General features: G+C 33.6%; 2 protein-coding genes and 1 pseudogene across 2 annotated transcripts; 1 reads left to right on the top strand and 2 right to left on the bottom strand.

Moving 5' to 3' along the window:
• Positions 1-729, bottom strand: part of LOC120148168 — a 1,306-nt pseudogene extending 577 nt beyond the window's left edge.
• Positions 730-38,137: 37,408 nt separating this feature from the next.
• LOC120148227 (expansin-A4-like) lies at positions 38,138-58,021 on the top strand. Its single transcript, XM_039161395.1, has 5 exons — positions 38,138-38,379; positions 38,451-38,769; positions 39,332-39,648; positions 51,899-51,906; positions 57,990-58,021. The coding sequence occupies exons 1-3, from the start codon at positions 38,229-38,231 to the stop codon at positions 39,639-39,641; spliced, it is 780 nt and encodes a 259-aa protein (XP_039017326.1). The 5' UTR covers positions 38,138-38,228; the 3' UTR covers positions 39,642-39,648; positions 51,899-51,906; positions 57,990-58,021.
• A 5,840-nt stretch (positions 58,022-63,861) lies between these two features.
• Positions 63,862-66,363, bottom strand: LOC120148226 (probable serine/threonine-protein kinase PBL10). The gene is made up of 7 exons (XM_039161394.1): positions 66,329-66,363; positions 65,921-66,019; positions 65,418-65,749; positions 65,067-65,202; positions 64,830-64,972; positions 64,616-64,739; positions 63,862-64,530 (listed from the first exon to the last, which is right to left on the bottom strand). Exons 2-7 carry the CDS (start codon positions 66,000-66,002, stop codon positions 64,094-64,096), a joined length of 1,254 nt encoding a protein of 417 aa, XP_039017325.1. The 5' UTR covers positions 66,003-66,019; positions 66,329-66,363; the 3' UTR covers positions 63,862-64,093.
• Between the last annotated feature and the right edge of the window lie 5,726 nt (positions 66,364-72,089).

The raw sequence follows: 72,089 nt of genomic DNA, 5'->3' as shown, positions 1-72,089 counted from the left end.
CCTTTTTTGAGATGCCAAACTTCTGTTTAAAATCATTCCCTAGAGACGGTTAGACGGTTCCTCATCGACTCCGTTTAGAATGATGTGGACGCGTTCTTCGGGGATCATGTAAATCCTTTTTAGGACATCTCCAGCATGATCACTAGAAGCAACACGGTGAGAATATCTTGGAAAAAACTTTACCTCTTCGACAACTTTTGTCGTCCTTTCGGTCATCATAGATGCCCGTTGTGATTCTGGTGTCCAGAGAAGCTCTTGGGTGATATCAGAACGAATGGTTTCAAACGCAATTCCGTGCCAAGTAACTGCTAGATTCGGCACGTTCTTCGCTCTAGTATGCAACAATCCGACACTCTCGGTGTGGACCACATCAAAATGTCTTCCGGTCGAGTTTTGAGTTTGAAATTGCTTCCATACAACCGCCTGTTCCAGATAACCACCGGATGTCGGCTTCGAAAGGTGAAAAACTAAGTTGGCAAATGGATATCTCGGAAAGGAGGAATTCGGAGGAGAAGTGGTGAAGATGTGCAACTCGTGGCCTCTTTTCGCAAGGGCAAGGTGTAGAGTCAAGGCAAGCCTTTCGAGCCCCCCCGCACGAGAGCCATGAGGCCATTTCTTAACAAAAAGAGCAATTTTAAGGATCTGAGGAGGAGGGTCAATAGGAAAAGAAAGAAGATTCCAAGCATAAGGGAATGCAAGTAAATCGATGTCTTCCTTTGGCTTTTGCATGGTTAAAAGGTTCATGGAATAACTATTGCTGGAAAAATGACACCGAAAGAAGATTGAAATGATAGAAAATGTAGAAAGGATTGAAATTATGCAGTATAACTTATGGAACCTCAACATAGTACTTATCATCTGATCTTCTCCAATGAAAATGAGATCAAATGAAAAGTTTCAACAGAAAATATTGCCTACAAACACTGTGTGAATCAAGATGAAAAGTTTCAAAAAGTTTTTAGACCTAGTTTCAGATTCAAGAAATTAGCACATGGGTTCGAACTGGCTAAAGGAAAGCAAAATCCATGAAACCAGCCATTTTCAAAGGAGTAAAAAAGAAAAATCAGCCTTAGCAAGCTGTCATTGGAAACCCCATGGACTTCATGGACTATTTAATTTATTTTTCAATATTTTCAAGATATATATATTACTTCTATAAACAAAAAAGGGTATCTGCAAACACTGGATTTAATAAGAGAACCAGTGAGCTATTCCCAACATGATCAATTAAAATATATGACACCAACTTATGAACCTAAACTAGCTGCACCATGTAAGAGACTACATTGGTGGAGATAAACAAATAATAAACGATAAGTTGCATGATGCAATTAATATCAGTCAAATAAGATTCTAGAAAATTGGAAGTAATTTGCTTACATTTAGAAAAGGGGTTTTATTTTTTATTTTCTGTAAATTAGTATAAAATTATTGTAACTAAGCATTTTTGAGTGATTAAATGTATACGTCTCATCTTCTAATGGCCTAAAGCAGTAAATTTCAACACAAACACAGATAAAATTATATATTTGTTTTGATGATTTATTTATTTTAATATATAAAAATAGATTTTTCTTTAAATGTTAGGATTGATTTAATTGATTTGACAAACTATTTAATATTAGTTTAAAATTTTTAAAATACCTGGAAAGAATTTATATTAATATATAATATGAAGTTGTTAGTTGATTTAACTTATTATTTTATAAATATGTATACTAATTTAAAAAATTTTAAAAATCGTTTTTTTTTTGGGGGGAGGGGGTGGGCTTGGCTCCTTCAAGGCATAGACACCATCCGCCTCTGTCTATTGATATGTTTTTGTTCATACAATACAAAAACCTTCTTAGTTAGTCTATGCTAGCATAACATTAGGCATAATAGTTATATCCCATTGCTAGTATAGTGTGAGATGTAAAGATTGTATCCTTTTATTGGCAGCAACATCACCACATCATCCAACATTCATTCATCAGGTGAAGAGTGAGATGCTTTCTCTATCATAATGTAGTACATCCTTCTGTTAAAGGACATCCATATATACAACATGAAATCCCTTCATAGAGTTCTACTTTAAATGTATTGTCGAAATGAACCTACAAGGATGTCTCTATTGAGATGCCCTCGTTTATAGAATGTCGAAATGATTGTTAGTGAAAGCCTATGTTAGCATAGCGTAAGACATCATGGTTATATTCCTTTGTTAGTATAGTGTGGTATGTTACGATTGTATCCCTCGCTCGATAATAGCGTTTAGACATCATCCAACATCTCTTCACTGAGTGATGAGTGAGATGTCTCCTTAGAGAGATGTATCGTCGACATGTTCCATTGGGAGACATCTCTTGTACAACGTGAGAAGTCTCTTTGTAAGAGCCTCCACTTGTGTAGCAAGAGATGATACATATTTTTGAAAGTGTAAGATGCTTCATCAGATCTGGTGTCATAGATTCATTCGTTTACATGTATATCTTAAATGTACGAGATGCTATGTTAAATCTGGAATGATAGATGTCTTCACTCACATATATTGTTTGAAAATGTGAAATACTCTACTAAATATGGCAAGACAAATCCAAACGCCCTTGCATATCTCTTTAAAAATATAATATTATTATGAAAGATGAAGAAGTGTTTTATAAGGATCAAAATAATGTGAGCAACATCCAAAGATCAACTTTACCTACCCACCATAATCTAGTTAAACCAGATTAAGGGGACAGGATCCAAAGATAAACTTTGCTCGTCAACCTTTAAACTAATTAAGCTAGATTATGGAAGTAGAACTTAAGAACCAACTTTATCCATAATTTTATGGGAGGATACACATGCATGAAAGCTAAGACTGTTGCGGAAGACGGCTATCGGATAGAGCAAAATCGAAACTGATAATTTGAGAAAATAAAAAATGAAGATAAAAAGAGACACAAATTTTACGTGGAAAACCCCTAAATAAAATAGGATAAAAACCACGGGCAACGGTAGAAGAATTTCACTATGAGAAAATAGGAATTACAACTTCTCTCAATCTAACAAGGAGAAAACAATGATAATTCTCTCTTGATAAAAAGGAGAAAACAACTCTCAAGAAACTCTCTAAATTCTCTCTAGCATTGGAAGAAAGCTAGAATACTTTGGGATGGTTTTGAAGCTAAATGGGTTAGTGTATTTATAGTTGAAGCTTAAGGACTAATCTTGTAAATACCCTAAAAGTTTAGTGACTAAAGTTTGTAATTTGTCCATTTAGTTTTCAACCATTGTTGCACCTAATTTTGACATTTTATATTTGGTGCCTACCATTGTTGAAAATTTCATTTTTTTTTCAACCTTGCTAAATGCACTTTCGGTGCATGCTTTCAACAATCTCCCACTTGAAGATTTGATTGGAATAATCATATCTTCACACCATTCTTTCTACCTTGTACCATCATGTTGCTTACGTCTCTGACAGTCCACAAGAGGATCGACACCAGGTAAATTTATCAGCATTGATTGCCTTCGTCATGAAATCTACTAGGTTGTCTTTGGTATGGATATTTTGCATATCTACCGTCCCTTCTTCCACCTTTTCACGAATGAAATGGTACTGAACTCGTATGTGCTTTGTCCTTGAATGAAATGTGGATTCCTTGCTAGATACAAGGCGCTTTGACTGTCACAAAACATAGAGACATACTCTTGGTTGTGCCCAAACTCCTCCAATAGCATCTTCAACCAAATTGCTTCTTTACTGGCTTATGTAGCTGCTACATATTCTGCCTCTGTTGTGGATGTAGCCACAACTGACTGTAATTTTGAAACCCAGCTTACAGGTCCACCAGCAATTTTGAACACATATCCTGTAGTAGATTTGCTTTTATCCAAATCCACTGCATAGTCAGAATCGACATACCCATTTATAAGTAAGTTTGATCCTCTGTAATATAATGCAACATTTGAGGTCCCTTGGATGTATCTCAGGATCCTCTTTACTGTATTCCAATGCTCTTTGCCTGGATTCGCCATGTACCGACTAACCACTCCCACTGATTGTGCAATGTCTAGTCTTGTGCATATCATAGCGAACATTAAACTTCCCACTGCTGATGCATACGACACTCCAGACATCTCCATCCTCTCTTCTTCACTGCTAGGACTCATACTGGAGGATAATTTGAAGTTAATAGGAAGAGGGGTAGAAATTGGCTTACAATCTTGCATGTTGAATCGTGGCAAGATCTTCTTCAAGTAATTCTTTTGTGAAAGCCAAATCTTCCTATTACTTCTGTCTCGGTGAATTTGCATCCCTAGAATCTTTTTTGCTGATCCCAAGTCCTTCATTTCAAATTCCCTAGCCAGTTGTGCCTTCAATTCTTCAATATGATCTTTGTTGGTCCTGCAACCAACATGTCATCCACATACAACAGTAATATAACAAAATCGTTATCACCAGACCTCTTGAAATAAGCACAATGGTCTGCATTAAGTCTGTTGTATCCAAGGCACATAATGAAGGAATTAAATCTCTTATACCAACACCTCGGCGCCTGCTTTAGACCGTACAGAGATTTGTTCAACCTGCAAACTAAGTTCTTCTTTTCTTCTTCTTCAAAACCTTCAGGCTAAAGCATGCAAATCTCTTCTTCAAGATTTCCATGAAGAAAAGTTGTTTTAACATCTAGCTGCTCTAGATGTAAATTTAATGTAGCACGCATTGCCAAGACTACTCGAACTGTTGTTAGTCGAACCACATGAGAAAAAATTTCATTGAAATCAATACCTTCTTTTTGAGCATATCCTTTGACCACCAGTCTTGCACGATACCTCTCCATTTGATCGTCACCATTTCGCTTGATTTTAAAGACCCATTTGTTACCAATTGGCTTCCTTCCTTGTGGTAGTGGCACAAGGTCCCATGTATTATTTTTATGAAGGGCTTCAATTTCCTCTTGCATCGCCATCATCCACAGTGAAGCATCTGAGTTGTTTATTGCCTCTTGGTATGTTGATGGCTCGCCGTCCTCTGTTAAAAGGCAGTATGCAATATTACCTTCTATAGCATAATATGAGTGCCAATTGGGACGTCTTCTCACACGATCTGATTGACTAGTTGTTGGAGCTTCAGAACTCTCTGGTTCTTGTTCATCATGTGATAGTTCTGCTTCAGAAGAATCTCCTTGTTCAAACTCTTTTTCCACATGTATCTGTGTAGTCTCTGACTTTTCAGCGCTATCATCGTCTTCTTTTCTTTGTAGTTTATCTTCTATAAAGATAACATCCCTGCTGATGATCACTTTACGGGTAGTGGGATCCCACAAGCGATACCCCTTTACTCCATCAGCATACCCCAAGAATTTGCATTTCCTGGATTTTGGATCCAGCTTTGAGATTTCTTGGGAGTTATACATCACGTACACAATACTTCCAAATATATGGAGGTTTGAATAATTAGCTGGTTTACCAGTCCACATCTCATTGGTGTCATCAGCTCTATTGCAGTTGATGGAGCTTGATTCACCAAATAACAGGCGGTATTGACTGCTTCTGCCCAGAATGATTTTTCTAGGCCTGCATCCCTTAACATTGCTCTTGTTCTTTCTAACAAGGTTCTGTTCATCTGCTCTGCCACTCCATTTTGTTGAGGAGTGTTCGCCACTGTGAACTGTCTTTTGATGCCTTCTTTCCTGCAAAAGTCATCAAATTCTTCGCTTGTGTATTCTCCTCCATTATCTGTTCTGAAACACTTGATCTTATTTCCAGAATCAAAATCCACCCGCGCCTTGAAGTTTTTGAAAGTTGAAAACACGTTTGACTTCTTCTTAATAGGGTACACCCAACATCTCCTGGAGTAGTCATCAATAAATGAGACAAAGTATTTTGCTCCGCCTAGGGATGTAACTGGTGCTTGCCATACGTCAGAGTGAACCAATTCTAGAACACATTTGCCTTTAGAATTTGTTTTGTTGAATTTCAATAGGTGCTGCTTACTTGTTATGCAATGCTCACACAAAGGAAGTATTACCTTTGTTAAGCCTGGAAGTAGCTTTTGCTCCACAAGGACTTTCATTCCTTGTTATGACATGTGTCCAAGTTTCTGATGCCATAGCATTGCAGAATCTGCACTACATGAGGCAACAGAGGCTTCTGCTTCTAACAAAGTCTCTCCCTAATTAAGCTAGATTATGGAAGTAGAACTTAAGAACCAACTTTATCCATAATTTTATGGGAGGATACACATGCATGAAAGCTAAGACATGATAACATAAGAGTGGTTGAGATTGGATTCTTATCTCAACTATCAATCACACACACGCAATAGCTAAGAAAACAAACAAACAAATTCAAAGATGTGGTAGAAGGCAAAATTCTGCAAATAATGAATGCAAAACAATTAATTAGCAAAATTGAGCACCCCTAAATTTATTTTGGAATCTATATCATTTGTTAAAGTGCACGTGAACTCGTCGCTTGAAGGTAACGAGTTTCATAAAATATATTTGAAAAATAGAACTCGTCATATAAAATTGATCAAAATTATATGGAACTCGTCATCTTCGCATGACAAGTTTCAAACATATCGCCTTCATTTGACAAGTTTCATGTGCACTGTAACAAATGACTTATATCCCAAAATAATTCTCAATCACCTTCATTTTTCAAAAAAAATTTCCCGTTTGTATTATTTCTTTAATTTTTCCGCCGTAAAAAGCGTTGTGAATACGAAATTCGTCCGAAGGATCCAGCAAGTGGGCGTGCCGAGGAGCGGTTATCGAGCATGACTAGAAATTGTGTGGGCTGTGTTTGACGTTCTTAAACTTATTATTATTCTGCTATACTCTTCAACTATTTAACCGTATGTATGCCTTCTGATCTGAAGAATTGAGTTGGGTTTAATGTTTTGACTAAATTAAGTAGAAGATCTAAAATATCTTCATTTTTACCATTGTCTTAATTTTGATTCATCTTCATTTTAATGTAAAAATATATATCATATTGTGTGCATCATAAGATGCATAACTGATAAAAAAAATATGTGATACCGTACAATAAAAGGTAATAGATAAAGCTTGAGCTGAATAATATGTTTTTGGTAAGTTGAAATGAAAATCCTAAAATGGTTCACTAATTTTAATAGTATCATTTATATAATAAACTTGTAAATGAATCATCAAAGAGTTATCTCATATGTTCATGATTGTTTGATTGTATTTGAGTTTACTAGCATAAAATTTATTTTACATTTTATAATTTTATATTATTAGCTTCCATTATTTTTATTGATACAGATGGAACTAGGACATGTAATGATTATATTCATTTTCTTTTCTTTTTGATAAAATATAGAAAAATATTAACTATTGTTTAATGATATGTACTTATAGTCGATCTTCAATTATTATATAGAGATGCACCATAAGTTAAATGTTTGTTAATATTTAACATCATTTTTTTAAGTCAAAATATTCGAGTGTTTTATCTATGTAATTTTATATTTCGGGCAATTTGAAAGTTCGTTGAGCGTCGTTGAGGCATAATTTTTTGCCTATTGCAATGTTACATAACGGTTTTAGACCGCAAAAGTTGTGATGTTGTTCTCTTATCACGTTGCGTCAATATTACGTCTAAGTGACCTTCAAAACCATTACGGTGCGGCTGTTACGCTGCTTGCTGCCGCAGTTTAATACTGTGGCTGAGTCCTCAGTACATAATTTAGGCTTAATTTCCTTCTCAATGGCAATATCCATGCTGGAGTTTCGGTAATACGAAATGCCATCTCTTATTTTCCAGGACAATAAGTTTAATGCAAGATCATTGAAGTGGAAATAGAATATTAGAAGTATTTCCAACGATTTATGCTATTCATACTTAGAATGCGTGTTAGAAACGAATACGTGCGTGGTATCTATATAGTTGTAGGAAAAGAAAGAAGAATATTTCAAGCATAAGGGAATGTAAGTCTCTCGGTGTCTTCCTTCGACTTTTGCATCATTAAAAGGTTTATGGAATAGCAATTGCTGGAAAAATGACACCAATACATGATTGAAATAATATAAAATGCAGAAAGGATCGAAATTATGCAGTAGAACTTATGGAACCTGAACAGAGTACTAATCATCTGATCTCTACTTAAAGAACTAAGCCTAAAGCTTTTTTAGAAAATATTAATTATTAATTAATTTTAAAAGTCGAGCAATCGATTCGAGTAATCGGACATCTATTACAAAAACTCGACTCAAATTGCTCCTTAATTAAACTAAAGTGTCATCCTAAATTCTAAGTTCAATTCGAGTGTTAATCTAATTTAAAATTAAATCTAAGAAATTAAACTATGAAAAATAAAACAATAAATAAATAAAAAAAAAAAAATAAAAAATAAAAAATAAAAAATAAAATAAACCTAAATATAAGGACCTAATTGAAAGCTCAAAAACAAATAAATGAAACATATAATAAAGGACTAAATTAAAACAAAACAAACCTCGAAGTCTAAATCAAAACAAAATAAAAATAAACGAATTAGGAAATAAAATACAAAACACGCTAGAAGTTCTAGGGAGTAAAAAGAAATTATACCAAAAATTATAAAGCATGTGTAAAAATGGGCAAATCACAAAATCAATCCCTTTAGTGACCAAAATACAAAAAACATGCTAAAATTAGGGGATTAAAAAAGTGAATTTACCAAAAACATAAAAAAATAGATAAAAATGGTAAAATCATGAAAATTGTCCCTTCCAGTGACCTTTTTGTAAAAACAAGGCAAAAGTCGAGGGACTAGAAAGAAATTTCTCCCAAAATCATTTTATAAATACAACTTTTTTTTTCATTTTTCAATTTTTAAATTTTTTTAGAGAGAAAGGGTCTCCCATCTCTCAAGAAATTTGCCCCTGCGGTTATCGGGTATTCTCAGGCCGCCATCCTGGTCGTCGTAGGCCGCCACGCCGCCGTCGTCGACTGTGGCCGTTGGCCACCAACATTTCGGGCTCATTCGTCTCGTCGCGGTGGTCTCAGATCTGGGCTCCATTTAGCAAGAATCTACCTCCAACACCACGAAACTAGGTCGAAACCTTTTGGCTTTCAATGATTCTACCATCGTCGTTTGCTGTTGGATCGAACTGGCTCCGAGATATGTTGCTCTCTTCACCACTGCGCGCCTCCTCACAGTTCGGATTGGGTAACGGAGCTCCGATCGCCGGTGAGAGATCCTGCCGAGAGGTATATTCCTCCTCCCTCTCTTTCGTTTTTTAGGTTAGTTCGAAAGGAAATAAAAAGAAAAAAATAAGAAATATAATTTTATATTTAGTTGTTGAAACAAATCGGAAGAAAAAAAACTGTCCTTTGTTATTGCTGGAAGAAAATGGTGGGGAAAATGAACCCCTTTACATAGCTTCTTCTTTCAAATCGGGGAAGAAGAAGCAATTTTTCATTGTTTTAGGGGGTTTAAATAAACCATTCCCGAGTTAAAAAAATAAATCCCCAATTTTTTAATATTTTTGTTGCTTGTATGCCTGTGAATTTGCTGTAGCTGAGCTGGGATCAGTTGGTGGCGGCGTGGAGATGACAGAGAGGTGATGGCAACAATTGGGGATGAGCTGAGATCGATGCAACAACAATAATCGGGGAATTGAATTCTCTGGATATTCAGGGATTGTTTTCCACCTTTTTTATTTTTATTTATTTATTTATTATTTTTATGGGTAAAATTGGTGATTACAGGATTATGGATTGATTTTTTTATTTAATCCACAAACAATTTCTTTCTACTCTTTCCATGCATATAAAAGTGGATTTTAGCACTAATATTAGTTAATTCTAAAGTTCACACTATTAACCTAACATATGGATTCAACTTAATACTAAAGTTTACATTATTAACCAAATAAAACCTAATTCCAAAGGAAATGATAACCACTGTGAAGCAAAAGCGATATGATATTCATAAACTTAATGTGCATCCCAATCAAATTCCATGGAGATCTTATTATGGAAAATCCATATGACTTCAATTCTCTACTTCCTTTTTTGGCTCCTCCTTGTAACATTTTTTCTTTGTAGAAAACTAGTTTAGGTTTATCTTATAAGCAACTCAAGAGAAGTTGGGTTGAAGTGAAAAGGAGACATTATTAAGATTTGAGGTAAACAACTCTGGGGAAGTGAATTATTGATTGGAGGCAAGTGAGAGTGACTAGATGGATTAATACTAGGGCCGGTCCAATGAGTTTTAATGCCCTGGGCGAGATAATAATTTTATGCCCCTATACTTGTACTGTATAATAGACAAAACATAAATATTTTTTTAAAATAAAAATGTAATAGAAATTATAGTCAAACAATATCAATACTAATACAAACCAAAACCTACAAGGCTACAAATATCACCTAAAACGATGCCTTCGTGCATTTTTGAAGCAAAAACCTCTATTATTTTACGATAATCAAGACTTTGTAAAAATTGACTTTCGATTCTTAGAATTACTAATCAGTTCAATCTATCTTGAGTCATCGTGCTTCGAAGATATGATTTCAAGAGCTTCAATTTTGAAAAACTTCTTTCCGCGGAAGCAACTGTAATCGGTACCGTCAACAAAATTTTATATGCTATCGACACATTAGGGAACATATCCATTCTTCTTGCAAACTCCATTATTTGAATAGATGTCCATGGACTTTCACCTTTGTGTGCTTCATCCGGCAACATTTTCTGCAAAATTTGTAACTCCATAAATAAATATTTTCCATCAATATCAAATTCTTCACCATTTGTCAAATTGGACTCAAGATTTAAACAACATTTTTTAGTTCGTCATCAAATAATAAAATTAACTTTGAACCATCAAACAAAAAACCAAATATAAACTCAAAATGTTGCATTTGTTCAAATCTACTTTTCAATTGAACAAGGGTCATATCTACAAGAATAATAAAGTAATCCTTTTGAAATGCTTCTTGAGAAGATTGTTGTTCTCTTTCGGTATTTGAAATTTCATCAAATTGTTTTTTTATAAGAAATACATTTTTAGGAAATTGAGGTTCAACCCCAATATTATATGATATTTCTTTACCTTCATTAATAGCATTGTCAAACCCAATTTCCCTATATTCTTCAAAGTAATTAATTAATGCCTCTAAGTTTTTAATCGCAACATCAAGAAGCATATCTTTGGATTGTAATTTCTTACTAACAAAATTAATTCTAAACAAAATTCCATGCCATATGATTAAACTTAAAATAAACTCAAAACTATAAAGTTCACCATTTACTAGTGATTCGACATATCGACACATTTTTTCATCATCACTAATTTCGGCTAATCTTATTAAAGCTTCTCTTATTTGAGAGAATTGAGTTTTTATTGCTTTAACATTTTCAATATGATTTTCCCAACAAGTAGTGGATAATGATTTAAGTGTTAGTTCATTTATAAATTCAAGTAAAACACTACATCTTTTTGTGGAACTAGAAAAATGGAGGTGTAAAGATGATCAAAGAGACGATGAAAGCAATGATCGAAAGCAAAGAAATGGCGGCAGTGCAAGGAATTGGAGAACAGACGAGTAAAAGTTAGGGTTGTGTGGTTTATCAAAGAGAAGGAAGAAAAAATAGTGAATGATAAAGTGTGAAGAGGAGAGGCGGCATAATGAATGAAAAATAAAAAAAGGGTTTTGTTTGTGTTTGGAAACATATGGGAATATAAAATGAAAAAGTGGAGGGAGTTTGAATTTAAAAGGGAATTGGTTTGATGATAAGGTTATGTGTGGGCCCTCAAAGTTGAAAAGCCATAAGACAATTGGTAGAATTGGGCGGCTGGTCAAGGGGGAAAAAGGGTTGTGTCAACAATGGGGAAAGTATGGAATGTTGGCCCCCCAAATATATATATACACATAGAAAATTGATGCCCCTCAAACATACTCTGCTCTGGGATAAGGCCCATGTGGCACATGTATTGAGCCAACCCTGATTAATACAACGCAAAATTTAGTAAGATTAGAAATAAAAGCATGAAAATAAATTAAATAGTGAAGATTTGTCCTAAAATATGAAAGCTTTTCATCCACTCTCACATTCCTTTTAAGCTTTCCGTGTATTCATAAATATGAAATGCTTTTTGGAGTGCTTTTTCCATTTGTCATCACCCTTCACTTTGAAATGTTTTTTGAACTTCATAAATATGATGTTTTGTTTATAATGTTTATTGTGTGTTTTGAGCGTCAAACTTGTTTTATTATCAAATTGATTAATGAATTGTTAAACATGCATTAAATGATGTTAAGTATCCTTTTGTTACCCCTATAATCTTAATAATATAGAAAGACCTTAGATTGAATGTTTATATGGGCATTGAAAGTGATTTTTGAGCTTGAAATAGTTATTTCTAGGTTTTAGTATCGATAGTTTTCATACAATATCAATATTGTATAAAATTAGAGTAAAAATCTAGGTAAAGTGTTCAATGAGTATGGTTGTCATTCAAGATGCATCAATACCTATAAAAAGGTATCAATATTGACCCTTAGATACTGATACCAGACTTTGAATATAGTTATCGAGATCAAAAGTTAGATTCCAACATGTTATTTTGTTATTGATATTGTCCATGAGTGTTGATACCCTAATATTAAGTATTAATACATTTCTTTGGTAGTGATACCTAATGTTATTAAAGTCTAATTTGGTGTCTAAATCGATCAAAGGAGATTGGAAATGATTTATAATGGGTAGAAGAGTCTAAAATGAGAATTTAATGCACTAAAGATAAAAAACAATTAGGATACCTAATTACTGGGGCAAAATCAACGAGATAATGCATTCAAAATAAATATTTCACGAGATAATGCATTGGCCAGATTAATTGCTGAGATATGGTGAATTCTACAGTCCCCACGTAGGTCGCCAAGTGCTTCGGGCGACGAAGGTGAGCTGGTGTATGTCGCCATGTCGTCCCCGCGAGCTATGGTGAGATGCTGAAGCTTTGCATGCGCTATGCACGTCGGGGTAGGTCACCATGCACGCCCCACGACATGTTAGGTCGCCATGCACGCCCAGCGACCAAGCCTGCTCCCACTATCCCCTGTCGTTATATGCCTCTGCTCCCATGTAGCTATCATATCTGCATTATTGCAGCGTGAATTTAGCTGTTGCATGCAACAATTATTGATGCATTATAGTTCTTCAACGCTCAAATAATTGTCCAAATGCACCGGGTGAGTTATATATTGGATATAGGGGGTTTAGGGTATAAGCATAAGAAACAAAGAGAGAAGAGAGAAAGGAAATGAAGAAGAAGAAAGGGAGATAAGTTCCGGTTTTCGTGAGGTAATTTTTAATATTTAAATTAGTTTATTATATGAAATTATTAGTTTGTTAGTTAGGGTTTAGGGTAAAACAAAAATTTAGTTAATTAGTTTGTTAATATAAATTATTAGTTTGTTAGTTTAAGTTATGTTATATTAGTTTGTTAGTTTAAGTTATATATTATATTATATAAAAAATTAGTTAATTAGTTTCTTAGTTTAAGTTGTTATATGTAAAAAAACTTATTTAATTAATTTGTTAGTGTGTTTAAACGTATATTAGATTGTTTGTTGAAGTTGAAGTTATATTATAAAAAAAAGTTAATTAGTGCTTAATTAGTTTGTTAGTTTGTTATTTTAACTAAGTTATATTATAATAAAGAAATAGTTTATTAGTTTAAGTTATATTATAATATGTAAAATTAATTTGTTTAATTTATTGTTGTTTACAGAAATATTTTATTTACACCTACAGGGCATTATTCCACAACTTTTGCCCACGCACAGATTGATTCGAAGAAAGAAAAAAGAAAGGAAAGGAAAAAGGCATAAATACGCGGGTAATTTGTTATTTTTTGTTGTTGTGTGTGTTAATTAGTTAGTTAGTTAGTTAATTAGTTAGTTTATATTAGATTATATAAAATTTATTTGTTTAATTTATTTCCGTTTAAAAAATATTTTGTTTAAAAATATTTATTGTTGTTTAAAAAAATATTTTGTTTTATTTATATTAGATTATGTGTAAATTAGTAAGGAGTAAAAATTGAATCGAATATAATCTTAAAATTTATAACAATTAATTAACAAATTTGTTTGATATTTAAAAAAATAAAAAATATTATCAAACTAATCATTATTATTAGTAATCATTACTAAATGATTAGTATCAAATCCAAATCATTAAATATTTATAATAAATAATTATTAGTAATCATTACTAAATCATATTATTACTAAATCATTAAATATCAAATCATTAGATTAATAATAATTATTAAATCATTATTAGTAATATTAGTAATCAATCAATCAAGTTAAATAATAAATTTTATTTTATCGTTAATATAATAGTATATTATATTTATTTATTTATTTAATGGTATATGAAATTATCTTATCTATTTTTTTAATCTAAATTTTTATATTTTCTTATTTGTAGGGAAAATGAGCAATAATTTTTTCACAATTGTCTATTATAATGGACAGATTATGGAAAATGGGGTCGGAGTTATTTTTCAGTCTGAAAAATCAATAAATATGATGTTCTAAAGAGACATTACATTTGTATAAATGAAGCAGAAGATAAAAAGAAAAATTTGAGCTGCAATTGATGGCTTAATGTACATGTTTATGATATGTCTCAACCCAGTCAGATATGCTGCAGTACCACTTGAAGACGATGATGATATTGGAACCATGATTGGATTACATGAGTCAACCTATATAGCAGTTATTGAGTTATTTGTTGATGTGCGTAATATGTGATGTTCCTGGGTCATCAAGAGATGTGGCTCAAAATCCATATGAACTGGCTTTCGATAGTGAATTTAAGGACCCGACATACAGGTTCCCGAACAGTTTTATGGCACTATTGGAAAGTGGAAATGAAGTCGGAGGGACATCTGCAGCAGCAGAGTATGAGACGAGAAACATACACCATTCGGAATTGACTGTTGACATTGATGCTGAAAATCAATTGGGAGAAATTCATGATGATTCAAGCGAAGATAAAGAAAAAGAAGAACCCATTTTGGGCGACGATGATAATTTTTTCGATGGAGTTGTAATTGACTTGGGCATTGATGAAGTTTCGACACCATATGAAGCTACTCCTCACATGTACGAGATAGATTATAATGCGATGAGGGCACCTGAATTCCCAGATATGACACATTTACCTCCGTACCAAATTGCTGAATAATTCAAAAATTCTGGTGAATTTTCAGTTGGGGTGCAATTCAGAGGAAAAAATGAAGCTACGATGGCGATTAAAGAGTAGCATCGACCAGTTTCATAACGCGCATATTCGTAGCGATATTGTCAGCATGGGTAAGTTTAATTTTCAATATTTGTGCATTTTTATGTGATTTTTTAATTGCAGTTTAACACAATATATTATGAAACAGGATACGAACTACGCCGACCAAATTTTGATAAAGGATTGGAGAATTTGAAGGTATTTTATGATTATCAGCGTGTTTGGAAGAGGGCTTCAAAAATACCGCGGGAAAAATGGTCGCAAGCATACGATGAAGGTCGGCGATACGGATATATGACCACAAACCTTGCTGAGGCCATTAATTCAGTACTAAAAGGTACACGTCATCTCCCAATAGCGAGTGTGGTGAAAGGGACATACTTTAGGTTGGCTAAGGTTTGGTCCGATAAAGGCAAGGAAATTGAGAGTCTTATAAATAGAGGTCAAACTTGGGCTCCTATAGTGGTGGAAGCAATAGAAGCAAATGAGTGATCGATAATATCAATGGTTGTTCATTATTTTGACCGAGTTGGTCATACTTTTATTGTGTCGTGCGTACGCCGTAACATCGGAGGAGAAGACCAAACATTTAGAGTTGATTTATGACACAAATGGTGTAATTGTGGTCGTTTTCAGGCATGTAAATATCCATGTGCTCATGCAGTCGCTACATGTATGTATGCTGGCATAAGCGCATACACTTATGTTGATGAATGCTTTCACCTACATAGGATATTAAATGTCTACAGCTATGCGTTCAGGCAGATCCCTAATGAATCATATTAGCCCAAAAAGGATCATGACGAATGGCTGCCAAATCCAATGCTTCACAGAAGTCCAAAGGGTTGACCTGAGTCCAGTCGTATTCATACCAGTATGGATTTCCATGCTAGAGAGAGAGGTCAACCAAACAGATGCGGATTATGTAGGGGTGAAGGCCATTCAAAAAACAAATGTCCTAATTTACCAAGATGTAGGCCTCACCATTAGTAATCATATATGTATTTCTATGTATTTATATATTTGATTTTGTAAAAATGAACCTATTTTTGCAAGGAAATTTATGTAATTTTTGTTCTTAAACCGAAATTATGTTTTTTTTAATAATATTTAAGTTCATTTTTAATTTAATTATTTATATTTTATTTTATTTTATCTTATTATTATTTATAAATAGTCGAATTTATTCAATTTAATATAATTTAAATCGAATTATTGCACCCAAAACATGTGGCTTTCATTTTATCTTATTATCTTATTAATTTGATAATAATAACAATAACAATATTATTATTTAGTAATGATTACTAATAATGATTTAATATTATTAAATAGTTGAATTTATAAATAGTCAAATTTTTTCTTTTTACATTTCACGTGGAGGCATGCATATTTAATATTATAATATTTAAGTTTTAATAAAATACTAGTCTAATTTAATACATAACTTGTGTTTACAAAATAAAATATTAGTCTTATGATTTGATAATAATGATTTTATATTTAATGATTTAGTAATGATATGATTTAGTAATAATTACTAATAATGATTTATTATTAATATTTAATGATTTGATACTAATGATTTAGTAATGATTAGTAATAATAAAATTATAATAATGATTTGATACTAATGATTTATTAATGATTACTAATAATGTTTAAATATTTAAATAGAATTTATTCAATTTAAATCTAATTTATTATTCTTTTTGCATTTCACGTAGATACATGCATATTTAATATTATAATATTTAATTTTTAATAATATTTAACATATGCAACTTAAAGTTTATTTTAAATTGAAATTTAAATTTTTAAGTTAAGGTTAAAAAATTCTTAATACATAACTTATATTTACAAAATAAAATACTAGTCTTATGATTTGATAATAATTTTTAATAATGATTTTATATTTAATGATTTTATATTTAATGATTTAATAATGATTACTAATAATGATTTATTATTAATATTTAATATTTAGTAATTATTAGTAATAATAAAATTATAATAATGATTTGATACTAATGATTTATTAATGATTACTAATAATAATTTAATAATGATTAAATATTTAAATATAATTTATTCAATTTAAATTGAATTTAAAAAATTATAAATACATAACTTATGTTTACAAAATAAAATACTAGTCTAAATATTTAAATTTAAACAAATAACAAATGAGTTTATAATTGTTGTCGATGTCGGGGTGTTGTTGAATGATAATGTCGGGGAGGACGTCTGATGCGTTGTGGTCGTTGCGGATGCTCAGGAGTATGGTACCATCCTCCTCATTCATTGGGGGAATTTCAATTGGTGTTGTAAATAAATTCAACCATTATGCTCTGTCATTCTACCAGTTTGCTCTTCTATCCCACTTGCAAATGTTGACTGACAAATACTGGTATTTGATATCATATATGTCATTTGGTCAAAGTCATATGTCGACTCAAACATGGGAGAGTATATGGGTGCATCAGGTTGCACAAACTCTGGTAGGTATGCCGGGAAAGTAGAGTCATCAAATGCGTGATGAAAAGATCTCGCATCGCCGAATAGTTGTGGTGCGCTATTATCCACATGAGTTATTTCCGTTTCAGGTTGTTGAGATGAACTCCCACTCCTACTCGGTATACATTATTCAGCTTTACCAAATCTTTTTTAAACCTAAAAAATTGTCGTGTTTCTACCCTTGTTGTCAAGAACGGCTTTCCATTATCCCAAAAAATAATCAAGATAAGCCGAAGTCTCAAAATTAAAGTCATCGTCTTGAATGGGGTCAAGAGTTGGCAAGAATAAAGCTCTATTGTTCCAAGCATTAATATAGGTTGCATGCTTCTCAACCCAATTCACCTTTTCTTTACGGCGACCATCAAATCTGTGGAGGTGGCCATGCATCTCAACCCAATTCACCTGACGACGACCATCTAAGTTTTGGAGGAGGTCATGATCCTATGGACTCTGCGGAATAGGTTGGTGGAAGTCAAATTGCCTCAGCACTCTATCCGCAAATTGGATCTCAACAAAAGCAAAATTGATCAATGCTGTAACAGCACACCAATAATGACACCCATAAAAAACATCGTGCGACACACACGCTATAATTTCTACATCTACATATGGTCTCCGATTAAACTGTAAAATTAAATAACAATAAAATTGATTTAAATCAAATAATGTAGTTAAATTAAATAATAATTAATAATAACAAATTATATATACCTCCTTTTTGCCCTTAATGTCAATCTTCAGCCTAAACTCTTTAACATTATTGTGCACCAACCTCATGCCTTCAATTTTATGCCTCTATCTGTATATCAATCAAAACAAAAATATGGCCATTTTGTTCAATATTTTTAATCAAAATAAATAATTTATAATGAATAATTTATATTAAAATAGAGAATTCATATTACCTTCCGGCAAGTGGAAAGTTAACCGTAGTCCGACTAATCGGTTTCAAAAACAGAAGTCTATGCCAAGCTCATAATTGTAGCAGCATCAGACATCCACCGATTTCTGTTGTATTATTATTATTCACGACTAATGGCGCCTTGCACATCTCACGATACAAGAACGTCAATATCACTAATCCCTAGCTATATTGCCTAGTATTCACAAAATTTCTTAAAAATAGAATATACTAAGTGTGAACATAATTATCAGATTTATTCGGCATCAAAATTCCCCCAATCAACTGCAATATATATGCTCGTGTTGCATATATAATTTATTGTTACGTACTATTTGGTTGGAGCTGAAATTGATTCTTCAACCATGACAACTTCACACGCAACCCTTTACACTCTGGTATTACCGGCATTTTCCCAAGAAACGCACTGCAAAGTTGTTCCACTTTATTGTACTCATTTTTCATTACCACCGGCATCCCATTTGTTTGGACCCCGAGTTGCATTGCCACATCCTCCAGAGTTATCGTACATTCTCCACACAAAAAATGAACTGTGTGTGTTTCTGGTCTCCAACGTTCAATCAACGCACTGATCAAACCTGGGACCAACTTGTATTCTCGCAAAAATGTTACATAGTAAAATCCAGCCTGTTGCAAGTTTTCTTCTATCAAACGGTGTGGCTTGGGTGGAATATTTAGCCGATGACGAAAGACTCGCTGCTCGCCCTCCTGCAATTAAATAATTCAAAAAAATTATCACAATCATAAAATAATATTCAAATATTTAATAATAATAATTCATTAAACAAATATTTTATTCGACTAAATGAGAATAACACCATTATTCCCAAATGAGTTGAAAATGTTCATTGTCAAGTCTCAACAGTGGAATTTGGTTAGCCATTGGAATGAATCTGTAAAAAAAATTAAACAATAATATTTAAAAATGTTTTATTATAATCTAATATAAACTAACTAACTAACTAATTCACAACACAACAAAAAAAATTATATAATAACTTATAATATAATAAATTAATAAACTAACAAACTAAACTTTTTAAAATATAACTTAAACGTGAATTTTGCCGTTAAACAACTAATAAACTATTCTTTTATATAACTTAAACTAATAAACTATTTTTTTAATTATAATATACTACTAATAACCTAATTAACTAAATTTTTTATATAATATAAATTCAACAAACAAATATAACTTAACTATTTAACTAACACAAACTAATTAAAAATTTATATATATAACTAACAACTAACAAACAAACTAATTAATTATTTTTTAATATATAACTATCAAACAAACTAATTAAATAATATTTAATTTATGTATGATATAACTTAAATCAACAAACTAATTAACTAATTTTTTGTTTTACCCTAAACCCTAAACTATCAAACTAATAATTTAAAATAATAAACTAATTTAAATAATAAAAAATTACCTCACGAACGATGTTTGAGCCTTTATCTCTCTTTCTTCTTCTTCCTTTCCTTTCCTTTCTCTCGACAAAATCTCTTCTCCCTTTCTTTCTTTTATGCTTCAAGCGTTAACCCCATCCTATATATAAATTAAGTGCTTCGGCTACTTCAATTATTTCACCAATAATTGTAGAAATCGCGGGCTGCAAACATCTGAAATAATGCAACAATAACTGTTGCTTCATGCAGCTCAAATCACGCTGCAATAATGCATCTATTATAGCCGCATGGGAGCAGCGGCATGCAGCGGGGAGCAGGATGCAGCAGCGGCAACAGAGAATCTCGCCAGTTTGGTCACCAAGCGTGCATTGCGACTAGCATGTCGCGGAGCGTGCATGGCGACCTACAGGTCGCTGGGAGTGCATGGCGACCTACACCAGCTCACCTTCGTCGCCCGGAGCACTTGGCGACCTACGTGGGGACTGTAGAATTCACTCTATCTCAGCAATTAATCTGGCCAATGCATTATCTCACGAAATATTTATTTTGAATGCATTATCTCGTTGATTTTGCCAATATTTATTTTGAATGCATTATCTCGTTGATTTTGCCAATTACTGGTATGTGATTACAAATATATATATCAGTGTCTAATTGCCCTCTATGCTAGACAACGTATCTGAACTAGACATTCCTATTTGTAATTCATCAAGCATAAAAGAAAAGTAATAATTTACTTGATTCTTTCTTTGTTAACTTATTTGGTATTATTTATTCTCATGGGTGTTAATATCTCGTTTTGTTTTTTCAATAGTAACTATTTTGTAAATTTTCAGGAGGAAAAAATGTTCTTACCCTTGCATTTGCATATGGAGGTTAATGGAGCTGTACTCTTTAAAGTCTCAACATGTTATGTTAGGCTTTTTACATTTAAAGACGTTTGTGTAATCAATGAAAATTCATATGTATTTTTACTTTTCTCTTATAGTTACAGTCAGGTTACCTATGTAAAATGAATTTAGTAATCGCTCGAAAAAAAAATTGAGGCAAATTCACCTATTTATTTATTGAAATTCAATTCCAAACTCCCTGCAAGTTCTCAAATTCAAACTCAAAAGTGCAAACATATTCATCCTCTACCTCTCTACAAAACCAGAACAAGCACACCAAAAGTGGCAACTAAATGGTTCCACGGTTCAATAAAACCAGAGAAAAAAAAGCATATACATCAGCAAAGCATCAATATAACAGCAGATTATTCTTTCATGTTTATCTTATAAGCAACTCAAGAGAAAAATGGACAAGTCGATTCAAACAACGGCTCTGCAAATTTTGTAAAAACAAAAGGGAAAAAAACAAAGCAGCCGGTTTTTAATGTTTGAAAACGCAATATGTAAATGTTTACCTCGACGGCAGTAGTCTCGCGACGGCATTGAACAGTGTCACATTGGAGGCGACGACAACTTTGATCGGCAACGAGCAGCAGCAGTTTCGTGGAGTAAACAGGGGGATGATTGAACATATGTCAAGAAACAAATGGAAAGGGGGGAAAGGGTTTCGCAAGATTAAAGATATAACATTCGCGGCACAAAATGACTGCAATAACGGCATTTTAAAAAAAAAACACCACGAATTACGTACCTATTGCGGCATTTGTAACTACAAATGCCACTATATATTTAGTCTATTGCACGTTTTTTATATGTCAAGAAACGTCGCTATATGTGTAAAGGTAACCGCGTTTGCTAACAAAATTGTAATGGCAATAACAAGAGGAAAAAGGGTTTCAATTTTCGAAGCATACATATATAAATGTAAAAAATCCTTTAGATAGCTAATGACAAATAGAAAGATTTCAAACTACACATAGGGGAAGGTAAAAGCTGCACCAAATGCATATGTTTTTTAACCAGACTTGCTTAAGACAAATGAATAAGTTATTTAGCATGACAAATGTACACATTATACAATATTTATCCATAAGGTATGTAATTAAGGAATAAATAATATGATCAACGAGTAATAAGAACTCATATTTGATATACAATCATTGAATCATGTAATGATATATTGTCATTGTCTTATACGTTGTTAATACATAAATTATACATAATATACAATATATTAACCCTAATAAATAATATAAGAAACACTTCATTTTCAACCAACATATATACATTTAGGGTTTTTTTTTAGAAAATGTGTTGTAACATAATTTATCAAAAAATATAAGAAACACTTCCTTTTGAACCAAAAGAGGCAAACAAAAGTCAAAAAAGAAACGTGCAAGTGCAATTGCTTTCTCTTTCTTTTCTTTTTTATAGACTTTGACTTTGGTATGCAAAATTGCAAAGGAGGGAAAATTATTAGCGACCAGCCGACCACATGGGGAGGGGGCTATGCGAGTGAGAAGCACGCTCTAATTAGAGGCTATGATTAACCACAATGTCAGGTCGGTCCACTCGCACCAAATCTTTTCATATTTTTTTGTACATTACGTGGGTCAATACTAGTGGCCCACGTAATTGTCGTGACTTTTTAGAAATGTAGATCCACTTTTTGGCATGCACATGCACAGAGGTTATGAAGAAAATTTAAAAAGAAAATTCTAATGACATTTTTGTCCCTTTAACTTAAAAAAACATTTTAATCTTTGTCAATCTTTTAATCTTCAAATTGAATTATCTAATGAAAAATTAATGAAATTATTGAATCCATATTAACTATTTTATTTTTTTAACATTGTTGAAATTAATTATTTTTTATTTTGCATAGAATTTAAAAATAATAATATTTAGAAAATATACAAATTAAAAATATAGATATGTGTATAAATATATTTAATTATTAAATTTTTGTAAAAATATATAAAAATAAAAATATATGTTTTTTAAAATAATGAAAATGTTTGAATTTATTTTATTTTTATAATAATTTATTTAATTTAATTAAAAATACAAGTTTGAGAGTAAAAAAAAAGAAAACTAAAATAAATTTGAGAAAACTGGACGGCTTAAAATGTCATTAGCCCAAAAGAAAAGATAGAAGGAATAATTTTCCAAGACATGAGATTGGATGTTGCCTTGTCGTAAATCGTAATGTGAAATCACAAATCTCACCCTTCAAGCATCCGTTTGTTTTCATGCAACTTTGCCCCCGGATATCTTTTGGCAATTTTATATTAAAAATTTCAAATAAATAATTATTTAAATAAATAGTGCACTCCATAAATTTTTTTGAAGAATAACTTTTAAATTGTCCACGGACGACCTCACGGCCTGCAAATCACATGTTAAATTCTCATACCTTTCATCACGCGAGATACATCCGACGTGGATGTACTTTATAGGTAAGCTAATAAAATAATTGGATAAAATGAACTCACGTTACGAAGCGCGAGGTAACCTTTATGATTTAAAATATTGCAAGATGTATAGGACCTTGCGACTTGCAAAGCGCGAGGTTCTTTCGAATTCCATATAACAGCCTAATTTGAAACGTAGAAATAAAATAAATATAATAATAATAATAATTAATATTAATTATTAAATATAATAAATAATAAATAATTAAAATAAAATAATATATAAATATAGTAATTAAATTTAAATTTAAAAGATAAAGTAATCTCGCGTCTTACAAACCGCGAGGTACTGGTGACAGAATTAATTTCGCGTGTTTTTAACGTAACTCGCGTCTTGCAGGACGCTAGTTGCATTTAAAACCGTACTTTTCTGGGTGCGAGAAGGGCTATAAATTGGGTTCTTCACTCCTATTCATCACTACATCATCTCTTTCATCTATTAAGACATGATCGAAGTCAAGTATTTGAGGCGAAATGATGAGGTAAATTAATTACTATTATTTTATATTTTTACTATTTATTTATTTATTTATTTATTGATTTAGTCTATTTGTTTTGGTATTTAAATAATTTTTAATATTTTTATTTCGTATGAATATGAATGTATATTAGAGTGTCATATAAATCGTGTGACACAGCCCAATACGTATATTATTGACTATTTACATTTAGCGGGTTTCAGATATATCGGTAGTATAACTGGTGACGGTGTGAAGCTGCATCCTCCACTTATAAATGCGTTGGTGGAAAGATGAAAATCAGAGACGCACACGTTTCATTTACCGTTTGGGGAGGCAACTATTATCCTGCAAGATGTTTCATTTCATCTGAGACTGCCTATTGATGGAGTAGTTATTACTGGTGTTGCTGGCACTCCTAGAAACGTATGTGAAGTATTGCTCGGAATTGATTCATCTGATGAAGCACACGATGGTCACCAATGGCGATAAACAGCAACTCAAAGCGTCCATCTCTATCTGTTTTGATATGAGTTACCGGCCCAGGATTTTTCAGCTTTAAATTGTGACAATAAGCCGACAGTTGGGCAAACGATGCTTCTGGCGACCCCTCAACAATTCCAAGGCATAATATTTGGCTCTCCAAGCTTGAGAATATGAGATACTAATCTTGAACCGAGCATTCATGTCAGTCATAATTTCATGTCCCTATATACCCTACCATTCAAAAACATTAACTAAGCCGAAAACCACCCAAACACCTTTTGTTTGATATCTATGGTGAGGAAAAACTTGGGTTCTTGATCATGTATGTTTATCAATAAAAGTCCTAACTTGAAACATTTCGCAATCTTTATCCTCTTTGCAATCATACGCCACATACAGTTTTTGTCAATCATACACCTTGTTCGAAACGATCTTTGCTTGATTTGTTAACTTTTAGTGATAGCCATCTTCCACACATTTCGTATACAACGCTATCTTCAAGTCTTCCTTTGTATCAAAAACAATCATCTTTCTTGATACGAATAATTTTTGTGTAACAATCAACTGCTATCTTTACCAACTCTTCTTCTGGTATCTGAAGTAATTCTGGTATAATTTACAGTCGTAACTTCTCCTCTCATTATCATCAACAACATCTTCCTCGGCAAACGGATGCTTCATCATCAAAATTCGGGTATTGACCAAAAATAAAATCATTACACGCAGGGTCTGTTTCTTCTTCTGAAAAATCATCAAAATCCGAGTATTGACCAAGATCAAAGTTCGGGTATTGACCAAGATCAAATTTCGAATACTAACTAGTACTCACAATTTTTTTTGTTGGCTCATCATTGTCGAACTGGTCAATACGAAAACCGGAATTTGGTGCTGAAAGTTGATTGTGATTTGGATTAGGGAAAGGTTGTGGGTTTTGAGATTGTGTTTGGTATTGGAAATGTGTGTGTGAAACAATATTTGCTTGGTGATGAAATTGTGGTGGAACCATTAAATTTTGAGCACCATAAACTGGGGTTGAAAAACTTAGTTGATTAATACCCGCTACTGACCCACTTCACTACTTCTAGGTTTAACAAATACAATGTAACATCATCACTTGAAACACTAATGTAAGCAATGAATCGTTCAACATCTTCATTGTCAGTTAACAAATAAACTTTACCATTTCTCTGATAAGATAGCCTAAATCCACTTAGGGGCTCTAAATTCAATTTATTGCAACACGTAACATTAGAGTTTCATAAGTTAACTTTTTTAATGACAGTTTTAATTGAAGATTCAGGGTAAAGGCATATATTGTAAAAACACCATGAACATTCTCCCATGACCCTCCAAAACACAAATCTATCCAAACATGATCAACATTAGATGATTTCATTATTGTAAATTAATTACTAAACAAACGAGCTGCGAAACTAAACTTGTTGCCGGATGGGGAAGGATGTCGTTGGATATAGGAACGGATGTCGCCGGAGAGAGTGATAGATGGAGATAGAATGAGTTGCGATTTAGGGATTTAGGTTATGAGTTGTTTCTGCTGCGTAGTTATACCAAAACATTTGTGTTGCAAAATTAAAACCTGTTGCGAATTCGAAATCGAGTTGCGAATTTGAAAATTCAGTATTGCGATAGTCAAATCTCGTTGCGATAGTCAGAATCTCGTTGCGATTTACGTAATCGCGTTGCGATTTACGTATTCGCGTTGCGATTTACCAAATTCGCGTTGCGATTTACGTATTCGCATTGCGAATTAGGAAAATCGCAACGCGAATTTGGGAAATCGCAATGCGATAGTAAGAATCGCGTTGCGAATCTGAAAACTGATTTGCGATACCGGAGATCGCGTTGCGAATTATCGATCGCATTGCGATTTAGTTGGTCATTTTGGCAAATCCAAAAAAGTTGGTTTAAAATCGTATATTATAAGGCATTTTTTGTCACTGAGGGTATTTTCTCATAAAAAAAACGTGGGAACCACTTAATAGAATCCTATGATATTAGATTCCAATTTCATCAACTTTCTTGAACAAATAATACATAAAACATAAAACTATTTCCACAGCAAAATCTTGACTTAAAGATCACATGCACATTATCGAAATATATACTGCATCTTTCATTAGATTAATGAAATAAATATAAAAATATTAGGGCCAAATTTGAATGGCTAAACAGTAAACCAATAATAATTAAGGTAACAATAGGAAATTTTAAATAATATAACACTAGTAATACATAAACATAAAACTATTTCCACAGCAAAATCTTGACTTAAAGATCACATGCACATTATCGAATATATATACTGCATCTTTCATTAGATTAATGAAATAAAATATAAAAATATTAGGGCCAAATTTGAATGGCTAAACGTAAAACCATAATAATTAAGGTAACAATAGGAAATTTTAAATAAAAACACTAGTATGCCAAATAAACCATGAAATAACATTAAGGCCTAAAACAACAATTATCACAATTAAATGCTAAAATTAAAAAACTTAAAACAAGAATTAACAGAACACAAGCAGTGGATAAAAATGAATAAAAGTAATAACTAAATTCAAATAAAAACATGACAATTTAAGGGACTAAAACCTAAGTAAATATAGAGTTCAAATAAAAAAACTGCACCTAATGACTATAATATGAAAACACAGACTAGACTATGGGCACTTAGGGGTGATTATACCACGAATTAGTGATCAGAGAGAAAGGGTGCTAAAATTACAGGAACCATTAAATGATTAACATAAAAAAGTAAACAAAGCAAGAAAATTCCATAAATCAAGGACCTAACACATGATTTACCCGAAAAAATTAAAATGAATACACCCCCCTTTAAACACTCCAGAAACATGAAAACCAGAAAAAATTAAACCCTTTCTTTCATTTTCTAACTTCTACCATGGAACCCAAAGAACTCAAACCACCGCCGGTCAAACTCGAACCCCCCACGATGCCAATCGTTGCTCTTCAACAGTCTTCCTCTCGGCCACCACCCATGGTTTCGAACAACCAACACTCTCTCTAAAACAAACACACAACATCCTTTCACTCCTTGAAATCTAATTGAGACCCTAAATCAAACTAAAACCTGACCCCATAGACGACCGACGTAGCCTTAGACGCGACCACCTTCTCCGACGAGGATCACTCCTAAAGTAAATGTATTATTCTCTCTATTTACCTCTATCGTTTTTCTTGAAGCATGCACACATAAAAGAAAACAAAAGAAAGGAGAAGATTTCAACGAACCTTTTTTTTGTATATATATTTCGAAAATCTGAAGAGAGTCTTGGTTACAAAGCTATTACAAAATGTCCCTTTTTAGAGAAGAATAGGGGAAGTCTTCTATGTATTTTTTCTGTTTGAATACCCCGAAAACTCTCTGTCTCTGCTCTTGTTCGAATGCCTTGAAAAAACTCTCATCCCCATTCTTTTGCTCGATTCCCCTTATTTTATTGTTGAAATCTTCATCTAATCTCCTTGGATGCATCTGAAATTTCTTTGCGTTTGGTAGGATAGTGAGGGTTTAGGTATGATTTATGACATTTATCTTTGACTTTGGAGATGCTTTTATTTGTTTTGTTATTTGGTTGGCCAACATGAGTGATGATGATATTTCAACTTGCTCGGAGGTGACTCGCCTTGGTGAGTCATCGGTGGAGAGGCTTCCAAGTTGAAGGTGAGACCTGGGCAAAAATGGGTGTTTACAAACATTTCAGCAAATGCGTTATTCTCGGAAGGTTTCCTCACCGACTTCTTTGACCAGTTCAATTCACCGCAGACACAATTGGCAGCTAACTATGGATCCGATATTGTTGAGCAAACGCCACTACAGAGCATATTCTACACCAATCCCGGTTCAGAGCCAGTGGTGGATCGATTCCATATACAATTGTTGGTCCTGATGATGATGATATTGCTGAAGAGGAAGAGGAACGCAATTACGCCCGCGTCGAACTCGCCATCCACCACGATGCAGAACTGGTGGACCTAGGCATTATTAGTTGTTATTTATTTCATTCTTCAAAACTGATATATTTTATGTTATGCGAAGTATTTTATTATTTTGTACTAAATTATTTTTATTTTGAGTTAATTGAGCAATTGCAGTTTATCTAACAATTTTTAGTTATGCGAATATTTTCCATTAGTCGATTCATCTTGGAGTTATTTTTCTAATGAATTAATAAACATGTTTCAGTGAAAATCGCCCCCTGCATCACATAATAGCTACAGTACGTTAACAGAACCATGCATCTCGCAAAACGCGAGATACCAGGATCTCGAACCCTGCAACCTGCATTACTTGGAAATCGTATCTTGCAACCCGCGAGGTTCTTCTACCAATAAAACAACTGCAGTTCAGTATTATCATGCAACAACTCAACTAAAACGTTGATGAGAGAAAGTCTTATTGCTTTGGTATATTACGATAGTGAAATGATCATTGATTCATCTTTCGGTGTCATATTTTAGTCCGCACATACTGTGATAATAACGCTACCAACGAAGTTAACATATAACATGTTGATGAAGGAAGTGAAAAAAATGTCCCACATGCTCATGGTACAAAATTGTTACCCTTGAAGTATCGACTACCGATGTTGTAAGAGCCATTAACGTACATGATATAAACCATTGAGGGTGGTGATGTGCATATGATGGTCGGAGCTCACTTGCAATATTCACTTGGAGGGTCGATGGAGTTGTATGCATTATTTTATGATGCTGATGATGGTACTAGTGTGCCAAGTTATAGATGAGGGAAGTTTGACTTTAATCTAACTATTGATAGTTTGACGGTAAATTTGAGAAACGACTTCAATTTTTTAAGCACACGCGGTGCACATAATGATTTGGGTGCATCATCGTCTTCGATGCCAAGGCATTCTTGCTTTGCTAGATTCGAGTTTGACTTAAAAATGCCAACAACGCAACAATCCACGCTTAACTAGTTCAATGATTTCTCATATAGACGATATTCAATGTATATCCCTTCTGCTGATAATGTCTCAACACATATGGGGAGATATTCTTTTACTAGTGTGCATGACGTTGATCTTGGGGAACCAACTCGTGAACGGTCTCGTGATCGATGAACATCTGTAGCAGCGACTAACCTTCATTTAAACGAGACTGGACTATTCCGCTTTGAGGGGGGGTCATTCTAACGAATAACCAATAAGGGAGTCTGGCCTCGATGGGGATGAGTTATGCCCCTTATATGAAGAACCAGAAGACCTTGACATGCCACCAGAAGCAAAAGACAATGAAGAATACAGTGCAGCTACAATGGTTCCACATGCTGCAACGTCTATTTCTTATTACCAGTCACCATTGCACTTACAACAATTGATATAGAAGCATTAAATGCTCTGAATTTTCCCAACTCCTACACATTGAGCAATACAATCAACGTAGTGATTGTGATATCTATGTTTGAATGGTTTTCAAGTTAATATAATGTTTTAATTTTTTTATTATTTATTTTGATTTGTTTATTGGTAAGTTGGAAATTTTATTTACTCTTTTTTACAAATGAGGTTTAAGATAAAAGAATAAGATGTGTTATAATAAAAAACTACAACGTACGTCGACCTATCACATCAACTATGAAAAAACCAATACGGATAAGTACATCGCTAAATGTCTCCACAAGAAGCAGAGATGTAATTAGAGAATTCATGTATCACGGTTAAAGACGATGAACAACCTTTGGAAACTTACAAAATATGTCCAACAACATACATACATTACCAACATCCTGAATCAATATCATAGTAACTTGGATGTGCACATGCTTTTTGAAGCCTTCATTCCGCTGCTCAAATCAAATCCACGTGTTACGATTGCGAATTGTATTGCTTCAATTACATCGCTATACGAGTACACAGTGGACTACCATAAAGCATGGTATGCAACGTATTGGGCCCAATAAAAATTATTCGTCCAATAGGAGAAATCATACAATGAATTACGGTCATGGCTTAAATTGATGCAGAAACACATTCAGGGAACAATTGTGAAATTGGAAATAATCCCGACGTACAAAAATGATCGTGTTATACAATGTGTCTGCCAATTCTACCGACTCTTTTGGACTTTTCCACAATTAATTAATGCATTCCGACACTACAAGCCAGTTGTTTAAATTGACGACACTTGGTTATATGGTCGATACACTCAAATAATGATATTAACGGGAATATAAGACTACAATGGAAAAACTATTCCCATTGCCTTCACAGTTATCGAAAAGGAAGATATCGACTCTTGGGAATTATTCCTTACGAATTTACAAACATATGTTCTATCACATATGATGCAGGATAGAGATGATGAGATTTGTCTTATTTTTTAGAGAGGCGTGGTATCAAATATGCACTCCAACATATGGTCCGTCTTGCCAACCCCCAATATTTATCACCAATACTATTTACAACATATTGTCGCCAACTATTTGCAGAATTTTAAGAGTCAAGATGAGTGTCTAATGGTGCTTCGAATGGGTACGTCTTTCACCCTTTTGGTTTACCATATCTTTACAAAAATTATTTCAAATTAATTGTTCCACATTTTATTGATAGGTTACACATAGCTCGTACGTGAGTTTAAGGACCTGATGCAGGAACTGAGACACATAAATTTTAAGGGCTTCAACTACCTTTCTAGAATCCCAAAGGATAAATGGCTTCAACCATTTGATGGGGGTAGACAGTATGGTTACATGATAATGAACTTGGCTAAGCCAATAATTTTATCACTAAAGGGAGTGCTTCATTTGCCTATCACGTCCGTTGTCAAAGCAACATATTATCAACTGGTAACCCTTTTCACAACCTTGGGAAGACAAACAACTGATTGGATTGCAGGTGGCCGCCAAATCCACCTAAACCTCCTCAAAAAATTGCAAACATTCCAACACCATTCTAACGCGATGGGTGACATATGATTCTTTCGCGAAATGTCATTATTTCATGTATCAGATTTTGCGAGGCCATTGAAATGGATACAACACAACGCATACATGGTTAATTTATGAGAAAAAATATATGAGTGTGGATTCTTCAAACATTCAAATTACCGTGTACGCACACCATTGCTGCTGCTGCTTCTGTTCAGATACCATAAATGAGATTCATTGATTAGGTTTACTTACTTTAAACTATATTCAAGGTTTATGAATATGAGTTCCCTCCATTGGAAATGAATGTGATCTGGATAAAGCTGATGATGAACCTATAATACGACCAGATAATGCATTGACGAAAAAAACCGATTATCCACTGTTAACCCAATTTTTTGTGACGAGGATTTGGTCGAACATCAAGAAAGAACTGGACAACCGAAATTATGCTCTATGTGTAGGAATCCCATACATACGAAGAACAAATTTTTCGATCATTCAGACCCACGCATCAATTAAATGGGCTTTTTGCATTATTTCTTTTTTAATTAACAACACATATTACTCATATTGACAAGCCAGAAATAACACTCTCATATGTCTATCAAACCATTTTTTCTTTTTCCTTTACAAAACCATTATTTCTAACTATTTTCAACATCATTTTTACCCCACTTAAAATGTCTTATATATGTTGATATTATAGTCACCTTAAAGCTAAATTGCAACGCTGCATTTATAATTAAAATTTTAAAAAAATTCAGTTTCCCACCCGAAAATAGTATCCAGATAAAGCTATTGACACTGAAGGGAGGGTAGAGAATCTATTGTCCTCGCGCTTTACAGACCTCGAGGTCCCCCATAAACCTCGCGATATTTTGGATCATAAAGGCTACCTCGAGCTTCGCAATGCGCGATGTCATTTTATCCAATTGTTTTATTGGCTTACCTGGAAAGTGAGCCCACGTCGGATGTATCTCGCATGTTGGAGGGTGCGATGATTTAACATGCGGTTTGCAGGCCTCGAAGTCGTTTGATGTGGACGATTTAGGGGTTAATCTTTCAAATAATTTCTGGAGGGTCATATTTATTTAAATAATTATTTATTTGAATTTTTTAATATAAAATTGCCTTATCATTTCGCACACCCGTCCACTACTTTTTATTTTTCTACTGCAATCTTAATTTGTTTGCTGATTTTGATTTTATTTTCTTTTAGGCTTTTCTTAATATATGCCTCAACAATGTATTTTTAAAAAGAAATTCAAGTAAATATGTTTATAAGGTACATGTTATTAATAATTAAAATATATTTTAAATATCCAATTAAGAAAATAGAAATGTTCTAAATATACATTATCTTGAGTGGTAGTAAACGAGTCATTTGGATCGGATTCAGTTCTGGTCATTTCACTTCGGGTCATTTCAGGTTTTTGTTTTATTCGAATCTATAATAAGGCGAGTCGACTCATTTCAAGTTTCAGTTTTATTTTGGGTTTATATGGTAAGTCGGGTCGGTTCTGGTATTGGGTCGGGTCAATATCAGATCAGTTGATTTTAGGTCGAATCAAATCAGATTGGTTGAATTTCGGATCGAATCAATATTTGATCAATTATTTTCGATTTGAGTCAACTTTTGATCTTCAAGTCAATTCAAGTTGAGTTGAGTATAAGACAAATTAAGTATATATAGAATTATTAATATATTTTTGTAAAAAAATGTGTCTTTTTTTTTTAAATCTTGTCATTTGTGTTCAATTTCATTCAAATTTAATTATCATTTATAGATTATAATTTAATACAAACTCGACATATAAGACATGTTAGAGTTTATCATATTTTTTTATTGATCCAGACCGACAAGTTTATGGTACGAACTATTTGATTAAAAAATAAAATTTTAATATAAATTTTATTATCTATTAAAATTTTAAATTAGATACTTAACGTTTAACTATAAATATAATATTTTTATTAAACTTAAAAGTAATAATATGTTAAATTTATGTTTAAATAAATATTATTCTAAATATATTTATAAATGATATTATATTATTATATTATCGATAATATTTTAATTTAAAAAATATATATTTATATTGTAAAAATAAGTTATTTGTGTAACATAAAATTAAGTTATTTTTATATTAAATTTAAATAATTATATTTTTATATAAAATAATAATTTGTAAATTAATTTAATAGTTTTGGAAAGTTATTTTAATAGTTTCAAAGTAAAACATTAAATTAATAATGAATTATATCATATGTCCTTATACTATGATTCTTATTTCAAATTAATCCTTAAACTTTTAAATATTCCAATGTTATCCTTAAACAATGACTCTCATTCTAAATTAGTCCTTAAACTTTTGATCATTCAAATTTCATCGCCAAACTATAAATCTCATTCTAATTTGGTCCCTAAACTTTTAGATATTTCAATTTCATCCCTAAATTCATCCAAATATGTAATCCCTTTCAACCATAGTTTAACCTAATTTTTTTCAAACATATAATAATATAATTTTCCTAATGATTTTATTAACAAGAGATGTGATTAATATATACGGATATTTTAGGATAAAATTGAAATATTCAAAAAGTTTGGGGAGCATTTAGGATGAAGATCATAGCTTGGGGATGAAAATGAAATGTTAAAAAGTTTGAGGACTAATTTAAAATAATAGTCATAGTTTAAGGATGAAATTGAAATTTTTAAAAGTTTAAGAACTAATTTGAAATGAAGGTCATAGATTGGGGACAATGATGCAATTATCTAGTTAAAAATTCATAATTTGATTTAAATAAATTGAAAACCAAATTAATAAATTATTTTAGTATTTTTATACATTTTAACTCAATTATCTAAAATCGGGTCAATGTTCTCTTCTATCGGGTTTGGATAAATTAAATTCGGGTTACTCTCGGTTTGGATTACTTTTGGTTTGGTTAAAATTCGGGTCGATTTTGGTTCATTCGGGTTACTTTCGGTTTGGCTAAAATTAAAGTCAGTTTTGGTTCGATTCAATTTTTTCGGGTTTTGGGTCAAATTTGAATCATCATTTTTGGGTCTTGATTTAGGTAATCGAATTTGGGTCAAATTTGTCGGTTCTAATTATCTTATAAAATATTATATACAGAAATATTACTGACGTCTATTTTTTTTTATTTGTTTGGTCCATACTCTAGAAGATATAAAGGGATTATAATATAATTTCTAATCATCACGGTCCATGTAGAGAACCTTTAACTATATGTCCAAGGCATACCCTATCATCATAATAAGTTTATTCAAAACTTTGTCACTAATCATACCAGATAAAACATCTACCCGGAGAGACCTATATTAAGTCTTTTTCATACCGTCACACAAAAAATGTCAAGACATTGTTAACAACCAATACTTTATCATAACTTTTTAGGATGATAGTAAGATTTTATATTATAAGGATAAACTTATAAAATTTTGGAAAGGATAGATTTACAAAATTTTAAGAGTGAAAATAAATTATTAATATATATATATATATATATATATATATTCAAAATTTAAAATTTTCAAGGATAATTATCCCAAAAACTATCGGTGATAGCTCTAAACAATTTGTGTGAATTGTTTTTTTAATCTCTAATATCCTATTCTGTATCAATATTACAATAATAAAGAATATTTGGGGGGGGGGGACATGTCAAGATGAGCATGTTTAGTGAATTGAACATTGCAATTGGTTTTAGCATGCCTAAATGATTATGCTTGTTCCTTGAAGAAATGTATTTAAAATTACGTCAAATTGTGGTTCTCATGCTTTGTGATAGGTCACGAAATTTAAATCTCAATATTGCAAATTACAAATGTTGAATACAATGACCAATGAGGTTACGTTAATCAAGAGTCGAATGGTCAAAAAGCATTACCTTAATCTTATCAAAACATTAAATTGAAGCCGACTTATAGATAAGTGATATTAGGGATGGCAATGGGTCGGGTCGGGTGGGGGTAGAAGAAATGGTCCTCCACCCGTGATTCGATCTGACGAAATTAAGGTTTCACCCGACCCGACCCGAATATATGACTTAGAAATCCGATCCGACCCGACCCGAAATAATAAAAAAATATATTTTTATTCAATAAAAACAGTGACTTAATTGAAAAAAAATTATATATAGAGGGGTATTATTGTAATTATCTCTAAATATATAAGATGAAATATATATATTTTTCAGGTCGGGTCGGGTCGGATTTTTTTCACCCTAAACTCGAACTCGACCCGACCCGAACAGTGCATAAAAAAAATCCGACCCGAATCCAAATTTTTTTTTTAAAAAATCCTACCCGATCGTGTCGAGTCGAAACCCGTCGAATTCGGATTGAGTTACCATCCTAGTGATAACCTCCGCGGTCCAATTATTCTTTGAATGTAAGCATTGTCAAATTTTCACGTACAAGAAAAACATAAGACAAATTATGACCAACTTCTTGTAGGAACCCGACTTTTGAGTCTCTTTCCCTTCTAAAAAGCAAGATTTAAAGGTACTTTTCGTGCATTTAAACCGAATAAAGTGCATTAATCGACACAACTTGGAGTTAAGCAATGAATGTTGCTTGAAAATTGCATTTTATAAAATTTCAAGTGTTTTTTTTAATTATTATTTCTTATACGTGTCCTTTCATTTAGCTCAGATTCTTTTATTAGCTCATGTATTACATGAAAATTACGAATTTAATCTTGAATTAAGCAATAACGGTTAAGTCTATCAAATCAAATTTTAGTAATAGTTTCTTTCATAATTTGTGCATGCATTGTTTTCGTGAAGATATGGATTTCAAAATTTTTAAAAACATTATAATTAAATTTAATCAAATTAGAGTACATAAATTAAATCTAAGAACCCACTAATAATATAGAGACTAGATTCACATATTTTGCATATGATAGAGACTAATGACACTATTTAACATTTTATTTACTAGGTGTATGTGCCCCACTTACAGTTAAAGACCGGCGGGGGTGTTTTATATGAGCCGTTGATTACGGGATTAAGTGGGTTTCTATCGAGATAGTTCTGCTGTATGATAATCTTAATATACGATAAAAAAAAGAATTTATCGGAAATATTATTATTTTTAACATTTTTGGTACATTATCTAAAACATTATTTTTTACCGAAAATGTTATTTTCGCTAACTAATTTCTGGTAGAATCGAATATTAATATTTTCGGTAAAAAAATAATATTTTAGGTAATATTTTATCAAAATGTTAAATATTTTAGGTAACGTCCAATAATAACATTTTCGATAGAAAAAATAATATTTTAAATAATATTTTACTGAAAATATTAAAAAATAATAATATTTCCGATAACACATTTTTTAAATGTATATTAAGATTACCTAGACATTCCCTTATCCCCACGTTAGATGCCTCCCAGTGTCCTCTACTTGCCTCAGCTTTTAATTTTTTGTTGTGACAATACCTCATCTTTTAATTATACAACTTATCAAATATAAATTTACATCAAATTAAATTTGAAATCATAATTACACAACTTAAAATGTCAATTTAAAATTTAAAAAAACTTAAATTTCTCAATTTGAATAATTTGAGAATTTTATCACCCACCCAAAACCCTTAAAATGTCAATTTAAATTTAAAAAAAGTTAAATTTCTCAATTTGAATAATTTGAGAATTTTATCACTCACCCAAAACCAAACCTACCTCTTCCATAGACAAGTATAATGGAAGGCAGATGATGTAGGGCCATACATATTCATGGTAAAGCAGACCATTGGTAAGACTACAAAATTTCTTGTTTTTAAAAGATTTACTTTAATATTCTTCTTGGCTTAAATATCTATATGATCCACTCTTTGTTGTTTTCTCTCAAATTGATATCTAATTTCCCCTCCCCCCAACTTGTTCATACATATTCATTACGTACATTAATTTGATATTGATCACTAACATCGTTAATTAGTTTAAATTTGACACATGAGATCACTAGGGTTGCCGAGAAATGCAAGATTCTGGATAATGTATAACGAGAGAGAGAGAGAAAATCTCCATCCATTGTGTTGGCAAAGTAGATTCTATCTTTAACATTACCATTAAGCTATGTACCAAACTAGTTGAAGGAATAAAACTACATGTATAAAACTGAGAGAAAAAATAGATACCAAAATAGAAAAATGTGACAAGTACAAATGTCATATGGGTATTTAAGCCTATATTCTTTTATATTTAATACAAATTGAGAAAAAAATAAGGGTAAATTGTACGCTTACTTATTGAATTTCTCTCTCTTATTTCATTCACTGTACTTTTAATTTTTTCAATTTACTCATTAAACTTTAGACGATTTTTTGTGATTATTTTAATAATAGAACAATCCACAGAAGACTTGTGATTAAAAAAATAAATTCTACGTTTACTAAATTTTACTCTCTGTTCTATTTTACTCACTATACTTTATTTTTTTCAATTAATTTAACAACTTCGTAATATCTTTATAAATTGGTCGAGTCACAAAAAATTTAAATAAAATTAAATGTATAAAATTCAGTAAGTAAATTAAAAAAAATAAAAGTAAGATTAGTGAAATAAGAGAAAATAAAATTCAATAAATAACGTGTAATTTACTTAAAAAAATAGTTTCAAACAAAAGCAACGTTAATGAAGATATGTTTTTTTTTTTAGTAATAAAGGGGCCTCAACCCCTCCTTCAAGAGATAGACCCTCCTCTTTAAGTACCCCGTCCACCCCTCTCCTTCCACTCATACCCCAACCATCACAGCCCCTCTCACTGTTCAAAGAACAGAGCTGAGTTTTTAGACTTCTCGTCATAGCGTTGAATTAATTAAAGGGTGGGGAAAAATGAAGATTGTGAGTTTATTCTGCGTTTTCATGCTTATTTGTTCAATGTGGCCGATGGGCGAAGCTAGAATTCCAGGAGTTTACCCCGGTGGTGCATGGCAAAATGCCCATGCTACCTTCTACGGCGGTTCTGATGCTTCTGGTACAATGGGTACGTACCCACAATTTTGGCCTCATTTTCCCTCAAAAGCTTCTGCTTTTTCTTATAATATTTTGTTGCAGGAGGAGCTTGTGGGTATGGGAACTTGTACAGCCAGGGGTATGGGGTTAGCACGGCGGCATTGAGCACCGCATTGTTCAACAATGGTTTGAGCTGCGGTGCTTGCTTCGAGATCAAATGTGCTAGTGATCCCAAGTGGTGCCATTCAGGGAGTCCTTCCATCTTCATCACCGCCACCAATTTTTGCCCCCCTAACTATGCCCTCCCGAGCGATAATGGCGGGTGGTGCAACCCTCCTCGCCCTCACTTTGACCTCGCCATGCCCATGTTCCTCAAGATTGCTGAGTACCGTGCTGGCATTGTCCCCGTTTCTTACCGCCGGTATGTGTGCTCTGTTCCTTGTTTAAGCTCATTTGCATTTTCTAATTTTTTGTTTTACGCAAAAACGTTTTATTAATGCATGACAGCTCATTTGTTTTTTCGTTAATCTCTGTTTTAGATTAGATGTTGGGTCGTACTTTTTTTCTGATGCAAGCTCTCGTAAAGTCTGTGTCAGAGCAGATGAGTTATTATTATTAGCTTTGGTCTTTTTAGTTTTACCAAAATGCCCTTTTTATTTTTCCTCATTTATTCTCAACCCCAATCTTAAAAGTTAACCGAACTTCGAAAGGATTTTTAGCTACCAAATCAACATAACATGTGGTTGATACAGGGATGAGATTCTAAATTTTACCATTGTAAAGGACTAGCGCTACAATTAGACCATTCTATATATGTATGAATATATCTCGAATATCAGCAGCTGTTAATGGAATATATCGGGGACTAGCGCTACAATTAGTCCCCGATGTTCTTAAAGCACGCTCCATGTTTCATGCTAACAATAATGCTCTTTTTTCCCTTGATAATAAAAGGGCTCACGGTTATGGCTTAAATTACGCAGAGTGCCATGCCGGAAGAGGGGAGGGATACGGTTCACTATCAACGGATTCCGTTACTTCAACCTGGTTCTGATCTCCAACGTGGCGGGAGCAGGGGACACCGTGAAGGTGAGCGTGAAAGGATCTAGAATGGGATGGATGAGCATGAGCCGGAACTGGGGTCAGAACTGGCAGTCAAACGCGGTGCTAGTGGGACAGACGCTGTCGTTCAGGGTGACGGGCAGTGACAGGCGCACTTCCACCTCTTGGAACATCGTTCCCGCCCATTGGCAGTTCGGTCAAACTTTCACTGGCAAGAATTTCAGGGTTTGAACGCAACTTAAGAACCACAAAGGAAAAAAACAAAAGCAGTAGCAGTTATTAACCCCATAATATAACCTTCTTCTTCTAAAAGGGAAGTTTCCCACCATAACATAACGGTGTTTTAGGGGCGGGGTTCCGTTTTTAACCAATTGGATAGGGGTGTTTGTTCGTTTGTTTCCTTTGGTTCAGGCATCTGAAACGGTGGGTTTTCTTTTCTTTTTGCGATGTGGTTTGAAAGGGAGGACTGAGGCGGCTGCACAAAAATGTAGCCCGCAGCCTATCAAGTCTTCAAGGGATTCGGGGAGTGTCTTGTGACGATCTCTTGTGTATTTTTAGTTGAATTGAATATATATATGTGGTTTGTTTCTTATCACTGCTATCTATTTTAATATAAGTATTCATTCTTTTTAAATAACACTCGAACAATATCTTTTACCAAATTAACATTCTTTTGATAAAGGCATGCCTATCTAAAGTAAGTGCGTTTTGGTTTACATTGTAGCTTTTTCGATTGAATTTTTACACATCTACGTCAATCAGAATTAAAATAAAAAAGTAAAAAAAAAATTAGTTAAAATTTTCAAAAAAAAAAACGAATTTTATTAAAAAATACGAATTTTATTAAAAAAATAAATCATATTATATTGTACATACTTACACAATCTACGTGCGCATCATATATATGTATTACCTTCAATCGCTCAATTAGTGTATGTTTAAGAGATTATACTTAAAACACTTAAAATAATCATATAAACAATGTGACATTTAAGAATATCATGACAAATTTATTAGTTTCGATCTCTTAAAAACAATTCTTAAAACTTGACTAAACTTAAAAAAAATTAAATAGAATGACGGATTCCTTTAAAAATAATATTTTGTTTTAAATTCATCTTACGGAAATTACGAGTTCATCCTCAACTATAACAATACTTTATAATTATATCCCTCTAATTTTTTTAATCTCGTATAAATTATTCGACTAAGAAAACCGGTTTTTAAAGATATAAAAAAGAATTAGAATTTATTTTGTTAATTAAAAGTTAGTTGTTAAATCTTAAAAAGGTTAAAAAAAATTGCCCATAACTCCGTAATGCGTAGTTGGTTGGGAGGTCACATCCGAACAAGGGTCCAACTCCAATGCTTTTGCCTAAATTTACTTCAATCAAACCACCACCGCACATGGGATGTTGCCCCCGTGGGCCGGAATTCATCCTTTTTTTTAAGTTAATATCAAATAAAATTTTATTTTAAAGTGAGTTTATAATTATCATATCACAAATTCGATTGATGATGATATTATTTTATTTTATTAAAACTGTAATGAAAATTTTCTATTACAATATTTAATATAATTTAACTATCACATTGACTATTCTTAAGCTATATTGAAAGGCATTAGTACTTACATCATTTGTATTTCTTATATTTGGAGGCATAAAGAACAAAGATCTTTGGATTCTCATCTCACCTCCAAAAGGCCTTTGGATTCCTTTTGTGTTAAGAATCCGCTTTTCACATTATTAGGAAAGAGACTAAACATTTTTTTATCTAATGATATGGTAACATGGGCACTTAACTAAGACAAATGGTTCTACATGTGTCAACGGAGCTCGTTGTAATTACTACCTTTTTAGAAAAATAAATAACTAATGTTCTAATCCACAATAAATTTTGAGTTAGATTTCTAAATATTTTCTCTCCCTTTCTTATATAAAAATATCTTAAGTAAATTGGATATATGTTATTCGATTCCATTCGAATACTTGAATATTATGTTATTTGATCATATAAATCATGATACATTTTATTATGTAACTTGACAAATTGATATTTGTGATGCCTTATGAGAATATGTTGATTGTCATGTTTGATTTGTTAAAATCAACTAAATGCTTCACTTGATATTGATAATAAATTGTGTGCTAATCAGATAATGAAAAATGATACTTTTTGAGTCCTTTGGTGGGTGAGTCTCGTAGAGAATACCCGTTGGGAGACTCACTCATCAAAGTCAGTTTGAAATTCAGGTCGGTCCAGATTAATCAGAACAAAACCTTGAAACTGGAGTGCAATAAAAAATAACAATTTTTTGTACTTTAATAATTTGATTTTGAGCCCTTGGTTATTAGCTTAATTTTGAGTATAATTGGTACATCATATGATTTATAGCGTTTGTGTACAGATTTTTAAAGACTTTGGTCTTAGCAAGAGGGACAAATTTTTAAAGAAGTGAGATTCGAGTATCCTTATATTACTATTTGTTAAGAGAATGAGTGATGCAGCTCATGTGAGAGTTCTAGAATGAATGAGGCAGCTCGTGTGGAAGTTTTAGAACAGAAGTTAGTGAAGTTCTAGAATCTAGACGGTTATGAGTTTGTTAGTTTGTTATAGGGAGTTGATGCACTGTTGTAAAAGACCATAATATTGTAAGTGTAAACAAGTATTCAAGTAATTCAATCAAGAAGTAATTTCCTCATTCCTTTACATCATTTCTGTTGAATTTCATTATGGTATCATTCGCTTTCGGTCCTGGAGATCTTTGCTGAAGTTGCAATGGCTCTCTTTGGTGATTCATCCTCATCATCAGCTCGTATGTTTACCAACAAATGGGTAAACATGGTGCTCGATGAGATGAAATTCCTTCTATGGAAGCAGCAGGTGTTACTTACAGTTCACAACCACTGCCTTGAAAGATTGTTGAATGGCTCATTAACAGCCCCTCCGCAGATGATTGTTGATGCAAACGGTGCAACTGTCGCTAATAAAGCCTATGAAGAATTCATAGCTCAAGACAGTGCCCTTGCATCCTGACTCTTATCCACTATCAGTGCCCATTGTTGCCGCAGTTCGTTGGTGCCGAGTCAGCCGCTGTTGTGTGGAATACGATTTTACAGTTTTTTGTCAATCGATCCACTAGCACGGTCATGAACCTACACTATAAGCTTCAGTCCATGAGAAAAGGCGATGACTCTATGCGAGTTTATCTCACTCGAGTTAAGGAAATCTGTGACTCGCTTGTGTTGTGTGGAAGTCCAGTGTCTCAAGTTGAGCACATTGTGAGTATTCTTAAAGGACTGCCGCGTGAATACCAGTCGTTCATGGCAGTCATCACTACTACACGCGAGACTCTGTCCTTGGATCAGATTTACTCCATGCTCGTTGATGCGGAAACGCAGATTGAGGGATTTGATTCATATCCTGAGAATCTTCCCATGAACGCTCATGTGGCTTAAGGACGAGTAGCAGCTGGTTCGTCTGACTCGTCTCGTAATGGTCGATCCGGTGGACGTGATCGAGGTCATACACGACTTCAGTGCCAGTTATACGGAAAAATGGACATTCTGTAGATCAGTGCTGGTATCGTTTTAATCGAGACTTCCCTGGCGTTAATGCAGCAGCTGGTTCGTCGTGATCCAAAGATGATTCTGGTACTGTTAATTGTACCACGTTTGATTCATCGGGATGCTCTTGCTGCAATGTCAAGCAAATGGCCTCTTCTAGTCAACTCAAGCAAATATGGCTTCGGGTGAATATTGGGTTATCGATTCGGGGGTGACTCATCATGTTACCCCAGATGGTTCCAAGCTAATACACTCTACTGAGTTCTATGGCCCAAGTAATCTCCTAGTAGGTAATGGTGGTTCATTAGGGGTGAACTCGATTGGTAAGACTGTTTTGAATGCTTCCTCTCGAGCTTTAATATTGAGTTATCTATTGCATGTGCCAAAAATAACAAAACACTTGCTCTCGGTTTCGAAGCTTGCTAAGGACAACAATGTCTTCATTGGGTTCCATGCTGATGAATGCTTTGTTCGAGATGAAGCGACTGGTGCAGTGGTTCTTCGAGGGCAGCAACATGATGGGATGTATACCTTTACTATGGAACCAAAAAATATTTTGTGTAATAAAACCAGTTCGATTGTCCTAGTGAATTTGATCTTTGGCATAGGCGTTTAGGACACCCTACCTTTCAAACATTGCAAGTTGTATGTAATCAATGTTAACATCTCAAAGAGTTTGAATAAAACTTGTGTTGCGTGTTGCATAGGAAAGAGTCACAAATTGCCCTTTACTTCTTCACCACTGCGTACAATACTCCGTTTCAGCTTATGTTCACTGATCTTTGGGGTGTTGCACATGTATCGTTGTGGCTATCGTTACTATGTATCATTTGTGGATGCATGTACGCGACATACGTGGGTGCACATGCTAAAGGACAAATATCAAGCCCTTGATGCATTTCGATTGTTCTAAGCTATGGTCACTACTTAGTTCTCCTTGTCTATTAAGGTTGTTCAGAGTGACTGGGGAAGTGAATTCATACGGTTGTCATGTGAGCTAGCTCGTGCTAGCATTTCCCATCGAGTCACATGCCCTCATACCTCCAAGCAGAATGGCGTGGTCGAACGCAAACACAAACACTTGGTTGAATTGGCTCTAGTGTTTCTAGCTCAAACTACTCTTCCGTTTCGATTTTGGTCCTATGTTGTGGCTACAGCTGCACACCTAATTAATCGGCTACCTACGAGAGTGTTAGGTAATATCTCACATTTTGAAAAGCTGTTTGGCTCTAAGCTTGATTACACCACATTGCATGTGTTTGGGTGTCGTTATTTCCCACACTTGAGGCCCTTTTAACAACATAAGTTGATGTTTAGGTTTGCCCCTTGTGTTTTCCTGGGCTACAGCTCACAACATCGAGGTTTTCAATGCCTTAGTCAAGATGGTTGTATTTTCATCTCAAGGCATGTTAAATTTGATTAACATGTGTTCCCTTTTGCAGATAAGAAACAGTCTGAGCCTCTCGATGGTACATGGAGGTCTGCACCTTTGCAAATTGTTCCTTCTTGTGGAAGGATAAGAATGGTGGTTGGTCTGCCTATACACTCTAGCGAGTCATCACATGCGCATGCTGTTGATTCTAGTTTTCAAGGAAATATTGATTCTACTTCCCACACTGGTGTTGCTAACTCTACTCCTCACGCTGAAGCTACTCGGCTATGAATGTCAATGAGTCTGAGTCAAGCAATTCTGAGTCTACTCAGTTATCGATTGAAGAAGCTGAAGTTATGCCCAACGCTGAAGTTCAAGCTCCAACTGAACAGAATGTGGTGTCTACTAATCAACACCCTATGTTAACAAGAAGCAAATGTGAGGTCTTTAAACCCAAAGTTATTATTAGTTCCTTGGATGAGATGCTTCCTGAATCGATCAATGATGTCTTACAGTCCAAGGAGTGGAAAGAAGTAGTACATGCTGAGCTTGCTTCTCTTAAAAGTAATAACACGTAGACACTTGTTCAGTTACCTGAAGGTCGGTCTGCTGTTGGCTGTAAATGGTTATTTAGGGTTAAACGCAACTCTGATGGAACGGTCCAACGATACAAGGCTAGGTTGGTTGCTAAGGGGTATTCTTAAGTCCCTGGGCAGGATTTCAAGGAGACCTTCAGCCCAGTGGTGCGCTTTGCTACATTGAATATCATACTTACACTTGATGTTTTGGGGGATGGTCGCTAAGGCAAATCGATGTCAATAATGCATTTCTCCATGGTGAGCTAAGTGAGGACACGTTCATGCAACAACCACATGGCTTTGAACAATACACAGCTGATGGCATCAAGTTGGTGTGCAAGTTGCAGAAGTCCCTCTATGGCCTGCGCCAAGCACCACGAAATTGGCATGCAAAGTTGAAAAGTAGTCTTGTGCATCTTGGATTTAAAGAGTCCAAAGCTGATGCTTCTCTCTTTGTCTTGACATCAAGTGAAGTGTCAACATATGTTTTAGTATATGTTGATGACATAATAATTACCGGGCAGTCATTGAGTGCAATTGAGAATGTGGTCATGTTGTTAAATGATCATTTTTCGTTGAAGGATTTAGGGGAACTACATTACTTCCTAGGCATTAAAGTTAAGAGATGGGATCAACTGTTGGTTCTTAGTCAAAAACAATATATTCTAGAGTTGCTTGAAAAAGTGAAAATGACTAAGGCCTCGAGTACCTCTACTCTTATGGTAGCATCCTCGCAGTTGAAGAAGGATGATGGGCAACTGTTGGCTGATGCGCGTGAATTTCGAAGCCTCGTAGGAGGGCTTCCCTACGTGTGTCACACTAGACCTGGCATTGCTTTTAGTGTGAACAAAATGGCACAGTATATGCATGCACCAAGAGAACAACATTTGCTTTTTGCTAAACACATTTTGCGTTATTTAGCTGGAATGTTGGACTATGGACTGAGTTTTGTGCCAGGCAAACTGTATATATCAGCCTTCTCGGATGTTGACTGGGGTGGATGTGCAGATGATAGGCGATCGATGTCGGGCTACTGTGTTTTCATTGGAGAAAGTTTGGTGACTTGGAGTGCTAAAAAGCAGAAGGTGGTGTCACGTTCAACTATGGAAGCTGAATACATAAGCGTTGCGAACACAACAGCTTAAATAGCATGGGTTGATGCTTTGCTCACTGATTTGAAGCTGCCTCAAAGCAAACAACCAACAATATGGTGTGATAACACTAGTGCGATTGCGTTGAGTGCTAATCCGGTGTATCACTCGCAGTCCAAGCATGTAGACCTAGATGTGCACTTTGTTCAGGAAAAGATAGCTGCAAATCAATTATGTGTAAGCTATGTTCCAGCAACTCATCAAGTTGTTGATGGCTTGACAAAACCATTAGCAAAAGCTGCCTTTAGTAGTTTTCATGACAAGATAAATGTGTGTTTGATTGCTGGAGAAGGGAAGAAGCAGGGAGAATGTTGAGAGAATGAGTGATGCAGCTCGTGTGAGAGTTCTAGAATGAACGAGGCAGCTCATGTGGAAGTTTTAGATCAGAAGTTAGTGAAGTTATAGAATCTACACGATTATGAGTTTGTTAGTCAGTTATAGGGAGTTGATGCACTGTTGTATAAAACCATAATATTGTAAGCTGTAAACAAGTATTCAAGTAATTCAATCAAGAAGTAATTTCCTCATTCCTTTACATCGTTTCTGCTGAATTTCATTACTATTAAACTATCGAAATAAATTTAATGAAAATGTACTAAATGAATAGGCATACTCATTTCGTCTATTTAACTACTTTTATACGAGTTCAATTGTGTTAGTATTTTAAATTATATTCTAGGATTCACAAGTTAATTCTTGTCATTTTATCCGTATAATTTATTTTAAATGTTGAATTATACAAAAGAATATGATACAGAAAATGAATGATCTTTATATGTTATGTCACATGTACAAACAGACAACGTTTATAGCTAGCAGATGCATATGCAGTTAACCTAATAGAATATTAGTTTTAACAAACAAACTACCCTATAGCTCAACTATAACCACGTGTTTCACACGTTAATTCTACCTTTAATATTTCTCTTACTTTTTCTTCTTATCTTTCCTTTTTTTACTGTCAAGACATAGATCTTGTCTTGAAATACTTCAAAAGCAGGCTTAGCCACTGGTTTGGTTAATCCATCTGCAAGCTGATGGCAGACATGAATATAACTTGTCGTTGTTTTGTTGTAACCTTCTCTCTCACAAACTGAATATCTAAGTCTACATGCTTAGTATGAGAATGGTAGACTGGATTTGTGCTCAAAGAAACAATATTTGTATTGTCGCGCCAAATTACAAGTTCTCCATACTATGTTATCTCAAGTCTATGAGCAAAACACCAACCCAAGTCACTTCACCTGCAGCTTCAGCAACACTTTTATACTTCGCTTCTATTGTTGATCAAGAGAATATTTTTGTTTCTATATTCGGCTTCCATGGTACCAGAGCAGTTGACTGAATGGGCTTCCATGCAGTTAACCTAACAGACTATTATCTTTAACGAATCAACCACTGTATAACTCAACGAAAGCCACGTGTTTCACATGCCCATTCCACCTTCAATATTTTCTATACTTTTTCTTCATTCCTTTCCCTTTTTTTACCAGCAAGGTTAAGACCTTTTCTCAAAACACTTTAAAAGCAGCCTTGGCCACTGGTTTGGTTAACCCAGCTACAAGTTGACGACAGGCAGAAACATAGCTTACTTGTCGTTGTTTTGTTGTAACATTCTTTCTCACAAAGTGAATATCCAAGTCTACATACTTAGTATGAGCATGGTATACACAATACTAGTATTGTCGCACCAAATTACAGGTTCTCCACACTATGTTATCCTCAACTCTACGAGCAAAGGATCAATCCAAGTCACATCAGCTACAGCTTCAGTAACACTTCTATACTTCGCTTCCATTATTGATCGAGAGACTGGTTTTTGTTTCTATACTCTACTTCCATGATATCAGAGTAGTTGACTGAATAGATTGCCATACAGTTAACCTAACTGACTGTCAGTTTTAATAAACCAACCACCTTATAGCTTAGCTAAAACCACGTGTTTCACACGCAAGTTCTACCTTTAATATTTCTCCTATATTTTCTTCTTCCCTTTTCTTTTTTATTGGCAAGGTTGCACACAAATCTTGTCTCGAAACACTTCAAAAGTAGTCTTGACCACTAGTTTAGTTAACCCATCTGTAAACTGATGACACACAGGAATATAGTTTATTTGTCGTTGTTTTGGTGTAACCTTGTCTCTCACAAAGTGAATATCGAAGTCTACATACTTAGTATGACCATGGTATACGAGATTTGCACTCAAAGCAACAAGGACTCATATTGTCGCACAAAATTACATATTCTCCGCACTATGTTATCCCCAAGTCTGCGAGCAAAGCACCAATCTAAGTCACTTCAACTGTGACTTCAGCAACACTTCTATACTCCACTTTCATTGTTGGTCGAGAGATTTATTTTTGTTTCTATACTCTGCTTCCATGGTATCAAAGCAGTTAACTGAACAAACTTCCATATAGTTAACCTAGCAGGCTATTAGTTTTAAAAAACCAATCACCTTATAGCTCAGCTAAAGTCATGTGTTTCACACGCCAATTTTATCTTCTATATTTTTTCTACTTTTTCATCTTCCCTTTCCTTTTTTTATTGGCAAGGTTGCACACATACCTTATCTCGAAACACTTCAAAAGCATCCTTGGCAACTGGTTTGATTAATCCATCTATAAGTTGATGACAGACAGGAACACAACTTGTAGTTGTTTGCTTAACCTTCTTTCTCACAAAGTGAATATCCAAGTCTACATGCTTAGTATGAGCATGGTAGGTAGGATTTGCATTCAAAGCAACAATAATCGTATTGTCACACCAAATTGCAGGTTCTCCATACTATGCTATCCCCACATACACAAAGCACTAACTCATATCACTTCAACTATAACTTTAACAACATTTCTATACTTTGCTTCTATTATTAGTCGAGAGACTGATTTTTGTTTCTACACTCCGCTTCTATGATATTAGAATTGTTGACTGAACAGACTCTCGTACAACTAACCTAAAAAACTATCAGTTTTATCGAACCAACCATCCTATAGCTCAATTAAAGCTATTTGTTTCACACGCCAATTTTACCTTCAATACTAAAACTCTCAAGAAAGTGGGCATATATTTGAGGTTTTGTAATCATTTGAGTTGTGATATCATGTTTTGTTATGTTATTGTTTTGCTTACGAAGTCTATGTTATGTTTCAGTAATTTAATACTTTGAGGTTGATGCAAATAAAGTTAATTATAACAATATGATTAAGTGTATACTCCGATCTAGTATGTAATAGATGGGTGATTGAAAATATTCACTGTTTTTTTCTCAATAGAGATGGTAAGTGATGGTGCCAGTAAAGTCATGTGACTGGACAAATTATAAATTGTGCTGAAACGAAAGTTCATTTTTTATACAAGTGAAGCATCAAAATACATAAGGATTTTGGAAGCTGATAATAAGCATGTTCCATGTGGACGTGCAGTATCTTTTTATTGCTATTGATTTAGAGCAACTCCAGCGCTGCGCTGGAGTGAAGATAAAGATGCACTGTAGAGGCTCCAGTGTTATTGTAGCAAACGCTACAATTTTTTTTTGATTTATAGTTTTAGTTTTTTATTATATTATATTAAACATAATATAATATATTCAAGTATATTAAATTGTGAGATAGATAAAAATATATTGAAATTAGATGAATAAACATATTAATTTTGCTCTGCGAAATGCACTAATTGAGCATTATTATTATTATTATTTGTGATTTTCTTATTTATTTTTATTTTCACAATATTATTTATGAATGTTTTATTAATACTTTTTATCTTAATATTTTTTAGAAATGTATATGTTTATTTTATATTTGTAAAATCAATATTATAATAGTTAAATATTGTGAATAAAGTAGAGTTGATGATAATGTAAGATACCGCTGGAGATAAATTACTATTTCATTTTTAGAATAGAGATAGAGATATTCTAGAGTAGAGATGAGAGTCGGAGATGATCTTATATGCACAAAAGCCTCAACTGGCAACTAGTGAAAATGTTATGTCTCCAAATAATATATTTCTTACATATCCCAAATAATATGATGACAGGTAATGTGCTTCTCACCAATAAAAAAATGCATGTCAAGCTGGCTGACTTCGGCTAGTAAGGAAGTAATGGGTGAAATGACGTGAGGTCGGTAGACTTACTTGACTTAAAATTTTATATAGGGGATGAATTTATTCGATTTTAAGAGGAATTAAATTTATAAAATTTTAAATATCAAATTATTAATACAAAATATATAAAAAGTATATATATTCTTCTGTCACACTAAATTTTATCTTTTATTAACTTTTTAAAAGATAAATTTTAAACTTTAATCATAATTATTTTAAATATTTTAAGCAATAAAATTTCATAAAATATATATTTAAAAATTACTTGATTAAATATTTTTATATTTTATCAATAATAAGTTTTAAATAATAATGAATCAAAGTTAAAAATTTGATAAAAAAAATTAATAATTGACAAATATAATGGGACATAAAGAACAATATATATGGTAATTTAAAATTCTTCAGGGCGACTACCCCTTTTCTCGATCCATTCCTATTATCAGTGGCTGACTCTCGAGGTGCTTTTCTCATAATGCATTCTTTGTCATTCAAGGATAGTATCATCGACATTCTAGTTGTCTTTTTGTTATCAGCCAAAGGTATTGTTGGGGTATGAAGTTGGTGATTTTTCAGTCATGAACGAACGTATAATTTTATGTAAAGAATAACGAATTTATAAAATTTTAAGGAGATGCAAGTTTATAAAATTTAGAGAAAAGAGAAAACCGATTTTCAATAAAAAATTTAAAAAATATCTAAAATATATATAAATTTAAAATTTTTAAAGAATGACGATCACGTCCAACCACGCCACATAGGATTATCCCTATTCATAGTAGTAACCTCACTCTTGACGGATCAAGTGATTTTTTTCTCATTTTGGTATTCTTTTCTTGTTTTAGAGGTGGTCCGGTTGAAACATAACATCGAGAACTATAGTAAAATAAGATTTATTGGGTATTGGTTTAAAATGAAGATCAGTCGAACGATCTGTCAACATAATTGGGGATTATCTCATGAAAGACGGGTTAATATACGGTTAATATACGGCATTATCGGATACATTAAAAGATATTTAATAAATTCGGTTTAGCGTTACCAAAAATGTTGAGTAGTAATAATGTAGTAGGTCTAAATCATGAAGAAATATTAAAAAATTTGGCAACCGACAAACTTAACTTGTCGGTTTGTGTCGATCCAAATAAAAAATTTATCGATTCATATCAATATAACAGGTAAAAATATGACAAAACCTGTCACGTAAAGACAATACTGGTAAAGCGGTACCGAATATATTAAAAGTGCCGATACTTTAATATAAGTATCGACACTTTGTGAATTTAAAAGAGAAGTAATTTTAGCGCCTATAAAGTGTCGATACTTTATAAAAATGTATTAATTCACAATGATATAACAGATAAAAATATGACAAAACCGGTATCGAAATGATAAAACCGATAAATCGCTACCGGATATATTGAAAGTGTCGATACTTTAATATAAGTATCGACACTTTGTGAATTTAAAAGAGAAGCAGTTTTAGCACTTATAAAGTGTCGATACTTTAAAAAAAATATCGATCCATAACGATATAACAAGTAAAAATATGACAAAATCGGTATCGAAATGATAAAACCGATAAATCGCTACCAGATATATTGAAAGTGTCGATACTTTAATAAGTACGTGTAATAAATTATTGATACTTTCAAAGAAATATGTAATTATCCTATCGAAAGTATCGACACCTGACATAAAAGTCTCGACACTTTGGTAGTTGTATCGATTAAATATAAATAACATATCCGATGAAAATATAAAGGCCATAGCTAAATATCCTCTGAAAATATATAGAACGGACGAGTTTTTGAAATCGAAGCGTAATTATTACTGCATTTCATAATGCGTTTCTAAAGCGAAGTTTGTTTGTTTGTTGCTACAGTCAAATCGAAAAGTACGTTGTCGAAACTCTAGTTTTTTATTATTACAGTAATCGGAAATAGGATTTTTATGTGTTGTTTGGGGTTTTGGAGTAAAGAAGCATTTGGGACCGATTACAGGTATAAAGTGATATTCAAGGTAAAATATAAATGTCGATACTTTTTTTAAATATTATAGGTAGAAAATGATATTATAGGTTGTATAAATGTGCCGATACATTTTGTAGTGGCCATTCAAATTCTTTTGAAGAAAATTGTTTTACCACAAAAGTAGTTATCTATATTTGTATATTGAATAAAGTGTATGTACCAAGTATTTGATTTGATTTGCGTAAACTGATATATGAAGGAAAAATGGAGTCAATGGGTGGAAAATTATTGGAGGCGCAGATGACTTTGAAATTGAGGCCGAGACTCGAAAGCAACCAAATGGTGGATATATGTACTTCTAGTAAGTATCAATATCTTTTTGTTATTATTGTTGAAATGATAATTGGATTAAAGTATTTAAGAATTTTAAATTGATAAAAAAAAATTAAATGTTGACAATATGACCGAATGCCAAAGGATGAAGGAAGGTGGCGAACACATCGGCTCGATATGTAAATTGAAATTGACATTGAGTATTATTTAGCGTTAATGTATTTATTAAGAAACGTTTATGCTTAATATTATGTGAGAAATGTAATTCGATGAGTGATGCTGATAAGGAACCTTACATCGCACAGTCAAAGATGGATAGTGAAGAATACAAAGAATGGAGGAAAGTACATGAAAAAAATGTATTCATTAAACTTGTAAATACGTTGATACAAAATATATAAGAACTATAACATTATATATTGTTAAAAAATGTAGGAAGTGTCGACAATGTGCAGCTTTAAAAGGGTGAATTCATTAATTAAACATCTTAAGGAGAAGGGTCAGTTGAATGTGCTGGGAGAAATGGGTTTGGATCGTTGGTAGGAGTAAGGGATCGACCTATTCGGAGGGAATTGTGTCGATCCTTGATGGCACAATTTGATGTCAAACAATGTATTGCTAAGTATGGTAATTTTTCATTTCCTCTTGGGATCCCATGTGCTGCAGCCGTATTGGGGGTAGAAAATGAAAGCAAAAGTGTTGTAGAAGTCTCTAAGAGTAAGAACTGGAAAGAACTTACCTCCAAATATGGTTTGAAGTAGAAGGTGGCATATGCTGAACTTGAAGAGGAAATCAAAAGTGGATCTTACGGGGGGATGAGCTGAAGGTCAGAGTTTTATTGTACCTTGTCGGGATCTTTCTTTGTCCAACGGGTAATACGTCAACGAACAAGGACTATATAAAGCTCATTTGCAATGAAGGCTTGAAAGGTGAATTCAATTGGGCTGAATATGCCCATTCGAGATTGATTGAATTAATAATCACTTTAAAAAGGGCAGCCAGAGATACCTCAAAGGGTGCATAGAAATCTTAGAGGTAAATGAGTTGAAAAACTTTTTTGTGTTTTTATATAAAATGATAGTATAGTTATTATATAAAATTATAAATTTTATTATAAATGCAGGTTACACTGTTCAATTTTTGGTCGGGCTGTGAGGCAGTGCCGGCTTATGAAAGAACCGGAGTGGCACGCATCCATGCATGGGGGAAGGAAAGGTGGTTAGAGTGATGGCGAAGTTGAAGTTGGATAGACCGAGGAAGCAAGAAAGGGTAATAAATGTAATTAAATAATATTAAGAATATAATCAATGTCTTAATATTGTAATTTAATTTTGAAGGTTATTAGAAAAGAGGTAGAGGAGGCAGTGAATGCAGAGGAGAAGAAAGAAGAGATGGTTGTATTGGGGGATGACGGTGAGGGAAAACAGAGTAACTTCGACATTTTGATGTCTAAATTGGCTGATATAAAAAAATCCAATTTGATATCATGCAAAGACAATCAAGAGTCGAAGAGAAACTTGAGAGAGTCGAAGAGAAACTTGAGAGAGTCGAAGAGAAATTTGAGAGAGTCGAAGAGACACTTGAGAGGCATAAGGGGGAAGTTGAAGGAAAAATAGTGGACGGAAAAATAGATGGAGTGGTGAAAGAAGTAGAGGTTTTGAGGGGTGAAGTGGTGAAAGAAGTTGAGGTGTTAAGGGGTGATCTTAAGATGGTGACGGGTGAAAAAATTGATGGAGTGGTGAAGGAGGTTGTGGAATTGAGGAGTGAATTTACGGGGGTGAAGGGGGTGGTTGATCAATACTTGGATGAAGGGGAAAATTTGAAGGGTGAAATAAAAGAGATAAAGAGCTATGTAGAGCAAAAATACGATGAATTGAAAAAATATGAAGAAGAAAAGAGGGAGGAGGAAAAAGAAAAGATGGAGGAAATGAAGAGGAAGGATGTCGATGTGATATATACACCGGAGACTGTTATAGATGCAGATTTGGATTCAGAATGTCCTGCACCCCAGAAGAAGAAGAAGAAGGTAAGTTGAATAAAAGAAAACTTAATTTGATCTTTATCATATTGTTGTGACAAAAATTTGTATGCAAAATTGTAGGTTGAAAAAACAGATCTTCCAAGCGGAATTGATGACATCGAAGCTGCAATTTGTGATTATTTATGGAATAGTGGGTTAAAATCGGGGTAAGTGAAATATATTTCTTTGTGAGTGATATTTAAATATTTCATGACAATATATTAATCCTAATGATTCATGCAGATATTATGTAATCTCAATGGGAAATCAATTCGCTAGTGTATACGACGATGCAACGTTGAAGCCTACGGAATGGGTTGGCGATGTGGTAAGTAGAAAGTACAAAATGTTAAAACCTATTGAATATGTTCTGATTGTGTAATTAATTTTGTTAGATTATTGATTTGCTCGCCTGGACAGTATGTTATGATTAGAAAAAGTCACTCCAGAGGATTGGCTACATTCTATACCACTTAGCGGTGAGTTAAATTAATAAATGTTGAAAAGTAGTGTTATAGACAGTAAATTAATAATGATTGTTGCGTAATTGCAGCAACAAGTGTTAGATGCCAACAACAAAGAAAGTATTGAGAGTATTGCTACCTTTTGGGGTCCCATATTGGATAACTATGTGAAATTCACCGACTGTGAGAAGGTAAGACACTATACGAATTACAAATGATGTTTTCGGATATAGAATGTTGAATTTTGTCAAATTGGGTGTGAAATTTGTTGCAGATCATGATCACAATAAACTACCTTAATTCAGATTAGTATATGTTAGTGTTGGATATGGTAGATCGTGTTGCAACAATATATGATAGTCTGTTTACATCTGAAGCAGCTAAACAGAGAGTGAAGGATGCTAAGAGATTGGTATGTATGTATGTATGAAAGGACATTATGTAAATTATAATGCATAATTTGTTTGGATCATAACTTCATATTTTTTAATGCAGATTAAAATATTAGATATTTATAATAAGAAACGCATTTGGGTAGAATACTGTAGATCTCTAGGAAAGGTTCCCTTGAAAAATTTTAAATTTGTGGAGCATAAGAAGAATAAGCAATTGAATGGGTATGAGATGCTATCATAAATAGAAAGCTTAATTTATGCAGGTTTCATAATTGACATGTGTGGTTTTCAAATTTTGTAACAGATATGATTACTACATGTATGTGATGATGTGGATGGAATCGATCAGTTCTACAGGGCAACTGGTGATTTTGTAAGTGGAATTAAAAAATCGTTTATGGTTAAATTGTTAAAAGTCATAGATTGAATATTGTGGTTTACAATACTTAACGTTCTGACAATTTGAATATAGGTTATTGGAGAGTGGGATCGATCGAGAATATTAAACGATCTCGTAAGCCACAATCAAAATCAACGAAGACAGGAGATAACAAAAGCTGTCATGAGACACAAGAATAACAAAATGATGCAATGATGTAAATGTAGGGTTAATTTTGTATAAGATTTATAATTTTGTATACGATTTATAATTTTGTATGTGAATGTAATTATGTATGAGATGAGAAAAGTTAGCAGTAGGTTGTTGTACATGTTTCTTGTACACATTAAGAGTCATGTTGATACTTACGATATATGGAGATTGTTGTCTGCATTATTCCAAATGTCATCATAATTGTCATCATGTGCGGGACTGAATGGCCATTCCATATTGAGGGTATGTACAATAACTACAAAATTCAATAACTTTAATGTAAAAGGTAAATTTACAATGTAGTTGGTAAAAATAGACTTTTTACTGAAAAATTAATAAACACAAATATTTGTTTCCAACATTTTGTCCAGTATGGTTCACAAACGTAAAGTTTCCAAAAAATAAGTAAGCATATGTGTCGATCCATATATAAAAAGTATCGATCCCAGAAATATCGAAACCCATAAGTATAATGTAATAGGTAAATTTTCAATTTAACCGGTATAAGTATACCGGTTTTATGAGAGAATAGGTCTACAACATGTATCGACACTTTTTAATTTTGTGTCGATACTTTTTGTCCAGAATGAATGCAAAAAAAGGGTGCAACCATAAAGTGTCGATCAATTTATAAAAAGTATCGATCCCAGAAACATCGAAGCCCATAAGTATAATGTAATAGGTAATTTTTTAATGTAACCGGTATAAATATACCAGTTTTATGAGAGAATAAGTCTACAACATGTATCGACACTTTTTAATTTTGTGTCGATACTTTTGGTCCAGAATGAATGCCAAAAAGGGTGCACCTATAAAGTGTCGATACATTTATAAAAAGAATCGATCCCAGAAACATCGAAACCCATAAGTATAATGTAATAGGTAAATTTTCAATGTAACCTGTATAAATATACAGGTTTTATGAGAGAATAAGTCTACAACATGTATCGACATTTTTTAATTTTGTGTCGATACTTTTTGTCCAGAATCAAATCCCAAAAAGGGTGTACCCATAAAGTGTCGATACATTTATAAAAAGTATCGATCCCAGAAACATTGAAACCCATAAGTATAATGTAATAGGTAATTTTTTAATGTAACCGGTATAATTATACCGATTTTATGAGAGAATATGTCTACAATATGTATCGATACTTTTTAATATTGTGTTGATACTTTTTGTCCAGAATGGATGTCAAAAAGGGTGAACACACAAAGTGTCGATACATTTTCAAAAAGTGTCGATCCCAAAAACATCGAAACCCATAATTATAATGTAATATGTAATTTTGTAATATAACTAGAAAAAATATACCGATTTTATGAGAGAATAGGTATACAACATGCATTGACACTTTTTAATATTGTATCAATACTTTTTGTCCAGAATGGATGCCAAAAAGGGTGAACGTACAAAGTGTCAATATATTTTCAAAAAGTGTCGATTCCAAAAACATCGAAACCATAATTATAATGTAATAGGTAAATTTACAATGTAACCGGTATAAATATACCGGTTTTATGAGAGAATAGGTTTATAACATGTATCGATACTTTTTAATTTGGTATCGATACTTTTTGTCCAGAATGGATGCCAAAAATGATGAACGCACAGAGTGTCGATACATTTTCAAAAAGTGTCGATCCCAAAAACATCGAAACCCATAATTATAATGTAATAGGTAATTTTGTAATATAACCGGTATAAATATACTGATTTTATGAGAGAATAGGTCTATAACATGTATAGATACTTTTTAATATTGTGTCGATACTTTTTGTCCAGAATGAATGCCAAAAAGGGTGAACGCATAAAGTGTCGATACATTTTCAAAAAGTATCGATCCCAAAAACATCGAAACTCATAATTATAATGTAATATATAATTTTTTAATATAACCGGTATAAATATACCGGTTTTATGAGAGAATAGGTCTACAATATGTAGCGACACTTTTTTATTTGTGTCGATACTTTTAAATAACTCAGTTTTTATTTCTTCATTATTTATATGTAACATAGCAAACCCCAAATGGATAAACCCTAAAGACAATTCTCTTTTCTTCCTCTCTAACGAATACCAGCGTTCATAACAGTTACGATCAGTTATTCATGTAAATTTATCGATATTATGGTATTGATTTCCAGATTAGACACTTTTTTTACCTTCTTGTGTTCGATAGGTATGTTATCGGAACCCTAATTTTTTAAAAAGTCTTCAAAAAAAAGGGGTTAGGTTTTAAAGTTTGATGTTTGTGAATGGTTATAGGTTGCAAGTTCAATCTTTGTTCGCGAAGATGATGACCTTCAAATAGAGCCCTAGCGTATCAATATTGAAGAAAATCGAAAGCGGCCAGTAAGTATCAATGTATTCATGTAATTGTTCTTAAAATGGTAATTGGATTAAAGTATTTAATCCAATTTAATTGATTCAAATCTCTACAGTCTGACTGAATGCGAAAGGATAAAGGAAGCTCATAATCATGTTGACAGCATAGCTAATAAAACCCCTTGCAGGGTCTAAATGGTAAACTAAGAATTGGTAAGGCAATATTCCTTTGAGGGTTTAGGGTTTAGAGCCCTCCAATGTATGGAGTGCATGATTGAACATTACGTATAATAGTTGTATTCAGTTATTGAAGAATTGTTTTTAATTTTATATAAGGATAGTTGTTGTGATATACGTTCACGTTTTGGGACCAAGTAGTTAGATGTGTGCATTAGCCTATATCATCGAGGCAGAGCACAACAAATCTAGCACTTAAAGATTTACCAAGAGCGGTAGCTTTTGCTCTGCATGAAGACCGAACCTAGAATCAACTTTGCAATTATGCCTATCATGCTGAAGAGAACCTGCTGAATAATAGGATTTGCACACAACTGCAAGCATTTTAAACCCTAAACCCAACTACTCACATAGAAAATTATGCAACATAGATGTTAATCATGTAAGGAGTTGGGTTTAGGGTTTAAAATGCTTGTAGTTGTGTGCAAATCCTATTTTTCAACAGGTTCTCTTCAACATGATAAACATAATTGCAAAGTTGATTCTAAGTTCGGTCTTCATACAGAGCAAAAGCTACCGCTCTTGGTAAATCTTTAAGTGTCAGATTTCTTGTGCTTTGCCTCGAGGATATAGGCTAATGCACGCATCTAACTAATTGGTCCTGAAACGTGAACGTATATCACAACAACTATCCTTATATAAAATTAAAAACAATTCTTCAACAACTAAATACAACTATTATACGTAATGTTCAATCATGTAATCCTTATGTTGGAGGGCTCTAAACCCTAAACCCTCAAAAAAAGCTTGTCTTACCAATTCCTAGCTTACCATTTGGACCCCCAGGTTTTATTGGTTATGTTATCAACATGATTAACCTGGATAATCCCAGTTACATAATTGATTCCGACCATGATTACTGGAGACTATAGTCTACAGATTATTTGGCATTTATGTGATGATGCGGATGAAATATTAAACGGTCTCGTAATCCACAATCAAAATAGACTAAGAGAGTAAATTTTGTTAATGTAGGGTTAATTTTGGATAAGTTACATACGATTTATAATTTTGTATGTGATGTAATTATGTATGAGATGAGAAAAGTTAGCAATTGGTTGTTGTACATGTTTCTTATACACAATATGAGTCATGTTGATACTTACGATATATGGAGATCGTTGTCATCACGTGCGGGACTGAATGTCCATTCCATTCCGTCTTCGAAAAAATCAGTTGATGTAGGCTGTGTGCTTGTATTCAAACTGAGCTTGACTTGAGGACATGTTAGTTTGTTATGTCCCTCACCGTTGCAGTACCCACATCGCCTAATTTTCTTCTCGACCTTGTTCTTCGGTACTTCTTTTCGCTTGTGTTGTCTTCGTTGAGGGTCACGAACGTTGTTTACTACAATGTTCTGGTTGACTGAATCATTCAAACCAAACGAGTTTTCTAATTCTTCTATTAGTCATTTCATCTCATCTCTTGCGGTTTTAAAAGACGCGTCTATCTTTGATGCAATGTAGCATAACCTACTTGACGTTGAACGTAGAGCAGTGAACCTTGCCATTTGTATCACTTCTGGAGACACATTCAAGTCAACATAACTGGGTGCAGAAGCCTTCGCATCCTTAGTCCACCTACTTTGAATCAAAGTCCCGGGCAAATATGTATAATCCAAGTGCTTCAAAATGTGAAGTTGATGGCGACACGGAATTCCAACGGTCTCAAATTTTTTGCAGGAGTAAATTAGGGTTTCTGTATGATAATCAAAAATAATTTCAAATGTGCTATTTTTTTCTTTTTACTTTGACAAAATATAATGTTGACATTCATCTGATAAGGATTGAATCTCTTCCTCAATTCGGTACAATGTCTCCCGTAGAAGTTCATCTTGGAACACGAAAAGATTCGCGGGTAAAAATCTCAACAGCATGGCTTTCAAGGTCGACCAGTTTTGTGATCTGGAAGGGCTTCGGATGAGAACTTAAGTAATCCGCTTTCAACTCGTTCATACGCATTCTACTAATTCCATCTTTAATTACACGAACAACATCTAAATATATCTTCTTGTGTTTCAGTGCAATCGCTAGTGAAGCATTCATAGACTCACACATTTGTGTTGATCGAATATTGGCAAAGAAAAGACCGGTTAGATATGCTTGTGCCCATAAGTGTCGAGTATTTCCCTTCTCAATCACCCATGGATGCTTTTCGACGTTGAATTCTGAAACAACCGAACGCCATTTAATATCAAATTCCTCGTTTGTCCACCAGGAAGCCATGCATTTTGAGATTGTTGCTGTAAATTTTTGGTCACCAATGTTAGCTTGTGCATTGCGAGAAAGATGCCAAGAACATAATTTGTTCTTAGCATAAGGGATACCAGATTTGATAGCCCTCTGCATTGCCATATCCCCATCGGTGACAACTGAAATAGGTGATTTATTCATCATGGCTTTTAAAAAATTATGTAGCACCCACTCGAAAGATTGAGACGTCTCGTCAGCGATTATGGCAGTGGTAAGCACAATTGTGTTATGGTGATGATTGACACTGACAATAGGCATAATTGGTCGACCATACAAATTATCTTTGTACGTTGTGTCGAACGCAATTACATCACCGAAGCATGTGTAATCCGATCTCGATGTAGAATCCGACCAAATAAGATTATGCAATGCCCCTGATTCGTCTACGGAGTACATCATAAAAAAACATGGGATCATCATGTTTCTTATAATCAAAGTAGGCAATAAGCGCATTCACATCCCCATCGACGATTTCCTTTGCTTTACCTCTTTGAAGTGCATTGTAGAGGTCTTTATGTGTAAATCCAACATTATGATAGCCCCCTGCCTGCTGCGTTAAATAGTTCATTACTTGTGACGTGCCAACACCGACCTCTTTAAATGTTGTTGCCTCATCGATATCAGCCTTACTTACAGCTCTATTAGAATGCATAAATGATGTCATAGCAGGTGTGCACAATGCATGCTTATGTTTCTTATATGACTTACTTATAACCCACTGATCGTTTGTATTTGTTGTTGTAACTACGACTCTAGCCTTACATCTTGTTCTTGTGACTGGCGTATGAGCACGTTGACGATCAACAATATTGACTTTTGATACTCAAAACCCTTTTTTGGAACAACAAAATTCTTGTGTCTTCACATTCCCTTCCACGTCAAGCCGTGTTGTTCCCTTACGTGCACTAAACCCATGTTCCCGTGCGAATCCCTTATAAAAGTACCAAGCTTGATCACCTGAACAGAAGAGTTGCCCAACCAATCTGTCAGATTCATCAACATTATGTACTTCATGTCATTCCTCGGTTGGCTTAACATTGTCTGCATCAGTATGATCCATGGCAAAAAATTTGTTGTGCAAGTTCAGTGGTCCCGGAGTTGATGGAGATGTAAGCAAAGGTTCATTGAACATGTTTCAGTCGTGCTGCTTTCAATAGGGTATGGTATTGGTAGTGGTAGTTAAAGAGTGGGTACAACATTAAATTCACAGTACATATTTAGGTATGTACAATAACTACATAAATATATGTCGACACATTTTCTACAAGTATCGACCAAAAAAACATCAAAACCAATAATTATAATGTAATAGGTAAATTAACAATGTAACCGGTATAAATATACCAGTTAATTAGAAAACATATCAACATAATGTATCGACACTTGTGGAATTTGTGTCGGTACTTATTTTCCAGAATAAATGCCCAAACGAGGTGCACTCATAAAGTGTTGATATATTTATTAAAAGTATCAGTCCCAAAAACATCGAAACCGATAATTATAATGTAATAAGTAAATTTACAATGTAACCGATATAAATATATCAGTTTTATGAGAAAATAGGTCAGCATAAAGTATTAACACTTGTTAAATTTGTGTCGATACATTCTGTCCATAATGAATGCCAAACGGGTGCACGCATAGAGTGTCGATACATTTATTAAAAGTATCGATCCCAAAAACATCGAAACGAAAATTACAATGTGATAGGTAAATTTACAATGTACCCGATATAAATATACTGATTTTATGAGAAAATAGGTTTAAATAATATATCGATATTTTTTTAGTTTATGTCAATACTTTTTTCTAGAATGAAATATGAATGCCCAACGAGGTGCAAGCATAAAGAGTCGATACATTTAAAATTGTATCGATCTAAAAAACATCGAAACCGATAATTATAATGTAATAGGTAAATTTGCAATGTTACCGGTATAAATATACCGATTTACTTCGAAAATAGGTCAATATAAGCGCTACCTATTACATTATATAAGAGCTACCTAATATGTTATTGTACTTGATAATATTTCCGGTTAAATGCCTATTTTATTATATAAGCGCTACCTAATATGTTATTGTACTTGATAATATTTCCAGTTAAATGATATAACATAACCAGTCAAAATTTTAATCGGTCACTTGTTTAACCGGTCACGCCATTTTTTAGCCTTTTTTAACCGTCACACAACAGAGATTCTCACATAATTGTTTTACATAACTAAACAATATCAGATTAGTTGATTTAACACGCCACATCAATATTCTATTATCCTAGCAACAATAATTAACAATGAGTGAATTTATTATAAATTTATAATATCAATGATTAAATCATTACTTTTAAGGCATTAATGAGGGAAAAGAAATTTATTTAAATATTAACGTGTATTTATTTAATTTACCTTTAAATATTTAATAAAAATGTTTAATATAAAAGTAAATGTTTAAACCATATTTAAAATTAATTTTTAGTGTCTAAATAATTTTTCGCTAAAAATAAGTGTATAAAATTTTCTCCGATACAATTTTAGGTGTCTACCGTTAAAAAAATCATTAAGTTACACATGTCATGTCCAGATTTAAAAAAAATAAATAATATAACTTTTTTAAAAAAAATATGAATTTGACACATGTTACAGATTTTTTAACGATTAATACCTAAAAATATAATGAATAAAATTTTAAATAATTATTTTTAACGAATTTTTTTTTAAATATTAAAACATTTTTGGATGCATTATTATTTAGATATTTATTTTTATAATAAAAACCATTCATCTGTTTCGAAACCTGGGAAGTGTACTTTCTGCATCGAAATTTGACCTACGAATGGACGAGGTCCTGCACACAAACTTTGACTCTGTTTTCAAGAAAAGCGACTTTGTTTATCATTATGGGAACACTCTCAACAATTGATTCTCTCAAACCGATCATGAAAGCACCTTGTTTTGATGGAGGGTCCAGAAGAGTTGATATTTCTTGTAACCTTCTCAATCTCAAAAGACTAGGAAAAAGTTAATCATAAAATGAACTAATAAAAAAATATGATTATAATTTCACCAAAACCCGACTGGAAAAGGGAGGATAAAACTAATAATTGCACCGTAGAAAAGTTATTACACCGTTTTCCAAGTTGGCTCTCATAAAGTAACATATAATTGCAAGTACATTCCCCCTTGATCTGGGTAACAGCCTGCAATTTTGTCGCCAACTTTCAAGTACATTTAGCTAATAAACTAACTGTACAATCACTAGGCAAAAATATAGTAAAAGTGAATGCCTTCCGGGCCTTGATTCCGTTATCAGGCATAAAGTGGCAAAGCCGATGGACGAGGGTATGCAGTCTTACTCCTACCAGCGTTAACATCATCTGCTCTTTGCCTACGTCTCCGAGGTATGTCGTTAGTTTTGTTCTGATTACTTTCGGAATCATTGGATTCCATGAGCTGCTGCAATGCTGTTACAACCTCATTTATGTTCGGTCTGAACTTAGGATCGATGGAAAGGCATCGCAAAGCAAGGTTAGCAGCCTTAAAGGCTCCTTCCATTGAGTACTGGCCTTCAAGGCGATTATCCAGTACACGGAATACTTTGCGTTTGTTGGCAAGGTAAGGTTTGGCCCATTCCACCAGTTTTTGTTCTCCGGACGGTCGATTCTTGTCGATTGCTCTTCTGCCGGATAACATCTCCAACAGCACAACTCCAAAACTATAGACATCACTCCTGGCAGACAGATGACCTACACAGTCGGAGAAAAAAACAGAATGATTCTTTGTTTACAACAGCGGAAAATTACATATACTCGGTCAACTGTTATTAAGTACCTGTGGCAAGATACTCCGGAGCAGCATATCCATAGGTCCCCATGACCCTCGTAGAAACATGGCTCTTATCACCTGTTGGCCCATCTTTGGCCAATCCAAAATCCGAAAGCTTTGCATTGTAGTTCTGTAATGGCAACAGAATGAAATGGTTCATAAACAATGTGATGAAATAGTCATGTAATGGGAAATAACGCTGGCTTAACAAATCACATACCGAATCAAGCAAGATGTTGGAAGTCTTGAAGTCTCGATATATGACTTTCGTTTCCGCGTTGTGAAGGAAGGCAAGCCCTTTTGAAGCACCGAGAGCAACCTTCAGACGGAGGCTCCAAGAAAGAGGCTGGAAATAAGAACCTCCTGGTATAGGTAATTCAGTGTTATAATTAAATAAAATGACACTTAAAACAAAGTTCCGTTCGATGACACCAAGCGATAGACCAGAAGAACTTACTCCTGAATAGATGATTCTCCAAGCTGCCACGAGGCATGAATTCATACACCAAAAGGCGGTGTTCATCCTCCAAGCAATATCCAATCAGTTTCACAAGATTAGGATGATAAAATTGTCCCAGGTAATTCACTTCAGCCTATAAGATCGAGAACGAACACAAGTGAATCCATGCACTTGGATCTCAAAACATAATTTAAAAACTTCCATAAGGCCAAAATGATAAAAACAAACCAATACGATTCACAGATAAACATCTTAAGCAAGCAAATTGAAAAACAACACACATTAAGAAATGCGAACGACTCCAATGCTCTGCATATGAGAACACGATGAGGCTGAACATGGACTCACCAGCCACTCCCTGTGACCTTGGAACCCATCCTGCTTGAGCCTTTTGACAGCAATAATGATGCCGGTTCCAGGCTTGGTGGCGGCGAAGGAGTTTTCATCTATCCAACCCTTAAACACGGAGCCAAAACCTCCTTCTCCAATCACGCTATCGGGGCGGAAATTCCTCGTGGCCATTCGGAGATCAGCATAGCTGAAACTTTTCAAATTGGGGGACTGTAAAATCTCACCCTCACTCCGAGGTGTTAAAGGTGCTGAGAACGATGAAACTTTGCTGCCGCTGCTTTCACTGCTCAAATCTTTCCCTTTACCACTATCATAATTTGACGTCAGTCCTGTTTCAATCATGCAATGCATTTGTCAATTGAGATCTGTTGATTGTTCTGAAATCCCTATATTACTAAAATGTTTAAATAAGCAAATGAGTCCATCGAGACTGGCAGATATATTAGCATGATGCTCGATAAAGAGAAAACAAAACGGTAGCTTTAGAAAAATTCTACTACCTGTGTTATTGAGGCTTTCGGCTTTAATTCTGGCACTAAAGCAAATCCCCATTGAATCAAATACCCGAAAACAAGCCACCATCTTCAACTCTTCTTCTGGAGATAGTAAAACATACACAAAAAATGACCCTTTGATCCAAAATTCAACAAAGAAAAGGAGATCTACGTCTTAAAAACAAAGCTTCCCAAAACCATCACTTAATTAGAACAAAACCAGCTTTTTCTTATTTAGAAGTTCAAACAAAAAAGGAAACACTTGAAACAAAAGAATACCCAAGAAACTAAATCACCCAAAAACAAGTCTTTTCTCTGTTAAACCAAATAAAAAGCAGGGGGAAATGGGGTTTGAGAGAGAAATTTACTAGTTTATAGCAAAACGCTTGGTTATTTCTTGTACAGCAGTTGGTAGAAGCAACCGGCAGGCTGCAACTAGTAAGCGGATAGTGATAATGGTTGCAGATCAAAGAGAGAAAAATAAAAAGATGAATTGCATTAACGGCGAGCTGGTTCCGCTTTCTAAGCTGGCGTGTTCTGCCTCTCTCTCTCCGTAGTTATAGAGGGTCAAGTCAGAAATGGTTAGCCCATTTCTTGCACAGCATGGCCATCTTTTCTTAGTCGTTGGATTCTCTATACAAAAATGATGGTATCTTAACTAGAGCTTCATAGGTGGCTCCCTCCTTTATAAACTAATAAAACCAAAAACTTTTTTAATCCTGAATTTAAAAATGGGGCTTTTTAATGGATAATCCGCAATCGTATGGATAATTGAAAGACAAATGGCAAACCTTTTTCAAGGTAAAGAATTAAGTAAAGGGTACATTTTTGTATTTTCATGGCATGGATGAACTCTCAAGGAAACTTCCCGTTCTGATCAATCCCCATTCACTATTTGTTTGCTTATCATTTCAAGGAATTGACTTTTCAAGTTCACTTTCTTGTAAAGTTGGACGATTTTTTAATGTGACGGCAGTTGAAAGATTTTGCCTTTGCTTTGCTCCCCCATTGTTGTAATGGTCCTAACCTGAGTTTGAAAACAGACATTGGGTGCGGACAAAATACCTTAATTTGATATTTTTGTTGCAAGTGATACGCATTAGTGTGCAGATTCTAGAGCCAATGACTCATTGCTGATGAAACTTTGAAAGGATGCTTCTGGTTTGGATTCCAAACCTCTTATTAAAAACTTGGTTGCGTTTTTGCTGTTCTTTCCTCAAATAAGCCTTTTTTTTTTGACAAATTTATATTAAAAACATCAAATAAATAATTATTAAAAAAAAAAAAGATTTGGCGGCCTACAAATAACGTGTTAAATCCTTACACCCTTCAATCATTCACATCAGACAACCTCGCGGCCTGCAAATAACGTGTTAAATTCTCACATCCTCCAACATGCGAGATACATCAACGTGGGCGCACTTTCTAGGTAAGCCAATAAAACAATTGGAAAAAATGACATCGCGCATTGCGAAGAGAGAGGTAACCTTTATGATCCAAAATATTGAGAGATTTATGGGAGACCTCGAGACTTGCAAAGTGCGATGACAATAAATTCCATACCCTCCCTTTAGTGTCCATAGACTTGCTCGGATACTATTTTCGAGTGGGAAACTAATTTTTTTTAATATTTTAATTAGTGTTGCAATTTATCTTTAAGGTCACTATAATATCATCATGTATAAGACATTTTAAGGGGGTAAAAGAACGTTAAAAATTGTTAGAAATCATGATTTTGTGAAGAAAGAAGAAAAAATGGTTTGATAGATATATTGGAGTGTTATTTATGTCTTGTAAATATGAGTGATTTCAGAATTTATATGCTTAGAGGTATAGTATTGCAACTTATATTTATGTTAATGTTAGTTTGGCCACATACGAGATATTTTAATGAGGGTAAAAATTGTGTTGGAAAATGTTGGAATGCATGATTTGGTGCATAAAGAAATCAAAAGAAATTGAAAACTAAGTAATATATGTTGTTAATTAAAAAAATAATGCAAAAAGCTCATTTAATTGATTTGTGGGCCTGAGCGATTGGGATATTTGTTCTTCGTATGTCCAGGATTCCTATATATAGAGCATAATTTTGGTTGTCCAATTCTTTCATGATGTTCAACCAAATCCTCGTCACAAAAAATCTAGGTTGATCATGGACGATAGGGTTTCTTCGTCGTAGTGTATAATTTGGTCGTATTTAGGTTCATCATCAGTTTCATTCGGGTCTCATTCATTTCCAATATGAGGAAACTCGTATTCATAAACCTTGAATATAGTTTCAAGTAAGTAATATTGATCAACAAATATCATGTAGGGTATCCGAACAGAAGCAACAGCAGCAATGGTGTACGCATATGGGTATTTTAAAGTTTGGAAGAATCTACACTCGCATGTTTTTTCTCGTAAATTAACCACGTATGCATTATGTTGTATGCCTTCCAATGGCCTCGCAAATTTTGATACACGTAATAATGATATTTCACGAGAGAAGCATATGGCGCTCATTGGATTGGAATGTTGTTGGAATGATTGTAATTTTATGATGATGTCTGGGTGGATTTGGTGGCCACCTATCATCCAGTCAGCTGCTTGCCTTCCCAAGGTTGCGAAAAGGGTTCCAGTCGATAATATGTCACTTTGACAACGGACGTGATAGACAAATGGTGCACTCCCTTCAGTGATGAATTTATTGCCTCAGTCAAGTTCATTGTCATGTGACCATACTGTCTACCCTCATCAAATGATCGAAACCATCTCTCCTTTGGGATTCTAACAAGGTAGTTGAAGCCCTCAGAATTCATGTGTCTCAGTTCTTGCATCAGGTCCTCCAACTCACATACGGATTGTATGTAACCTATCGATAAAAAGTGGAACAATTAATTTGAAATAATTTTTGTAAAGATAAGGTAAATTGAAAATGGTGAAATACATACTCATTCGAAATACCATTAGAAGTTCATCTTGACTTTTGAACTTCTATAAATAGTTTACGGCAATATGTCGTAAATAATACTGATAATAAATATTGGGGGTTGGCAAAACGAGCCCATACGTTGGAGTGCGTATTTGATACCATTGCTTCTATAAAAAATAAGACAAATCTCATCATCTATATTCTGCATCAAATGTGATAAAACATATGTTTGTAAGTTCATAAGGAATAATTCCAATAGTCAATATCTTTCTTTTCGACGATGAGAATAGTTTTTCTGTTGTCGTCTTGTGCAACCTTCAATAACATTATTTGAATGTATTGACCATATAAACAAGTGTCGTCGATTTGAATAATCAGCTTGCAGTGTCGGAATGCATTAATGCATTGCGGGAAAGTCTAAAAAAGTTGGTAGAATTGGCATACACCTTGTACAACACGATTATTTTCGTACGCTGAAACTATTTCCAATTTCACAATTGTTCCCGAAATGTGTTTCTGCATCAGTTTAAGTCATGGTCGTAATTCATGGTCATAATTCATTGTATGATTCCTCCCACTAGCCGAACAATTTTTGTTTGGCCAGATATACCATGCTTTGTGATAGTCAACTGTATACACGTATAGTGATGTAACTGAAGCAATACAGGTCGCAACCGTAACACGTGGATTTGATTTGAGCAGCGGAATGAAGTCTTCAGAAAGCATGTGCACATCCAAGTTATGATGATCTTGATTTAGGATGTTGGCAGAGCATATATTGGTTGGATGTATTTTGTGAGTTTCCAAATGTTGTTCATCGTCTTCAATTGTGATACACAAACCCTCCAATTGCATCCCTGCTTATTGTGGAGACATTCAGTGATGTACTTATTTGCATCAATTTTTTTCACAGTTAACATGATAGAGCAACGTATGTTGTAGTTCTTGATTATAGCCACAACTTGTTCTTTTATCCTAAAACTCATTTGTAAAAAGAGTAAATAAAAATGCCAACTTACCAATAAACAAATCAAAATAAATAATAAATTAAAACATTATATTAACTTGAAAACCATTCTAACATAAAGATCACCATCACTACGTTGATTGTATTGCTCAATGTGTGCGAATTGGGAAAACTTTGAAGTGTTGAATGCTTCCGTATCAATTATTGTAAAGTACGATAATTGTTGGTAATATGAAATAGGCGTTGCAGCATGTGGAACTGTTGTAACTGTGTCGTATTCTTCGTTGTCTTCTACTTTTAAGGAGATCTCTATGTTGTTGCCGATGAGGATGATGCACATTGTTGTCTTCTTCTTCTTTGCCTTGACTCCCTCATGTTACCTCCCTATCCGTGGGTAACTCTGTAGAGGAACATATAATTATCGCGCTCGCTCCTAATCCATCAATATATGTGGCATCCTATATTCTTGGTATCATTGCCTATAATCGTATGTCACGTTGTGGTCAAATATCCTCTCGAATCTTCGATCCACTCGCTCATATACACCGTATTAAGGTCTGCCCAATTAATATTCGGCTTCCATTGTCAAGTCAATCGATGCAACTCATCCAAGCAAGGTGGATGTGGCGAAATTGATTGGACATAATTAAATTGTTGAATGACGCACTTGGTAAGATGTCACCCAACTATCTCATGCAAGATCAACAGAACTGACACGATGTAGACATGCGTGTTAGTCACCCGAATTCCATGTGGTATATAGTCAATAATAGCAGCATCGCAGTAAGGCGTCCACAAGAACTATAAAATTTAAATTACATAACTTTGTTAGCAAAAAATCACAAATAAATTAAATTATTCTAAAATTATAAGATAAAAAATGAATAAATTTTTTTTATTACCTGATGTCCAAACTTATCGATCAAGAGTCTGAAGTCTCGTTGATGTGTTGGTAAATGGGCGTGAGAAGTTTCATCAGTCCACCTATCATTAATACAATAAAATTATATTATTTGTTAGTAATATTATAAAAAATAGATAAAAATAATTTTTTATATCTTAAGTAACAAAAATCCATATGGGGCATAGGTTTTAAGGATCGAGCATAAAAATGGCATTTGGATCCAGGCTCACGACTGCAACAACAATAAACACCTTCCAATGACATTTTTCTTTGGATCTACGGCTCTACAAAGTTGCCATAACAAAAATGTCAAAACTATCAACCCCCAACTTATATTTATTGATTTACTCAAATTTTGCAAATGATTCAAGTACATCAGATGGACCTTATTTCGGGATTTGTCTGGTATTAAAATAACCTAATAACTCGTAGTATATGCGCACGAGAAAATCACTTCAAAAAATTAAAAAAATAACATAACTACTTAATTTATAGAAAACTAAAAAAATAAATTGAAATATTAATAAATATTCATAGATAAAAACATTTATATTTACCTCATTCACTCCATGCTCCACATTTTGGGGCAGGTTCGTAAAATTGTTATCAAAAAATTTAATTTTTATTTTTCCATCATCGAGTGCATTATCGGGCTATTCAATTCCGAGCAATACCTCACATACGTTTCTAGGAGCGCCAACAACACTAGTAATAGCTATTTTATCACGGCAATCCCAGATAAAATGCAACATCTTGCAGGGTAATAGTTGTCTCCTCACACGGTAAATGAAACGAGTGCGTCTCTGGTCTCCATTTTTCCACCAACGCATTTATAAGTGGATGATGCAACTTCACACCGTCACCAGTTATACTACTGATATATTCGAAACTCGTTAAATGTAAAAAGTCAATAATATCTGCATCGGACGGTGTCACACGATTTATATGACACTCTATTACATGTTTATATCCCTACGAAATATAAATATTAAAAAATTATTTAAAAAACAAAAGAAATAAACTAAACCAATAAATAAATAAATAAATAGTAAAAATACAAAATAATATTAATTAATTTACCTCATCATTTCACCTCCAATAATCGAACAAGTGACTTAGATCATGTCTTAATAGACTCGCCGACATGATATGAAATATTTGAATCTTTGAATATATGAAAGAGATGAGTGTGGTGATGAATAGGAGTGTAGGGCCCTATTTATAGCCCTTCTCGCACCCGATAAAATGTGATTTTAAATGCAACTCGCGTCCTGCAATATGCGAGTTACGTTGAATACACGCGAAATTTATTCCATTCTCAATACCTCGCATTTTTCAAACAGTGATGTTTCCTATAAATCTCACGATATTTTTTATCATAAAGGTTACC

This window comes from Hibiscus syriacus, unplaced genomic scaffold (assembly GCF_006381635.1).
Source record: "Hibiscus syriacus cultivar Baekdansim isolate YM2019G1 unplaced genomic scaffold, ASM638163v2 tig00110954_pilon, whole genome shotgun sequence".
NCBI lineage: Eukaryota > Viridiplantae > Streptophyta > Magnoliopsida > Malvales > Malvaceae > Hibiscus > Hibiscus syriacus.
This window is presented reverse-complemented; position numbering and strand designations above follow the sequence as displayed.

Excerpts from the sequence above, each read along its gene's own strand:
- LOC120148227 (XM_039161395.1), top strand. The coding sequence starts at position 38,229 with ATGAAGATTGTGAGTTTATTCTGCGTTTTCATGCTTATTTGTTCAATG. Across the intron at positions 38,380-38,450 it reads TGATGCTTCTGGTACAATGG|GAGGAGCTTGTGGGTATGGG; the intron begins GTACGTACCCAC and ends ATTTTGTTGCAG. Across the intron at positions 38,770-39,331 it reads GTCCCCGTTTCTTACCGCCG|AGTGCCATGCCGGAAGAGGG; the intron begins GTATGTGTGCTC and ends TAAATTACGCAG.
- LOC120148226 (XM_039161394.1), bottom strand. The coding sequence starts at position 66,002 with ATGGTGGCTTGTTTTCGGGTATTTGATTCAATGGGGATTTGCTTTAGT. Across the intron at positions 65,203-65,417 it reads AAGGTCACAGGGAGTGGCTG|GCTGAAGTGAATTACCTGGG; the intron begins GTGAGTCCATGT and ends TCGATCTTATAG. Across the intron at positions 64,740-64,829 it reads CCAACATCTTGCTTGATTCG|AACTACAATGCAAAGCTTTC; the intron begins GTATGTGATTTG and ends TTGCCATTACAG.